At 54.9% G+C, this 58,049-nt stretch overlaps 2 protein-coding genes across 6 annotated transcripts; one reads left to right on the top strand and one right to left on the bottom strand.

Moving 5' to 3' along the window:
• Positions 1-6,526: 6,526 nt before the first annotated feature.
• FRMD8 (FERM domain containing 8) lies at positions 6,527-29,816 on the bottom strand. 2 transcript variants are annotated; one of them, XM_054440693.2, is made up of 11 exons: positions 29,649-29,816; positions 29,290-29,374; positions 26,901-27,068; positions 22,747-22,848; positions 22,321-22,379; positions 21,995-22,161; positions 19,395-19,616; positions 16,590-16,713; positions 15,572-15,715; positions 11,074-11,278; positions 6,527-8,821 (listed from the first exon to the last, which is right to left on the bottom strand). In XM_054440693.2, exons 2-11 carry the CDS (start codon positions 29,372-29,374, stop codon positions 8,703-8,705), a joined length of 1,395 nt encoding a protein of 464 aa, XP_054296668.2. In that variant the 5' UTR covers positions 29,649-29,816; the 3' UTR covers positions 6,527-8,702. The 2 variants fall into 2 exon arrangements, with proteins under 2 accessions (XP_054296668.2, XP_054296669.2); XM_054440694.2 differs by lacking the exon at positions 22,747-22,848.
• Positions 29,817-33,273: 3,457 nt separating this feature from the next.
• SLC25A45 (solute carrier family 25 member 45) lies at positions 33,274-40,853 on the top strand. Of its 4 annotated transcripts, none has more exons than XM_054440776.2 (6): positions 33,275-34,158; positions 35,881-35,924; positions 36,118-36,189; positions 36,495-36,680; positions 38,978-39,236; positions 39,379-40,853. In XM_054440776.2, exons 1-6 carry the CDS (start codon positions 34,122-34,124, stop codon positions 39,645-39,647), a joined length of 867 nt encoding a protein of 288 aa, XP_054296751.1. In that variant the 5' UTR covers positions 33,275-34,121; the 3' UTR covers positions 39,648-40,853. The 4 variants fall into 4 exon arrangements, with proteins under 4 accessions (XP_054296753.1, XP_054296751.1, XP_054296752.1 ...); XM_054440774.2 differs by lacking the exon at positions 33,275-34,158 and adding an exon at positions 35,499-35,646; XM_054440778.2 differs by lacking the exon at positions 36,495-36,680 and having other exon boundaries at positions 33,274-34,158.
• Positions 40,854-58,049: the final 17,196 nt, after the last annotated feature.

Raw genomic sequence — 58,049 nt, forward strand, 5'->3', positions numbered from 1 at the left:
CCCGGGTGGGTGGCCACCGCCTGCTTCTTCCCAGGCAGACAGAGGAACAGGAAGGGGCTGCTTTGGCAACATCTGGATTCCAGGGTCAGGGCCCTGTCTCCAAGCCCTTTCTTTCTTTTCTTTTTTTTGATGGAGTCTCACTCAGTTGCCCAGGCTGGAGTGCAGTGGTGTGATCTCGGCTCACTGCACCCTCCACCTCCTGGGTTCAAGCGTTTTTCCTGCCTCAGCCTCCCGAGTAGCTGGGACTACAGGCTTACACCACCACGCTGGCTAATTTTTTTTTTTTTTTTTTTGTATTTTTAGTAGAGACAGGGTTTCACCACATTGGCCAGGCTGGTCTCAAACTCCTGGCCTCAAGTGATCCACCTGCCTCGACCTCCCAAATTGCTGGGATTACAAGAGTAGCCACCGCCCCTGGCCCCTGTCTCCAAGCCCTTTCTTGCGGCTTATTGCCAGTCAGGGTCACTGGTCTCCCGGGTGCCTGGCCCCCTCCCACATCTTGTTCTGAAGCCAGGTCAGCTCTGTGGTTTCCAAACATATAGACAGACCAGTCCCAGGAAGTACCCAGGATTTCTCACAGGAGCCCCTGGAAAAGAGGAGCGGGAGCTGGGTAAGAAAGGGTGGTGTTTCAGGCTTAAACCAAGGGCAGGACGATGACTGTTGCTACTACTGCTTGAGAATGTGTAGGGCCCCAGCCCTCCATTCTCCATGGGTCCAGTTCTGGAGCTGTGGTCTCCAGGGCCATTTTGGGCTCCCCGCTCACCAGAGATCTGAGGCCTAGGCCCTTTCTGAGCCCTGAGGCCCCTCTTCTCAGGGCCTGGGTCTGGAAACTGCACTGTCACTGTGTGCTGGCCAGGAGCCCGCCTTTCATGCCTGGCAGCCAGTGCAGGAAACACAAGCTGGGCCCCACCCCCAACTCTAACCGGCTTCTTCCTGTGAGGCTTGGGCCTGCTCTGCCCCCACCTCTCATGTGACCAGGGCAGGCCACCACTCCCAGCCTTGCTTCCCCCATTTGGAGGCTTCTCTCTGCCCTAACATCTCTTGATTCTGACAATGTAGTTTTTCCTGGAACACTCTTCACCCAGTTACTGCCTAGTCCACCCCCACTGCTCCTTCAGGCCTCTGCCCCAAGGTCACCACCCAGCCAGCCTCCTGACCACAGCTCTAAAGCGCCGCCCCCAACTTGATCTCCTCGAGGGAGGGGTTTCAGCCTGTTTTGCCCGGGATCGCTGTGCCCTGGCACGTGACTCTGCACTTCATGTTTTGTAAAGGTCACTGAGCACCGTGAGGCTCTGGGTAAATATTTGTGGACTGACTGAGGAAGGGAGTTCCCAGGTGAGCTGCGGACCCACAAACGTGATGACAGGCCCAGCTCTGTGGGTTCCCAGGTCAGGAGGCAGGAGAGGGAAGAAGGGCAGCGGCTGCTCTCAGTGGACTGGACTGCCTGGGGTGGCCAAGGGGAACTGGGGCACACTCTTAGCCACACGTTGGTAGAGGCATTTGAGGGAGAGGGCATCAGAGGGAGGGGGGACTCCCACAGCCCTGGTTTACAAAGCTGAGGTGAGGTGAGCATGCCCCGGGGCTGCTGCACCTACAGGAGCCGACTGTCCTAGCCCCAGCCCCACGGGCCCTTCCTCTTTCCCAACTGTCCTGGGCCCTCCCTCAGCACCTCCCATCCCCCCACATACACACTGAGCCCTCCGGCTATTTTTAACACTTTGACCTAATGTGGGCTGGTCCACCACGTCTGTTGGAAAGCAGGCCGCCCACCAGGAAGGCGAGGCGGGGGAGGGACCCTCAGGAGGGGGCTTCTCACTCTTGCATTTGACCCCGTCACCTTGGGCTGTGTGGGGTCTGTGCGCGCCCTTTCCTCACTACTGCCAAGGCAGATCTAAGGGGGACTTCCTCTGCCCAGGGCCAAGCCCCAGGCCTCGGGCTGTGCTTTACAGGAAAGAACTTTGCATGTCAGCCCCCTGCATCCGGATCTCCTGGGACTATCCCCTGTTCCCTGCCATGCTAGAGTGCCTGGGCACCTGCCCCTTACCCCCAGGCCCTGGTCCCCAGTCCTCCTGAGCACGCACCCACTCCTTGGAGCCTTGCCTGAGTTGGCACCCTAGAACACCCTGTCCTCCTTGCCTCCTTCTGCCTCTTCACCAGCTCACTGCTACCTCTGTCTCCTTAGCCCCATTCTGTCACAGCGCTCAGGAGACCTTCCTGTTACCACCCTGCCACGCTGAGCGCCTGTGTCCTCACTCCTGTTCCCGCAGAGGGAAGGCGTGTGGAGTGCATGGCTGGGCCCCATAGCCCTGCCTCCTCAGGCTGCCCTGCACCTCCAGGGGCCCCTAGACCTCCTCCAACCCTCCCCATCCCCCTTGGCCAAATAAGCAAGCCCAGCTTTCCTAGGCCCCACACTTTCGCCTGTGCCAACCTTTCCAGCCTCCTCCCCAAGCCCACCCACTGGGAATCCTGGCGCCAGGCCTCTGAGCAGGGAGCCCAGGTGCTGACATCCCACTACCTCCACCCCTAGGTTTGCAAAGCCCTCTCTCTTCAGGACTGCCAGCAGCCCCCACTGCCAGAGCCTACCACTTCCTCTTGGGTCCCTGCTGATGGGAATGGCCTGCACTGTGCTTGTCCCGGTGGCCCCATCACAGCACCAGTTGTGACTGTCCTTGAATCTCTGAAGAGCCTTTTCTGCCCCAACCCACCTTGGTCTGACTGAATGCCCTCTGTGAGCAAGTTGGCCGTGGTGCCAGGGCTTCTGCGGGGAGTAGAACCCCCCCCCCGCCCGGGAGGCTGCTGACCTTGACAATGCTGTATGGAAGGCCTGTGCTTTTGCTGGCTGGGAGAACTTGTCAGGGTCACTGCCACCCCCACAACAAAGTGCTAAGGTCAGATAAGCACCGGACAAAAAAGTCCTTGGGAAGAGCTGGGACTATTATTATTCTCTCTTTTGCAAATTATGTCAAATAGTTAAAAATAGCAAGAGGACTTAGTGTGTGAGACGGGGACAGGAGGTGCTGGAAGAGGGCTCAGGGCAGCTGGGAAGAAGGAAGGGCCCAGGAGCAGAGGCCGGACCGTCAGCTGCCTCAGGAGGGAGGCGACTGGTGCCAGGTTGGGCTCACCCCACCTCTTAGATGTCTCCAAATAGCCCCAGTTTAAATATTTTTACTAAGTTGTCATTTCACAGAGAAGCACACATCTACAGCAGAATCCGTTTCCAGGACATGGATCCTGATCTTTGGAAAACTCAGGACCCATCACGAAGCTGAGGAATGCCCCCGCCCACCACCAGGGAAACAAACCCCTTACCCTGTGTTCTTCAAAGTTGGGGACCCCCATTATGGGCCCAGTGGCAGGAAGAAGGTCAGGGCAGTCAGGAGCCAGGACTCCCACTCTGAGAGAGGGTGAGCCTGCAGCGCCAGACTCAAGGCCCCCCAGATTCTGTCGTGGGGCACGACCCTGGTTCCAGGTTGCCTGGGCGGGCGGTGTTGTTCACTGTCCCTGCAGCCCGGCAGGAGGAAAGGGTGGGCTCAGCTGCCCCCTGCTGGCCGCAGCCGAACCAGCAACCTGCAGATGGGAGTAGGCTCCGCCCCACCCACGCTGTCCGCCCAATGGGGGCGAGAGGAGCCGGACCACCACACGGCACTGGACTTGCTGCTTAAAACTGAAGTCCTCAGACCCAGGCCCAGCCCTGCACCCCCGTTCTGGGTGAAGTTGGGTAGTCTGCCTACTTTCTTTGAAATGTGGGGTGGATTTGGACAGGGAGAAAATGCCAGGTAGCTTTAAAAGTCCTCTGCACAAGGGAGAAGAATGAGCGATGAGAATCTGTCCCGAGGCCTGCACCTCCTTTGGGTCAGGACTGTCAGTGTCCCTTAGGCTTAAAGTCACAGGCTTTGGTTGACTGTCCCTGCTCCATCCCATGCCCTCTCACTTTGCTGCATTTACCTGTATCCTACTGAGCCTGTCAGGCCCCCTCCTCCAGGAAGCCTTCTTTAATCACTGCTCCCCCTCCCAGACCGTTGTCTGTTCGTCTTTGTCTTGTGTTGGGTGGTGGCCTGCACATCTGTTGGGGCATTATGTGTGTGCAAAGTGACCCATTTTCCTGGTCTTTATGTTCTTATCCCTGGTGTCATCCGAAAAGCTGCATGGACTCTGAGCTGATGTCTCCATGGGTAACTCAGTTGCTAATCCTGCAACCCTGTGTGCAGACAGCAGTTGGAACTCCTGCTCCCTGACAAGTGCCAGAGGCCCCTGGCACATCCACCCCAGCCCTCTCCTTCCCAGCTTTATCTGTGCCCCTTGCACCTTTGTTTTTTCAGACTGAGCATGACAGCGTCCTGGGTCACCTTGGTCACTGTGGCTTTTCTGAGTCCCAGCAGCACCTCTGGCCTCCCGTGGGTCTCTCCATGCACCGCCACTTGGCTGGGGGGCTGGCCACATGAAGCCTCAGCTGTGGGTCTGCGCAAGCCTCTTACCGGGCTCTGGTTGTGGCTGGAGCCTCCTGTGTCCAGCTAGCCCCGGGTTGGGAAGCCCCCAGGAATGCCCCAGCTGCTGCTGTAAGTGGAGAATGACCTGGAAACCCCAGCCTCAGAAGGGACAGTAGGATCGCATGTGTTGACTGTTCTGGTCACCTCTGCTACCTGCATTCTGAAGAGTTAGGGAGCATCTGGGGACGGGGGACTGTGAAGACCTCGTCCCACTGCACTGTCCTCAGGGGCAGTCTGGGCAGAGCCTCTTCAGGTCTTCCGGCCTCTGGATCCAGGTGCTGGCTGAGCCAGGCTGTGTGTGCCATGCTGGCAGGTGGGGAAGTCACTCCTGCTGCCCCGTGCAACCCAAGTGTAGCTAGGATTTGAAAATAACAGCTGTTGCTGCATGAAAGAACCCCAAAGAAGTCCAAGACAATCATCTGTAGGGTAGTGGTAAGGGTTAAATCGTGTTCCCCCAAAAGGATATGTCAAAGTCCTAACCCTCAGTGTGTCAGAATGTGACATGATGTGGGAACAGGACCAATGCAGGTGTTATTAGTTAAGATGAGGTCATGGTGGAGTAGGCTGGGCCTCTAGTCTAATCTGACTGGTGTCCTTGTAAGAACACAGCCATGTGAAGACAGACACTAACGAATATGCCAGGTGACCACACAGGCAGACTGGCTGTGCAGCCGCAAGCCGATGAATGCCTGAATGGCCAGCAAGGCACCAGAAGCTAGGAGCAGGCAAGGAAGGACTCCCCCATGGGTTGCAGAGGGAGCACGGCCCTGCTGAGCTGAAACCTGGATTTTGGACTTGTAGCCCCCAGAACTGTGAGACAATCAGTTTACTTTTTTTTTTGAGACAGAGTTTTGCTCTGTCACCCAGGCTGGAGTGCAATGGCGCGATCTCGGCTCACTGCAACCTCCGCCTCCCGGGTTCAAGTGACTCTCCTGCCTCAGCCTCCCCAGTAGCTGGGATTACAGGCATGTGCCACCATGCCAGGCTAATACTGTGTTTTTAGTAGAGACAGGGCTTCTCCACGTTGGTCAGGCTGGTCTCAAACTCCCGACCTCAGGTTAGCTGCCCGCCTTGGCCTCCCAAAGTGCTGGGTTTACAGGCGTGAGCCACTGCACCTGGCCGAAGTGAGTTGTTTTTTCGGGTTTTTTTTTTTTTTGGAGACAGGGTCTTGCTCTGTTGCCCAGGCTGGAGTGCACAGTGGTGTGAACACAGCTCACTGTATCCTCGACCTCCTGGGCCCAGGCGATCCTCTAGTCTCAGCTTCCCAAGCAGCTGGGCATGACAGGCTTGCGCCACCATGCCTGGCTAATTTCTTTTGTTTTTGTAGCGATGGGGTTTCGCCATGTTGCCCAGGCTAGGCTCAAGTGACCCTCCTGCCTTAGCCTCCCAAAGTGCTGGGATCACAGTAGCAAGCCACTGTGCCTGGCCTGGACACTGTTATTCCCACGAAAGGTCAGAGGTGCCCATGATCGTGGCACTGTGCTGCCATGCAAATGCCAGGCAAAGATGATCACACAGAGGACAAGGTGCCACTCACTGTCATGAACACCCAAGGAGACAGCCCTGTTCCCAGGACTACGCTGCCACAGGGACAGGTGGCTTACTCCTCCCATCTCTGGAAGCATTCATTGTGAACCCCAATCCCCCAGTGGCGCTCATCCTGCAGGGCTGAGTTCTCCAGGGGGGTCTGCTACTGTCCCTTCCCTCCCAGGTAGGTGTTGACAGCAGGATCTGTGGAAAACAAATGGCCTCCTGCCAGGCCTGGAGCATGAGGTGCCCTCAGGAAGGGCAGGAGCATCTGCAGTTACCCACCTTGGTCCCCACAGGAACCCCAGAGCCCCTCCTGGGCAACCTGGGCCTGGGAGTACAAACCGCCAAGATGAGACAGCTTCACTCGGGTGCTCCGTGGGCATCAACCTGGCTGGCCTGAGGGCTGCACACCTCGGCACACGTTTCATGAAAACCAAATATGCAGCCTGTAATCAACTCCTGGACTGTCACAGACACCTCATTATTTCATATCATGAGCCGCCCCAGAGTTTGTTAGAAACTGATTTTAATAAGTCACATGATGCAAAAGAATGAGAACATTCAAAGAATGAGTAAAATACTGCTTTGTTCCAAAGGACACGCAGAAAATGTTAAAGCACAATGGATGCTCAGAAAACGTAAGAAGCTGAAGGGAAAACACATCATCTGTGTACTCAGACACACACACTCCAACCCATCACACGGACACACCCTCGCCCGCCCATCAGAGAAGAATTCACCTGGAATCAGCTGGGGGCGGTGGCTCACGCCTATAATCCTAGCACTTTGGGAGGTTGAGGTGGCGGATCATGAGGTCAGGAGTTCAAGACCAGCCTGACCAACATGGTGAAACCGTCTCTACTAAAAATACAAAAATTAGTGAGGCGTGGTGGCACGCACCTGTAATCCCAGCTACTCAGGAAGCTGAGGCAGGAGAATCGCTTGAGGCAGAGGTTGCAGTGAGCTGAGATGCGCCACTGCACTCCTGCCTGGGCAACAGAGCGAGTCTCCGTCTCAAAAAAAATAAAAAAATAAAAAATATAAAATCACCTGGAATCAAAGCAGCAGGGACAACCTGCGCTGGAGCCGCCAGAACAGGTGGGGGGCAGCTTGGTGAGACCGAGCAACTCCAGGACGGGAGACGAGAACTGGCAGCTGACATGACCCTGTGACCAGGACATTCCAAAAGACTGGGGCCCTTCCCAGGCCTCTTCTTTCTGCCTATTATTTTAACAAATAAAGTCCATGCTGCCAGAAGGCAAGCCCACCTCAAAACACCTGGCACATTCACAAGCTACCAAAGGGAGGAGGGTAAACGGGCTCTGATACTTGGAGTAGAGGCCCGAGCTTCCTCTCCCATGGTTTTCCACCGGGAACGGAAGACAAAGCCAAGCCCTGTGCTGCCACTAGAAGTCCCAGGAAGCACCTGTGAGACCCGCACACCCACCTCGGAGGGTCCCAGGGCTGGGAAAGCCCTCCTCTCAGGGGCTCAGCTCATCTGGGACAAGACAGAGCCCCTGCTCCCCGGAGGGCAAGCTGGGACCAGAGAAGCCAAGCACCCACATCAGTCACCTTTCCAAGTGTCCTCAAGAAAGAAGAGACTGTCCCATGTGGCCCAGGCTTTTCCGGGCACGCACCGGCCCCCAGAGGAATCCATGGCACCGCCTGGGAAGGAGCGCGCAGCAGAGGTTACCCAGGGCACTTCCTGGCGTTGCCCCAGCACAACTCAGATGAACAAAGACCAAACTAAAACCAGAAGACCCAGACACAGGGAGGAGAGGGCAGGGCCGGTCAGTCCCCTAGGGGAGCTGCTTGGGCTCCAGGAGTGCCCACCAGGGGATTTTCAGGTGTTTTGCACAGACTGTGAGTGTGGGTCTGGAAGTCAGGTGGTCCACAGGACAGCCACCTCCCAGCAGTGACATCACCAAAGGCTATCAGAAAGGCATGCTCTTTCTGGTGTCTCGTGCCTGCAAAGGAGACCAGAACGAGGGGCACAGGACCCCAGGTAGGGCCCTGCCTGGCTCCCTCCATTCCTGATTCAACCAGGGAGGTGTGGTGGGGGCCCTCACTGTGTTTCTGTCCTGATTCAATCCAGGGAGGCCCCTCCTATCCTCCTCAGAGTGGTGGCCCAGCCTGGCATTGGGGGGTGGAGCACCAGCAGGAGGAAGGTGGGAAACTGGTCATCCAAGTCCAGGGGGTGCAGCACTAGCAGGAGGAAGGTGGGGACTGGTCACCCAAGTCCAGGGAAGAGGCCAAAGGCACACACTGGACCTTCAGGTCCCAAACCCCAATCCTTGGTCCTGTGCCACTGGAGCTGCCACCGGGCACTTCAGAACAGGGGACACTGCCCGTCTTGAGGTGGGCACAAAGGCATGTTTCTAGGTGAGGGTGGCAGCTGCAGCTTGATCGGATGGTCCTGAGATAGCAGCAGGGCCCAGTGTCCGGGAAAAGGTGGGGAAGGGAGGGCAGGCTGCAGAGGAGCCCTACAGGAGGCCCTGGCCAGCTTTGCACAGCCCGGGCATGGCCCCGGGCCCAAAAGTCACTTCTCCGTGGTCTGAGAAATCTGCTGAGGCAGCCGTCCCCATGTGCTGACCCATGAGACTGCTGTGGCCGGTCCCTGCCCCTTATGAGGACAGTGCCGGGCCAGGGTCCCCAGTTGCTCTCCTCCTGCCAGGTGCAGCATCCTCAGCCCTGCTCCAGGCTGTCGCCGGGCTGCACCACGGTGTAGCTCCCCTGGCCCAAGGACAGCTGCCGGCTGAAGAAGGACGTGGTGCGCTTCGGCTTCACTCGCCTGATCCCCTTGCCTGCGAGGGAATGGGAGGGCACACACTGAGCAGAGGCGCTGTCCCTGTGTGAGGGGGCTCAGGCCCAGGAAGCCGGGTTCTGGCTCCAGCGCGACGGCTCCTTCCAGAGCCTGGTCAGACTGAGCTCCCCTCATCCAAGCCTCAGCCCCCCTCAGCATGCTACAGTATACCCCGAGCAGCGCTCCCTAACACTGCCGACCTAAGCTCATCACAAACAAGGAGGGTCCTTCATAGCCAAGAGAAGCCTGGGGAGACGTGACAACTAAATGCAGTGTGGGGTCCTGGTGGGATCCTGGCACAGAGGGACGTCTGGAAAACACTATGGAAATCTGACTAAGGTAGGCACTTTCGCTAATAATGGCAATACCGGGTCATTAATTACAACAAAAGTACCATATTGCTGTAAGATGTTAGTTTTTGGTTTTTTTTGGTTTTTTTTTCTTGAGACGGAGTCTCGCTCTGTCGCCCAGGCTGGAGTGCAGTGGCGCAATCTCGGCTCACTGCAAGCTCTGCCTCCCGGGTTCACGCCATTCTCCCGCCTCAGCCTCCCCAGTAGCTGGGACTACAGGCGCCCACCACCACGCCCGGCTAATTTTTTATATTTTTAGTAGAGACGGGGTTTCACAGGCGTGAGCCAACGTGCCCGGCCATTTCTTTTTACTGAGTATTCTTTTGTGAACATCTTGCCATGTAAAATGTAGATCTTTGGCCGGGTGCGGTGGCTCACACTGTAATCCCAGCACTTTGGTAGTCCAAGGTGAGTGGATCACTTGAGGTCAGGAGTTTGAGACCAGCCTGGCCAACAAGGCGAAACCCTGTCTCTACTAAAAATACAAAACTTAGCTGGGCGTGGTAGCTCACCCCTGTAGTCCCAGCTACTCGGGAGGCTGAGGCAGGAAAATTGCTTGAACCCAGGGTGCGGCGGTTGCAGTCAGCCGAGATCACGCCATTGCACTCCAGCCTGGGTGACAGAGCGAGACTCCATCTCAAAATAAATAAATACATAAATAAATAATAAATAAATGTAGATCTTTGTTACTGCATTAAAAAACTTTTTATCATGGCATAATTCTAGATTTCTAGGAAAGCTGTAAAGGTGTAGAGAGTTCCAGAATACCACCACAACTTCTCCCGATGACAGCATGTTCTGTCACCACATCAAAGCTAAGGAATAAACACTGACACAGTATCTGTTAACTAAAATTCTTTTGGACTTCAATAGTTTTTCCACAAATGTCCTCTGTTCCAGGATCTGATGCTCCAGCCTGGGCGACAGAGCGAGACTCTGTCTCAAAAATTAATTTAATTAATTAATTAAAAAAATATAGATATGGTCTCATTGTTGTCACCCAGGCTGGAGTGCAGTGGTGCAATCGTAGCTCACTGCAAACCTCCAACTCCTGGGCTCAGAGATACTCCTGCCTCATCAGCCTCCCAAGAAGGTGAGACTACAGGCATATACCACCGTGCTCAGCTAAGTTTAAGTATATTTTGTAGAGACAGGGTCTCACTCTGTTGTCCAGGCTGGTCTTAAACTCCTGGGCTCAAGTGATCCTCTTTGTCTTGGCCTCCTAAAGTACTGGGATTACAGGTGTGAGACACTGCGCCCAGCCTGGGTATTTTTACCAGCTGCATTGAACACCCCAGGATGTGGTCACAGCAGTGATTTACCCAACACTTTATTTATTTATTTATTATTTTTGAGACGGAGTCTTACTCTGTCTCCCAGGCTGGAGTGCAATGATGCAATCTTGGCTCACTGCAACCTCTGCCTCCCGGGTTCAAGCACTTTTCCTGCCTCAGCCTCCCGAGTAGCTGGGATTACAGGCACCCACCACACACCTCGCTAATTTTTTTGTATTTTTAGTAGAGACAGGGTTTCACCATGTTGGCCAGCCTGGTCTTGAACTCCTGACCTCAGGTGATCCTCCCGCCTCGGCCTCCCAAAGTGCTGGGATTACAGGAGTGAGCCACCGTGCCCCGCCTACCCAACACTTTAATAACAGATGTTGAGTAGTTTCCCGGATCACATCCTGGACAATGCTGCAGAACACGTCTGTGACGCAGCAGTGAGAAGGGATAGGAAAGGCACTGTGGTCAAGGCCCGAGCTCGCTCTGCTCACAGCTGGGTCCTGAGATGGAGGCCAGCTCACACTGGGTCTGGAGCTGCTCTGCAATGCCCTGTCCTCAGGAACTCCCCCCAGCGTGTGCATGCGTGTTTGTGTGTGTACGTGCACAGAAGGGCTGCTCACCGTCCTCCACGTAGTCGATAGTGGAGAGATGCTGGATCCGGCTGGACACCACACTGCCCTGCCTCCGCAGCTTGGGGCGCTGAACAGGAGCTGGCGAGGAGCTGGGGTCCGAGGGCGAGCCAGTCGCACTGTCCTGGGGGCCCGTGGGCTCTGCCGCCTGGCTCAGTTCAATGCAGTACTCAATGAGACTGCTCATCAATTCAGCCTGGGGAGGAGGGGACAGTGTGAGGCTTGGCCAGGACCCCCTTCCATGCCTGTTGCTGAGCCTGAAATGAGCTCTGCTCTCTGGTTGGGGAAGCAGGGGAGGGGACACACATCACTCAGGAGGGAGGGAGTGGGGAGGCAGGGGAGGTGTCCCACTTGGGTGACTCGGAAGGTGAGTCCTGGTGGATGAGGAGGGGTCCCCAGATCTGGGAGTTTGGGTGGGAAAGAAAGAACATTCTAGTCAGAAGGCACAGCCCAGGAAGGCTGACTCCATAGGCAGAAGCAGGTGGGGAGGGAGGGGGGAGGGAGCCCAGCTGCTGCAGAGGATGAAGAGTGGGGAAGCGGGGCAGGGAGGCAGGTAGTGCTGGCTGGGAGGAAAACCTGCGGCCAGGAGGAAGGGGCGCGATCTCATCGGAGCAGGGGCGGGCAGCTCCCCGCCAGCACATTCTTCAAAAGTGACTCCTACTCAACAGGTGTGAAGCATGAGGCACACTGACAGAAAAGATGCAGCAGCCAGGTGCCAGTGGGCACAGCTGGACACCAAGGACAGGGCCCTCAGGGCTCTGAGGGAGTCGCAGACAGAGGGTATCGAGGGTGGCGCCCCTTAGTCAGGACACAGGTATTTCCTGAGTGCCTCCCACGTGTCAGGCACTGCTGCAGGCCTGGGATAAGGGGAGGCCAAGTACACAGGAATGGCCACCTGTGCTCCTGACTGGTGGGGCTGGGTCAGATGCTGGGAGTGGCCCTGTGGAGACTGACCTGGCTCATGCCTCTCCACAGGGCAGCTACAATCCCTCTGGGTGCGGGGGGTGTGGGCACCGCTGCTCGGCCCAGAAGGAAGAGCAGAGGCCTGGTGGGCTCTCCACGCTCCCTGCCCTCAGCTCAGTCCACCCACACTCCTCTCCTCACTGAGTGGACTCCACCAGCCAAAGGGCAGTGGGGTGGCGAGGGGACAGCAGCTGGTGGGGACAGAGTCTTGAGCTGCAACCATAACTGGGAAGCCTACTAAGTTCCCTAGAACAAAAACTCCTGCACAGCAACATGCCTCTGAGGCTCAGGGAGCCTGCCGTTCAAATGCAGCCGAAAGAGGAAGCTCTGCTGAACATCTGTCCAAGGTAAAACTCAGCAAGCCAGGGTCAGAAAGGAACTTCCTTAACCTGATGAAGTGCATCTCTGAAGAACCCACAGCGAAATCCCGCTTACTCAGTGAAAGACAATGTTCTCTCTCGGGCCGGGTGCGTCAGGGACGCCTGCGCACACCTATCCATCCTACACTGGGGGTCAGAAGCACTGTCAGGCAAGGCAAGCAAGAGGCACACAGATTGGAAAGTGAGACCCAGCTGTCCCAACTCAGACCACACGACTGTCCACATAGAAAGTCTCAGGCCAGGCCAGGTGCCGTGGCTCACGCCTGTAATCCCAGCACTTTGGGAGGCCGAGGCGGGTAGATCACCTGAGGTCAGGAGTTTGAGACCAACCTGGCCAACACGGTGAAAACCCATCTCTACTAAAAATACAAAAATTAGCTGGGCGTGGTGGCAGGCTCCTGTAATCCCAGCTACTCAGGAGGCTGAGGTGAGAGAATTGCTTGAACCTAGGAGGCGGAGGTTGCAGTGAGCTGAGATCGCGCCATTGCATTCCAGCCTGAGCAACAGAGTGAGACTCCGTCCCCCCCAAAAAAAAAGGCCCAGGCAGACACAGGGGCTCATTGCCTGTAATCCCAGCACTTTGGGAGGCCAAGGTGGGAGAATCACTTGAGCCCAGGAGTTCAAGATTAGCCTGGGCAACAAAGTGAGACCTTGTCTCAACAAATAGAATAAAATAAAGTTAGCCTGGCATGGTGGTGCACACTTGTGGCTTGGGATGACAGCTTGAACCCAGAGGTTGAGGATGCAGTGAGCTATGATTGCGCCACTGCACCCCAGCCTGGGTGACAGAGCAAGAGTGTTTCAAAAAAAACAAAAACAATTATATTTCTATATAAGGAAATGATCAATTGGCAATTGAAATTAAAAACAGTGCCATTTACAGTAGCACCAAAAGAAAAAAAAAAGAAACGGATAAATCTAACAAAAGATGCAGAAGCTTTGTATGCTGAAAACTATAAAATGTTAATGAAAGAAATCAGAGACAAATAAATGGAGATACAGAAATAAATGGACTGGAAGACTTAAGAGGTCAATTACCTCCAAAGTAATCAATGCAATCTCAATAAAAATCCTAGGCAGCCTTTTTTTGAGAGGTGGATAGCGGAGCGTGCTACAAATCAACAAGCTGATTCTAAAACTTCTATGGAAACCATTTTAAAAAGAACAAAGTTCTGGACATCAGACTACCTGATTTTAAGACTTATTATAAAAGTTCAAAAATCAATATATAGTGTGATTATTAGTGAAATAATAATCTAAATAATAATCTTCTAAATCATAGATCAGTGATTTAGAAGAGGGAATCCAGAAACAGACCCACACATGCACAGCCAATTGATCTTTAACAAAGATGTCAGGGCAATTCAATGTCTTTTTTTCTTTTTTTTTTTTTTGGAGACAGAGTCTCACTCTCTTGCCTAGGCTGGAGTGCAGTGGCACCATCTCGGCTCAACACAATCTCCGCCTCCCCGGTTCAAGTGATTCTCGTGCCTCAGTCTCCCAAGTAGTAGCTGGGAGGCTGGGCGCGGTGGTTCACGCCTGTAATCCCAGCACTTTGAGAGGCCGAGGCAGGCGGATCACGAGGTCAGGAGATCCAGACCATCCTGGCCAACATGGTGAAACCCCATCTCTACTAAAAATACAAAAAAATTAGCCAGGCGTGGTTGCGGGCGCCTGTAGTCCCAGCTACTCCGGAGGCTGTGCCAGGAGAACGGCGTGAACCCGGGAAGTGGAGCTTGCAGTGAGCCGAGATCGCGCCACTGTACTCCAGCCTGGGCAACAGAGGGAAACAACTCCGTCTCAAAAACAAACAAACAAACAAAAAAACCAAGTAGCTGGGATTACAGGCGTGTGCCACCACACCCGGCCAATTTTTTGTATTTTTCGTAGAGACGAGGATTTCGCCTTGTTGGCCAGGCTGGTCTTGAGCTCCGGGCCTAAAGAGATCCGCCTACCTTGGCTTCCCAAAGTGCTGGGATTACAGGCATGATCCACCGTGCCTGGCCAATTCAATGTCTTTTCAACAAACCACAACGAAGCAATTGAGAATGTGTAAACATGAACATGAACATTGACCTGTATATCACACCTGATGTAAAATATCGGCTTTGGGATGGCTGGGAGGCTTAAATTTATACAACTTCTACAAGAAAACGTGAGAAAATCTTTGTGGTCTTGGGTTAGGCAAAATTTCTTAGGAAACAAAAAGCATAAACCAGTCTCCGTCTCAAAAAAAAAAAAAAAAAAAAAAAGAAAATTGTGAACTTTGAACATAAAGGTGAGAATATCTTGGAGTTCAAAGCCATGAGGCAGGGAGAGGAGTGACCCCAAGGGGGCCAGGAAAATGGGGAGCAGCAAGGGAAGCCGGGGGAGGAGGTGGCTGGTGGGGGCGGAAAGAAGCTTCCAGGAGCGCGTGGTTAAGCTGAGAAGGGGGAAGGGGCCCTCCTGTGGCAAAGCAGAGGCTGATGGGGCTAGAAGCAGCCCCCAGCGTGGGAGGCGCAGGGGTGGGGTCTGGCTGCGAAGGGAGGGGTGAAGGTGGGGAAGGGCACCAAAAGGAAGCCGGAGAGGTGTGGGGATGAAGGATCCAGAGAGACCTGAGATGAAAGGAGGAAGGGGTGGGAACAGTCCTGAAAGGGCCCTGTGGCAGGGAGGGCCCTCTGATGTCACCCAAGTGGGAGAGGAAGGGGCAGGGGCAGGGGAGGGAGGCTGGGGTGGAAGAGGTGCTCGGTGCGGAGTAAAACACGCTGAATGAAGGGGAAAATCAAACACAGGCTTGGAAAGGCCCAACGCTTCCACGCCCACCGCAGGCGACTGTGAATAGGGTCACAACAGCACTGGTCTTGGGGACAGGAGGGGAGGGCGCAGGCTGGTCTCAAAGCACTCGGCAAGCCCTCAACAAACAGCTGCCCGAACCCCACAGCTGCCACCGCCACCAGCGTGGAGTCTGCAGACCAGGCCTCCTGACCTCCCAGGGCGGCTCCAGGTCAGCAGGAGTCAAGGCACCCCTTGTGCCCAGGCCACTTTCATCCTCAGGCCCAAGGCAGCTTCTCACCTCCTTCCCCGCCAGCCTGGTGCCTCTAATTGTCTGGGACCCGGGGCACCTGGGCCCAGCCTCCCCACCCATGGGCAGGCACCACCCGCGCTACCTGCTTGGAGTAGATCTTGAGGAGCTTGTTGACAGGCGTGCCCTCGCTGTCCCCGTCGAACTCCAGCCACAGGATGGGCTCCTCCTCCTCGGGGGAGGTGTGGTCCCACGACAGCTCCTGGAAATGCAGGCCCAGCAGGACGTGCTGGCCAGCAAGAGACACAGAGCCAGGCTTGACCCCTGGGCAGAGGTCTGCTCCCCACCCCATCCCACTCGGACACCACCAGGAGGGGACACCTGGCCAGGGCGTGTGCCTCTCCAAGTCTACATTTGTTCATGTGTTTCTCTAAGGAGAGAGCCTCAGCTTTCATCAGAGCCTCCTGGGGGCTGCGGTCCAGGGAGGCTGAGATCCCCTCTCCCACAACAGTCCTACCAGCAGGCCAAGCCCCTGACAGCTGGAGAGGCATGTGGGGGAGGAGGCAGGTGGGGAAGCGGAGTCTCTTCTATGAGGTCGGGGGTGGCATCTAGCATGAGGCTGAGCTGGGCCCTGCCTCCCAGGGCACAGATGGCAGGAGGGGCTGGGGTCCCTCTTCCGGGACAACCAGAAGCCAGCCAAAACTCTTCTGCTGGCTTAGGAGCAAATTTCTGCCCAGGGACAAGTAATCTGCCCCACGGGGCTGGCTGCTGACGTGGCTCTCTACCCAGGGCTGGCCACCAAACACAGGGAGAAGAGGACATGGTCAGCCCAAGAGGGCTCCCATCGCGAGCTCTTCTGGAGCACCAGGCTGTTCTCCAGCCATCAGCCAGGCAGAGCAGCGGGCCCTGCTGCCCTCCCTCCACTCAGGAGTGAAGTCCCAGCTGTGGCCTCTCCTGCCCCAGCCACCCCACAGCCTAGCACATTGGGCAAGAGGACCCAGGGTCACCCTCAGGGGCTACAAGGACATCCGAGGGAGGCAGGGTCCCTCCCAGACAGTCCACCCACCTTGCCCCCAGGCCTCCACAGGCCCAGAGGAACCAGGAATACCTGAGTCAGGAGCCCCCTCCCACCCTCTCCACCCTGGAGGAGCTGGGGGCAGTACCTTCTCTCTGCTGTCGATGACGTGCACGCCTTCCAGACTGATGGCCACAGAAACTGGCTTGCGCCCACCCCGGTGCAAAAAGCCTTGGGCCGGCTTGTCAACCTCACCATGGAAGAAGGCACACCTGGGGAGAGAACTGGGGTCAGCCTCCGGCCAGCACCAGAAATGCTGAAGGAGGCTGCTCGAGGCCCCAACCTGGGCCCTGAGAAACTTCTGCTGTTTGGGTGACTGAAACCCGCCCTAGGGAAGGGAGAAACGGAGGTGGGATGAAGGGGAGGCTTCCTAGGGGAGGCAGCATCTGAGCTGGCAGTGTGCGACTGGAGGGAGAAGGGCCTGATGGCACAGAGAAGGGTGGGCACTGCAGGCGGAGGGAAGCGCGTGGCCCCAGGTGTGGAGCAAAGCCAGTCATGTGGGCTTGGCACTTGGTCTGGGGGCCAGGGCTGCTGGAGATGGCCAGGAGAGCCTACTGACCACTGTCCGGGCGGAGACCTTTCAGCAGCAGGGACCTGCTGGGAAGCACAAGGAGGTGAGGGGAGTGGCTCCAGGGCTCAAAACTGAGAAGAGGCTGGGCGCGGTGGCTCACGCCTGTAATCTCAGCACTTTGGGAGGCCAAGGCAGGCGGGTCACGAGGTCAGGAGATCGAGACCATCCTGGCTAACACGGTGAAACCCCATCTCTACTAAAAATACAAAAAAAATTAGCCGGGCATGGTGGTGAGCGCCTGTAATCCCAGCTACTCCAGAGGCTGAGGCAGGAGAATGGCGTGAACCTGGGAGGCGGAGCTCGCAGTGAGCCAAGATCGTGCCACTGCACTCCAGCCTGGGCGACAGAGCGAGACTCCATCTCAAAAAAAAAAAAAAAAAACAACACGGAGAAGAGCTGCCACCTGTCCCTCCTGCAGCCTCGCCTTCTCCTGTCCCTTGGGCTCACCCTTGTCCTCACCACCCACTGAGCCAGAGCCCAAGTTAAACCCCGCTCTCTCCACACTACAGGATGTGGCTGGAAACCAGCATGGGCCACCTTGAATTCCTGGGGCCATCCCGCTCCAGCCTCCTCTGGACGACTTCTGTCCCCCAAGCTCAGCTGATAGCCAGCTCTCTGATTTCACTGAGGAAACCAAAGCAGCCAGGAGAGGGCCACCTGCCGGTCAGCACACGTGGGCTGTCACCTCCCCCTCAAAACCGCTACAAGATCCGTTTCTTGACCCCATTTTACAGCAGAGTTGTCACAGCTGGTCACACTCACTGTCTCCATCCCTGCTCATGCTCGCCCACCAGGCTGAAGCCCACATCCATCGCCAGCTGCCAGGAGGACAAGCGGGGCGTGCGCTAGGAGCTGCTGTGGGTAGAACCCTCCTGCCTTCTCATCTGGCCCACACTTGCTTCCCAGCATCTCTCCAGGCTTCAGGGGCCATCCATATACATAGGATTCGCCAAATACAAGCTCCAGTTCAGACTGCACTAGACACCACATGCCCACTTGAAGTCGCCAGTGGGACATCTAACAAGTATCTCAAAATCAACATGTCCAAAGCAAGCTCCCAGCCAGGCACGGTGGCTCACGCCTATGATCCCAGTGCTGTGGGAGGCTGAGGCGGGAGCATCACTTGACCCCAAGGTTCCAGACCAGCCTGGCCAACAGGCAAAACCCCGTCTCTACAAAATATACAAAAATTAGGCCAGGCGTGGTGGCTCCCAGCACTTTGGGAGGCCGAGGCAGGCATATCACCTGAGGTGAGGAGTTCGAGATCAGCCTGGCCAACATGGTGAAACCCTATCTCTACTAAAAATGCAAAAATTAGCTGTGCATGGTGGTGCATGCCTGTAGTCCCAGCTACTTGGGAGGCTAAGGCAGGAGAATCGCTTGAACCCGGGAGGCAGAGGTTGCAGTGAGCCAAGATCATGGCATTGCACTCCAGCCTGGCAACAAGAGCGATACTCCATCTCAAAAAAAAAAAAAAAATTAGCCAGGCATGGTGCTGCACACCTGTGGTCCCAGTGACTCAGGAGGTTTGCTTGAGCCCAGGAGGTCGAGCCTGCAGTGAGCTATGATTGCCACTGCACTCCAGCCTGAGTGACAACAAGACCCTGTCTCAAAACAAAAACAAAAAACCAAATTCCTAAACTTTCCCTGACTGCTCCACAGCGCCGCCCCCAGCTCAGCCGATGACAACGCCATCTGCCAGGGGCTTAGGCCAGTCCTCTCTGCCTCCTCTCCTTCGCTTCGTCCACTGCACATCCATCTGGCAAATCTTGTCACTCTGCCCTCAGAACGTCCTGCATCTGACCATCTCACCTGTTCTGACCACAAGGCCCAAGCCACACCCCACCCTCTGGTCTCCTGGCTGCTGCCTGTGCCCAGTGACAGGCTCTCCTCAACCTCTGTGTTCTCGGCTCTCTCCACTAGAACGTCAGCTTCACCAGGCAGGGGCACGGTGTCTCTGGCTCAGAGGGACCTCCGGTGCCCAGGAAGCGTGTGTGCAGTAGCTGCGCAGAGCTGTTTGTTAGACACCAACTGCGTGACAGAGACAGCTGGCTGAAGGCGAGGTTAGCCGGGCCAGTGACCAGGTGACTGTGCCAGGTAGAAGGAGAGGACCCATCCAAGGTGTCCCAGCCCCTGACAGGAGGAAGGGGAGGACAGGTGCCCAGCTTGGAACAGTGGGGCCTGAGGTGCTCGTGACAAGAAGCCACTTCATGGGGACACAGCTCAGCTGGAGCAGAGGTGGGCTCACTGGCAGCTGTGCTAGCAAAGCCCAAGGACAGCCTACGGGGCGGGGGTGGGGGACCACGGGGCTGTGGCTCTTACCCATAGAAGGGTAGCTCATGGCACTTGAGGAGGTAGGCGCGGTAGTGGGTGCCCAGGGCGGCCTCGCACCCGCTGTCACTGTCGACCTCCTGCACCTGGCGGTAGGCGTTCAGCAGGCCCTGCTCGCCCGGCCCGGCCCTGGCCCCACGGCCCCGGAGGGCAGCAAAGAGACCCTGGCCCCGCTTACAGAGGTGAGCAGGGAGGAAGGAGTCCAGCTTCTCCCTGTGGAGGAAGGAAGATGGGTGCTAGCGGCCCAACCAGAGGTGCCAGGCTCACGGGGGAGGGCGGGGGAAGCAGGGCTGCCTGGAGGAAGCAGACACACATCTACTTCCAAGTCAGAGGCTGGGTAAGGAGCCCACGAGGGGAGACCCAGGCACCAGACAGAGGGGGTTAAGTTCTTGGCCCCTCTCCGAAGGGCAGACTCCAGGGCCAGCCTGTCTGCCTCTGCCGCGAGCAGCTGTACAGCTGGTGAGAGGCACCTCCTGTCCTGCGCCTGCTTCCTCTGCAGAATGGGGATGCTGACACCCCCACCTGTCCCGGGTGAGCTCTCCCGGCCCTAAAACCTGACAAGCTCTCCAAGTGCAGGCCAAGGATTGTGATGGGGCTCCCTGTGAGGCCCACCTGGGGCTGACCCTCTGCCCGTCTGACCGGGGGTCACCGTCTGAAGCCAAAGGCTCATCCTGCGGCTCCAGATGCCTGCACCTCCAGCCAGGAACAGGAAACTGGGCCCCACCTTCCTGCACTTCCCACCAGTCCTGCCTTTGCCGGCAGCCTCTGCACTGCAGCCCCGTGTGCACCAAGGGCCCCCACGGGGCCTGGTCCTGTCTCCCAACCCTTCCTGCCTCCTGCCTGGTTGGCTACCACGTACCCACCCAGGAAACTCATAGGAGCCGAAGGGACAGACACAGGGAGTCACCAGGCCCCTCTTCACCCCCAGAAGGGAAGGAACCCACCACCCTGAGCACCCGCAGAGTGCCCGGCACTGCAGAGGTCCCCGACCCCCACCTGCGAGGGCACACAGACACACAGGGCAGCCAGGCGAGTGAAGGAGGCCCAGGAGGTGGGCCCAGGTCTGCAGCTCACAGCAGAGGTGAGAGGCTGAGGGAAGGTCTGGAGGCCGAGCAAAGAGCCCCCACCTGCCTAGAATCAGACTGCAGCAGGAGGGTTTCAGAGCAATGTCTGTGTCACCAAGTCAGGACCACTGGGATTTCTGAACTGGTGAAACTTTTATAACCAAAACTGGTGCAGGGGTTTTAATGCTGTCAATGCTTTGTTCTGCCAGATAAAAACATGAAAACGCCAACCTACAACCAGCACAGGTTCACAAAAGAAAGGGCATCTCCCCGCCCCACACGAAGCAGGAGAGGCCCTGGCATAACCGTAGTTGGTTCCCTGCCTCAGGCAGCGGGTACTCTGTGGGCTGTGGACCGGCCGTCAGATAAGCTGCAGTTGGAGTGCTCAGTCCTTTTTTTTCTTTTTTGAGATGGAGTTTCGCTCTTGTTGCCCAGGCTGGAATGCAGTGGCACAAACTCGGCTCACTGCAACCTCCATCTCCCAAGTTCAAGCAATTCTCCTGCCTCAGCCTCCCGAGTAGCTGGGATTACAGGCATGCACCACCATACCCGGCTACTTTGTATTTTTAGTAGAGATGGGGTTTCTCCATGTTGAGGCTGGTCTTGAACTCCTGACCTCAGGTGATCTGCCCACCTCGGCCTCCCAAAGTATTGGGATTACAGGCATGAGCCACTGCACCCGGCTTTTTTTTTTTTTTTTTTTTTTTTAAGACAGAGTCTCACTGTCACCCAGACTGGAGTGCAGTGACACGCCCTTGGCTCACTGCAACCTCCACCTCCCAGGTTCAAGTGATTCTCCTGCCTCAGCCTCCCGAACAGCTGGGATTACAGGTGTGTGCCACCACACCCGGCTACTTATGGTGTTTTTAGTAGAGATGGGGTTTCACCATGTTGGCCAGGCTGGTCTCATACTCCTGACCTTAAGCAATTTGCCTGCCTTGGCCTCCCAAAGTGTTGAGATTACAGGCGTGAGCCACCGCGCCCAGCCCCTTCACTGGAATTATTTCTAAACTTCGGGATAATCCTCCATGGAGACCAGAGACTGGCCTGGGCTTCGGCAGGGCAGACTCAATCCTTGCCACCCAAGGCCCTGCTAATTTACACAGCAGAGAACTCGGCTCCTGGGGAGGGCTGGGAGGTGGACAGCCAGCTTGCCGACCGCCTGGGGAACATCCCAGGAGTCTGGAACTAAGCTGGCCTGTTAGTGGTGACAAAGGGTCAGTATCTGGGTGGTCCCTGGCTGTGACTCCAAAAGCCCAGCTCCTCTGACCCTGGCAGGCAGGAGGCAGGGCTCCAGATTCTTCTCCCAGACTTCACTTCACCTGAGGCTCCAGCCCAGGGCAGGTGAGGAAAAGGAGGCTGAGGGGCGGAGCAACTGCCTAGGGCCAGAGTGAGCCTGCTGGGCTGAGGCCTCCTGACTCCAGGACCCTACCCCCACCTTGAGAGACTGAAGACTGCTTGTAAGTTCGATTCCAAGGACAAACTCCCCCACCCAGCGCCCTGACCTCAAGTCACACAGGCCCTCACCTCAGGTCGCAGGCTGCCGGCCGGCCGGGCTGGTAGGGCCCGAGCTGCACGCGGCACACCAGGGCGCCCAGAGCCTCGCAGTCCTCCACGTCGCACGGGTACCGTGCAGCCAGCACGTTGCCCTTGGCTTCCTCATAGAGCAGCCGCAGGACCTCCTCGTCACGGATCTGCAGGTGGGTGTGGCAGGGACAGCCGCTCAGCTGGGCTGGGGCAGGAAAAGCTGCTCAGCTGGGCTGGGGCAAGATGCAAATGTCCAGGGGTCTAGAGACAGGGAGGCTGGGCACAAGGGGCCGGGCCTGGTGGGGCCACCAGGGCTCCTGCCTCACCTGGAGCTCCCGCCGCTTTGGGAAGAACACGTTCCTTCGGAACTGCAGGAAAGGCTCATCTGGGGAGAGAGGCTGGGTCACTGCCGGGCATCCCCACTCTGCTTAGCCCTCCCCTCTCCCCTGACTGGCCCAGGCCCCGGCCACCAACCTCACCCACCAGGGCTGAGAAAACCAGAGGGCTGTGCAGAGGGTGGAGTGCGCAGCTCATCCCAACGTGCCCTGGCAGCTCCCAGCCCACCCCCGACTGGGGCTTCTCTCAGGGACCCCTTCCTCCCCTGCCGGGGTGGCTGACAGAGCCTGGGGGAGACGCAGGCCCTGCCCCTCAGCCAGGGCAGCTCCTGGCCGGCAGGGCCCTGGCTGGGCTGGGAGCCAGAGCTGCAGACTCAGGTGGTCCCGAGGCAAGGACAGACAGGCAGCAGCACTGACCCATGGCCACGTCGTCGTCCGGGGCACTGGTGAAGCGCAGCAGCAGCTCTGGCCACTGGCGTCCCAGCTTGTAGGGCTGGTGCTTGGGTTTCAGCTGCACCTCTGCAGGACGAGATGGGGAGCGGCCCATGCAGCCTCCGGCCAGTCCAGCGGCTGCCCTCCCACCTATCACACTGCACAGCATGATGACAGTCGCAACCAACAGTAACTGAGCAGGTGCCAAGGGTCCAGAGCCATTTACTCTGCAATAACCCTATCCCCCATTTCACCCATAGAGCAAATGAGCCTCAGAGAGGTCAAGTTCCTTGTCCACAGTCACACAGCAAGCGACGGGGGTCTGGCTCCAGGCAGAGCCAGCCACTAACTGTTCACTGCAGCCCCAGGGCAAGCTGAAGCTGGAGGCTGTGGCCGATGGAAGGTGCTGGGACACAAAGGAACCCTCAGTGCCATCAGGAAGCAGAACCGGAAATTGGCAACTGGGGCCCAGAGGCCTGAGGGGCTGCCTTGCCCCCCCCACTGGCAGAGCCTGGGCCTCCCCGTCGTCACTCCCCACCTCCGACACCTCTAAGGAGCTCCAGCTGACCTTCCATCCTGCAAGCTCTGCACCTCCGTGGCCCACACGCAACCCAGCTCCTGCCTGGCCCTCCCACCTTATCTCCTCTCTCGCTGCCTCTCCCGCTCTGCTCCTGCCATCTTGGCCTTCTTAAATCTCCTTAAATCATCCCCAGCTTACTTGTGCCAGGGCCTCTGCACTTACTGTTCTTCTTTTCCTGGACTCCTTTGCCCCAGATCCTCCCGTGGCTGGCTGATTCAGGTCTAAGTTCAAGGGCCACCTTCCCTGGACCCCTAACTAAGGCAGCCCCTCCTCAAAATTTTCCATCACCCCGATGGCGCCACATCTGTTTGCCTTCACAGGCTGATCACTACCTGACATTCCTCGCTGCTGCCACCCACAGGGGCTGCGGACTTGTCCACCACTTGTATCCCTGGGGTGCAGTGACCTCACCAGGGGTTGGCAGAATGACCAAGTGTAGCAGTCCAGTCCCTTAAACTCCAGGCTGCCCCATGCCACCACTGCTCTGGACCAGGACTCAATGCCTCAGGCCAGGAGGGACAAAGCCTTTCAGCTCACACCCCAGCGCCCACCAGAAAACAGTGGCCACCGGGGTCTCTGCCTTTGAGAGGTGTGAGGCCACTTCCAAGTTCATCCAGAGATGTATGGGGATGTCCATCTCCGGGGTGCAGGAGCCAGCGCTTGCTCCAAGCTTCCCGAGCCCTGCCTGATCCACATCTCCCTGCTCTACCCTTCCGCAGTCCCCACTGATGGCCGATCGCCCCTTCTGCTGGCCTGAGGCCAGGGGTCCTTGTCTCTGCTCTTTGGGTCATCTGGGCCTTCCACCTGGAAGAGCAGCCACAGCCTCCACATGGGCCCCCTTGCCCACAGCCCTTCCACCCACCCCTGCATCCAGCCGCTGCAGCCCTTTCTCGTCCCAGCATTTCTGGTCCAGATTTCCCAGAGGCTCCACAGCCCCCCTTTACAACCTAGACCCTGGGCCCCACCCATCGTCACCACCTCCAGTAGGGAAACACCATTTACTCCCAATAGTCGCCTCCCCACTCCCTCCAGAAAGGGCTCCATCAACTCCCCTCACTTGGCCACTGAGCTCCTCATGGAGTCCTCATGCTCTCTCTGTCTGGGAACTCAAAGGGCTGGAGGACATGGAGATCACCCACTTTACAGCGGGGAAACTGAAGCTCGGGAAGGCACGGTGCCTGAGGCCACATGGGGCTACTGGCTAAACCAGGAACTGAACTCTGCTTCCTAAACCCCCCTTCACCATACTTTAGGCTCTAAAATTCCAATGGTGGCCGGGCACGGTGGTTCATGTCTGTAATCCCAGCACTTTGGGAGGCTGAGGCGGGTGGATCACTTGAGGTCAGAAGTTCGAGACCAGCCTGGTCAACGTGGGAAAACCCCGTCTCTACTGAAAATACAAAAATTAGCCGGGCGTGGTGTTGCTTGCTTGTAATCCCAGCTACTCAGGAGGCTGAGACAGAAGAATCGCTTGAACCCAGGAGGCGGAGGTTGCAGTGAGCCGGGATTGCACCACTGCACTCCAGCTTGGGCAACAGAGTGAGACTCTGTCTCAAAAAAATAAAAAATAAAAAATAAATAAAATAAAGTTAAATTAAGTTCCACTAGGGTTTTCCCTCCTGTATTCCCAGCATCTAGAATACCACGTGGCCTGAGAGAGGCTTTGCACGTCCTTGTGGAACAAGCACAGTAACTGACAAGATGGGGCCTAGGGACACCCTGGAGACAAGGATGTCCTTCTTGCTGCCTACAGCCCAGCCCTGACCAGCCTTAACCCAAGCCCCAGCAGCTCAAAAGACTCCTTCCTGTCTTCAGAACTCCCGCAGTCCCAGACACTTCCAAATGGGCCCTTCCTGCCTGGAGGCTGTTATCCAAATGGGACGGAAGGTCCCTGGAGCCCTGTTCCATGCAGAGTGACAATGACATTGAGAAGGCTAAGCCCTGCCAAAACATCCGGCATGAAGGGCAGCTCCAGAAGACGGCGCCCCTCCCTGCCCTTGCAGGGCACTCACGGCCCTGGGGCATCTGTCACTGGTTCACCCCATCAGGGGTGCAGGGGCTGGGGGAAAAGGGTTCTGGGGGGCCCAAGTCACAGCTGAAGTGGCTTTTCAGCCTCCCTGAACCCAGCCTGGGAACACAGTGGGTGCTGACTGTGTGCCGGGGTCTTCTGCCACCATCCTCCTGTGTGGGCCGGGAAACAAAGCAGCCCATTCACGGCCTCCGGCCGTGGGAGAGCCGGAATGTGGTGAGGAGGGAGTGGAGATGGAGGAGGTGAGAGGAGGAGGCAGGCTGCCCAGCAGGCTCTAGGAGCTTCCCGAGGCAGGGAAGGGGCCAACCTATGCAGAACTGTACCCCCAGCTTTCAGACACAAACCAAGGGGCCCACAGTCCTGACTCGAGGCCCGGAGGTGAAGGAGAGGTGACTGGGCTGGGCATGAGGTGGCCGAGGAGCCTGGGCAGCAGAAGAGGGTGGGCGAGAACCTCCCAGCAGCAGCTGAGCAGGAAGCTCCTACTGGCAGGGGGGAGGGGGTGGAGAGAAGGATGAGGGTGAGGAGCAGGGGTGCCAAATGTTCCCTCTCCCCCAGCCAGCAACCTCAGGAGAAGACATAACTGCTGGGGGCCCCTTGGGCCTAACCCAGGCTGTCCTACGCACTCCCTCAATGGGACTGGTCACCCCCTTCTTGCCTGCATTCCTCTACAACGAAGGGAATGTGTAAGCTAAGAAAACTTGCCTGACCCATGGCACTGATTTACTAAACAACATGGGGCAGCCTCTCCCTTGGCCCCCTCCTGTGCGAACCAGCAGGCTCAGAGACCCTGTTCACTGAGGGACCCAGGGCTGAGGGTCTAGAAAGCCACCGCCCCCAAGTCCCTCCATCTTGCAATCTCAGCTTGAAAGGGCAGGATGTGGGTGGTCACGAGGCCAGCCAGGCAGGGCTGGAGGCTGAAGGCCCCCCTCCCAGAGAAGTCAAGTCTCTACTCTTCCCACTCTCCCCACCCTCACTAAGAGCCTCAGGGTCAGAGGGGCCTACTTCCTGGGCCACGTCCCTTCTCCTCCCTGTCCCCAAGGAACAGGAACAGTTCAAAGAGGCCGACTGACCGGGAAGCCACTCAGGCCTGGGTCTGTCTTGCTCCTGCCACACAGTGGTCTCACCACCCTAACCACTACTTCCTCATCTAGGCCTGAGGATCAGGTGAAATCATGGCTCCCAAACACCACCCAGGTTGTGGCAAAGGTTATGCTCGGCAGACAAGGCCCCCTTCCTCCCTCCCTCCTGTGGTACTGTTCCCGACCACCCAGCCCCAGCACGACCTGGGGGGCACGTGTGTCCACTCCTCCACCACCAGCAGAAAGACAGACAGCAGGGCCAGGAGCGGGGGCCTTCTTAGGGCTCTAGGTGCTCAGATGGGTGGACAGCTCAGGATAAACCCAAGTCCCACCTTCCCCCATGGGCAGTGGCCAGCGGCTCCCCAGCGGCTCCAAACACTGCCCCCTCCCTCCTGTACTGGTCAGTGCCCTTCCAACCCTCCAGCCTGGGCTCCTCACTGCCAAGCCTTACCCAGCAGAGGGGAGACCAGCCAGAGCGCGAAGACATCCAGGGCAATGTCTGGAAGCTGCAGGACCTCGCGGACGGCGCGGTGCAGCTCATGGGCACTGAGCGAGGGCAGGTTCTCCACAGCCAGGGGCACCACCGTGTCATCCGCCAGGTATACCAGCACGTCAGCCGCTGTGATGGAGGCCAGGTAAGCTCAGCTGAGGCCTCTGCCTGGCACAGCCAGGCCAGGCCAACCAGGCACCCTCTACCACCCACTGGGGCTGGAGCCCCCACCCTACACCCCTCAGGGGTGACCAGGGCTACACTCCTGAGACAGAGTCCTCGCCAGAGGCAGAGCCCCAGCAGCCCCAAAAGACCCTATCACCGGTGCTATCTATTAGTGCTTCCTTGACACCCTCAAACCACCCAGAAACCCAGTAACTCCTGCCCAGAGACCAGCCCCACCCCAATCCCCCAAGATTCAAATTAAGCCTGGCCATTGCAAACCTGCCCCTCACCACCATAGCTGCCCCAAGGATTCAGCTGTTCTTCTGCCCTGAACAAGAACATGCCACAGATGTGAAACTACAGCATAGAGAGGCTGAAACCATCCTGAGGCTATGGCAGTTAGTCTGTCTGGCCGGCAGGAGTGAGGGTTGGTAACCCACTGCTGTCCTTAGGCAAGTCTCTCTCTGACTGAGGCTAAGATGGGAAGAGAGGATTCTTTAGGTCACCCAGGTTAAAGAAAGTTCCAGGTCTCAGCTTCCTTAGGACTCTTTAAGTCTGAGGACTCTTTAAGCCTCAGGAGTCAATACGAAGCAGGCTAGGGAAGAACAGCCCAAATAGCTGAGAGTTCCCTTGTGACAACTTGTGGGTTCCAGAGCCAAATGGAGACACCTGGAAGAGCAATCGGATTCAAATCCCCATCCCTGGGACTGCAGGCGTGGTGAAGAAATACGACTTTGGGGCCGACATACTCGGGTTCCCATCCTTGCCTAGATGCTGGCCAACTTCAGCGAGTCAATTTAAGTGTCAGTTGCCTCATCTGTAAAAGTAGAGCTAATACTCCTCCCTCCAAGAGTGTGTGGAAGGGAAGGGCACGGTTTCTCATCTACACAAGGGAAGGTGCTTCTTGGACCCCCAGTCTGTTATGCTCCAGCAGCTACTCTCAGAGATCACAAAATCACTTCGAGGAGGCTCAGGGTCAGATCCACTTCTCAGGCAAGAACTGAGGCACCGGAAGCTGCAGTACGTAATCACCTGGAGAGCTTCCACAGCCTGCCTGGGACTTAACCTCCCTAGGACCCAGTTTCCTCCCTATCCAATGAAGACCATGATATGATCCCTGCTTTCTTTTTTTTTTTTTTTCTTGAGACAGAGTTTCACCCTCGTTGCCCAGGCTGGAGTACAACGGTGCGATCTCAGCTCACCGCAACCTCCGCCTCTCAGGTTCAAGCGATTCTCCTGCCTCAGCCTCCTGAGTAGCTGGAATTACAGGCATGTGCCACCACGCCCAGCTAATTTTGCATTTTTGGTACAGGCGGGGGTTTCTCCATGTTGGTCAGGCTGGTCTTGGAACTCTCCACCTCAAGTGATCCACCCGCCTCGGCCTCCCAAAGTGCTGGGATTACAGGTGTGAGCTACTGCGCCCAGCCTGATCCCTGCTTTCAAAAGTCTGTTTGGGAGGAAGAAATGACACAGCCAGGTGCGGTGGCTCACGCCTGTAATCCCAGCACTTTGGGAGGCTGAGGCAGGCAGATCACGAGGTCAGGAGATTGAGACCATCCTGGCTGACACGGTGAAACCCCGTCTCTACTAAAAATACAAAAAATTAGCCAGGCGTGGTGGCAGGTGCCTGTAGTCCCAGCTACTCGGGAGGCTGAGGCAGGAGAATGGCGTGAACCCGGAGAGCGGAGCTTGCAGTGAGCTGAGATCGCACCACTGCACTCCAGCCTGGGCGACAGAGGGAGACACTGTCTCAAAAAAAGAAAGAAAGAAAGAAATGACACAAAGAAAGTGAACATGTCACTTTCTTTTTTGTCTATGTTGCCCAGGCTGGTCTCGAACTCCTGGGCATATGTGGTCTGCCCACCTTGGCCTCCCAAAATTCTGGGATTACAGGCGTGAACCACATCAGCCTTCACTTTTCATTCATATAATCTCATTTGAATTTCACAGCTATGTTAAACAAGCTCATTTTACAAATGAGAGCGAGATTCACGAGGACCCAACCTGGCCCGTAAACTAGTAACAGAGCCTCTGACTTCTGTGAGTCTTCCACATCTGAATGTACCTTATTATTTCTCAGTTGATACATAAATTATCTTTAATGAAAAAGAAGACAAGCCAGAACCACTTCTCCAGGGCTGGGGTCCCAGGAGGGTGTGGAAGAGGAGATGCGGGCGGGACCCACCTCGGGCTCCCACGGAGGACACGCTGCTTCGGTGGGACCGCTCAGCGGGGCCGGGCTGCCCGGCACTGCCTTCCGTCCCGTCCATCTGCAAAGGCAAAGAGAAACAGCAGTTACCGGGAGCCAGGGATGCGGGGCTGGAGGTCTCCTCAAGCGCTCAGTGAGGACGGTAAGGGATCCCGGGCTGGGTCCGCAAGGTTGAGCGGCGCTGCCTGGAGGGGCCAAGAGTGCAGACCGGGCGCTGGTGGGAGGGGTGCGGGTTGCTACGGTCAAGAACGTAAGTCGACCCGGATGCCCAGGCAGGGCAAGGCGCACCCCCAGCCGGGGACGGAGGCCCGGGCCAGACGTCGCTGTGCTCTCACCTCGCAGGGTCGCAGAGCCTGCCACCTGAGAGGCAGGTCTCCTGCCGGGAATCCTGCCCCGCCGCCAAGCCAGCCACCGCCCGCACTCCCGCTCCCGCTAAGGACCCAGCTGACCGGGAAGCGACGCGGAAGCCGCAGCGAGAGGAAGCGCGCCGCGCGAGGCCCCGCCCCTTCGGCCCGCGGGAGCCAATGAGAGCCCAGGGCCGCCCCGCGCGGCCCGCGCATGCCCGGATGCCTGCCTCGCGTGTCTCGTCACGCCCGTGGGGTGGCCGCGTCACGTACCAGTCCCGCCACCACCCGAGTAATCCAGGGCGAGTTTCCCTTCACAAAGGCCCCGACTGTTGGCCTGTAAGAGGGTTTAGCGAAGATTCGAGAATCAGGCTAGGGGCGTTGGCATGCCCACGCTGGGTCTTCGGGCTAGTTCCCTGCCTGTGAAATGGACACTTCCTGGCACGTGCCAGGGATCCACGCAGCGCTGGCAGCGGCCTGTACTGTAGCTCTCTCGGCTGTGGTCAAGAGAATGGGTCCTGGCCCAGACTCATCCTGGACAAGTCCCTTCTCCTCTGGGCCTCAGTTTTCCTCATCTTTAAAATGAGGTTGAACTCAGTGACCCCCAAGGACTATCCCTACTCTCTAAATGATTATTAACATACGTCTATGTCAGAAAACCAGGACAGACACTCTGTTTTTCCAGGGAGCAGTCACATGAGCCCTTGCTATCTTACACAACAGCCTGGGAGACCTTGAGGTTTTCCCAGGCTGGGAGGAGACTTGGGGCCCCAAAGAGGCAGGTGTGAAACTACTTACCCTCAGGGCCATGTCACTGACATGTCCTGGTAATGCAACGTGTGTGCATCTGAGATGTGGAACTCAGGGAGAAAAATAAGTCCATGGGGCACCTTCTGGGGCCAGAGGAACCAGAAGTTGTCCCAAGTGACAGCAGTGGGCTTGGTGATCAGGAACAGAGGGCAGCGGGTTCACTTTGCCCTGGTTCCCTGGGATTGGAAAGCAGCTGTAGCTCCTGACCCGGTTCAGCCTTCTTCGGTATGTGAACCAGCTCTGCCTGCCCTCCTATGATCCACACTGCCCCACAGCTGAGCCCATGACATCACATCTGCCTTGCTGATGTGACCTAAGGACTTGAGGAAGCTCAGATGTGGGCTGCAGGGAAGGGTGTCAAGTGGGGGCAGGCATCTCCTTCCTGGTTCTCAGCTCTGGGACCCTCAGACCAGGACACACTGTATCTCCATGGCCTCTCGACCCAGCCGGAGTGAAGCGGGAGGAAGAGTTCAGTGTTGTTTTGAAGGCTTACTGGATGCGGGGCTTGTGCTAGGTCAGGGGATGGAGACTGAGGGGAGACATGGCCCTGCCCTCAGAAAGTGTCTGTTGTGATTTAATTGGTGAGTTAAGGAAGAGGGGAAAGAGAAAGAAGCCCAGGAGAACAGCACATTTAAAACCACAGCACTTTGGGAGGCCGAGGCAGGAGGATTGCCTGAGGCCAGGAGTTCAAGACCAGCCTGGGGAACATAGTGAGATGCCATCTGTAAAAAAACAAAAAAGAAAAATTAGCCAGGTGTGGTGGCACACATCTGTGGTCCTAGCCATTCAGAAGCCTGAGGTGGGAGGATCGCTGGAGCCCAGGAGTTCGAGATCACAGTGAGCTCTGATAGTGCCATCCTGCCACTGTACTCCAGCCTGGACAACAGTGAGACTCTGTCTCCAAAAAAATAAATAAAACCACAGAAGATGACAGCATTGCCTTAAGAACTATGAAATGCTACATGCAGGAAAAGTCTCTGCTCACTTGCTGTGTGTGGGGCACTGGGCCAGGCCCTTTCCCCTGTTTCCTGTGTCATTCTCATGCGTCCTGAGAGTGGAAATAAGTACTAGCAGTTGCCATTTACGTGCCAGCCACTTTTTAAAGTGCTTTAATCCTTAGAACTCACTAAGAGGTGAGTATCATATCTCTGTTTTATGTCGAAGACTGACACCTGAGAGTGTCTGTGGTGGTGGTGGGGAGGTTAGAACCCGGGTCTAGTCAAGGAGGGGCACTGGGAGAGAGTCTGGGAGGCTGATGGTGGGGAAGGAAAAGCATTCCAGGTAGTGGGAACTGCACGAGCATGGTTAGGACCCCAGGAAAGACCCCCGCTGTGTGACAGCATAGCAGGTGGGTAGCACCATGGGGGAGGCCTTGAACCCCAGGATGACAGGTATGGGGCAGGCGTGTCAGACAGTGAGAACATTTTGGAGGTCATGAGCTACAGATTCACCAGATGATGCCATGCGTAGGTGGGCTTCCCTTCAGGAAGGCTGTAGGGAAGTGGGAACGAGGGTCTTTCTTGAACTGGGGTGAGGCGGTGAGATTAGAAAAGAAAATGAGACCCATTCTGAAGTGAGGGAGGAGGTGGCCTCCAGCCTTTAGAGCCGAGAGGCTTAGACATCAATTAGCCCGACTGCTGTCCTACTTTGGCAAACAATAATAGACCCCAAGACCCACAGAAGAGGTTGCTCAACATCACTGAGGGAGATAATGTAACCGCCCATTGGGTTCACCTTACCCTCTGCCTAGACAGAGCCAATTTGTCAAGACAAGGGAATTGCAATAAGGAGAGTTTAATTCATGCAGAGCTGGCTGTACAAGAGACTGGAGTTTTTGTTTTTGTTTTGAGACAGAATCTCGCTCTGTTGCCCAGACTGGAGTATAGTGGCATGATCTTGGCTCACTGCAACAGCCGCCTCTCAGGTTCAAGCGATTCTCCTGCCTCAGCCTCCCAAGTAGCTGGGACTACAGGCGCCCGCCACCACACCCGGCTATTTTTTGTATTTTTGGTAGAGATGGGGTTTCACTATGTTGGTCAGGCTGGTCTCGAACTCCTGACCTCAGGTGGCCCTCCCGCCTCGGCCTCCCAAAGTGCTGGGATTACAGGCGTGAGCCACTGTGCCCGGCCTGTATCAGTTATAGTTTTTGCAAAGGCAGTTTCAGGAATAAGAAGCAGAACCAGGACTGCAGCCCAAGCCACCACGAGAGGCCAGTCTTTGGGGATGGTCTTTTAGGATGATCTTTGGGGGTGGCCCAAAGAGCCCCAGGCAGCTCCAGAGGCAGGAGGTGGGAGGTCCTGTTTCCAGAATCTGTCCACCCACAAGAAAGCAGCAGGGGTGGCTGGGTTCTGCTTTGGCCACAGTGAGAGGAGAAGGGTGAGCAGGACTGGGCCTTGGGCGTCTCCCATAGGAGACTAGGAGCTGCGGGGAGATCTGGAGGGTAGGGTGCAGGTGTCACTGGGCCTTGATGTTCCCCAGGGCCGTCTGGCGGTGGGAAGAGGGAACTGGAGCCCCAGGCTGCCACTGATGCTGCTGGCTGACATTTCCGTTCATTCAGTCACTCAGGATTTGAGAGCCCACCCCGTGGCTCTCGCCCACTGTGAATAGAACACCCAGAGATCCCTGCCCAGACAGACAAGTTCTTCCTATCACATGTTGGGGTGATAACTGTGATGGAGAAAGAGAGGAAGAGCCAGCGGTGCCTCCGGCTGGGGAGGCAGGGCAGACCTCACCGAGGTGGTGACATTTGAGCCCCAGCTGGAGGGGTGCCAGGGCAAGAGTGTCCAGGAAGAGGGAAGAGCCAGTCCACAGGCCTGGAGGCAGAAGGCTGACTGAAGAAGAGTCTGGAGGCTCGGGTGGCTGCAGCAGAGAAAGCAAGGGGGTGGGTGGCAGGACGTGAGGTCAGAGGAGAATGGGCGGCACCCTGTGGCTCACAGATCCTTGAAAGGGTTTTGGTTTTGACTGAGCAGAACGGTGCCATTGCAGATCAACACGCACTTTAAATAATCAAAACCCCTTATCTTTCCCCTGGGAAGGAGGAGGCCGAGGAAGGCTGTGTTTCTGACTCACACCGGGGAGTCGGGGGAGTCGTAAACAACCCCGAAGAGAACAGCCAGGCCTGGTGAGTCACTCCTGGGAGTGGCTCCTCCCCACCCTGCCACGCAGTGGCAACTGCGGGCTGGGCCTACCCCCTGGTGGCCACGCTCCCTCCGCACCCAGCCTCTCTCTGTGGCATGGGGGCAGCCGTGCCCCTTGGTGGAGATGAATGGGAGTGGAGCTGGGCTGGCTGGGCAGGCAGGGGCTTGCCTCTTGCTGACTAAGGCAGCCCTGGAGGGGCCCGACCATGGGGCAGGGACCCAGTTGCCATCCCCAGAGCGAGGATCATTGGCCGGGCTCGGGGATGGGGGCCCCTGTGGTCCTGGCACGCCTGGTCCGTGAGACTGTACTCTGCACGACTCCTCCAGGTGGCCAGGGTCACCGGAACTGGCTCGCTCCCCTCTGCCAGTTGCCGGAGGTCTGGGCACCAGGCCAATTCTCACCTTCCCACCAGGGTTAAACATTAGTGGGAGGTTATCAGCGTGGGCCAGGGAGGGAGAGGGGGGAATTCAACTCTGTCTCCTCTGCTGGAGCCGCCAGTTCCCGCAAGCCCAGACAATGCCGGTGGAGGAATTTGTGGCTGGCTGGATCTCTGGTGAGACATTTTTCTTCCTTCTGTCACATCACACCCAATGGTAGGTCACTCCCTGGGGAAGATGGGTGACATGGGAGGAGCAGAGACCAAAGTCTGAGTTCCGGCCTGGCAGGAGGATCACTTGAGCCCAGGAGTTTGAGACCAGTCTGGGCAACATAGGGAGGCCCCTGTCTCTACAAAAAATCAAAATAATTAGCTGGGCATGGTGGCTCACACCTGTAGTCCCAGCTACTCAGGAGGATTGCTTGAGCTCAGGAGTTCAAGGCTGCAGTGAGCTATGACTGCACCACTACACTCCAGCCTGGGTGACAGAATGAGACCCTGCCACAAAAAAACAGAATCAGGGCATAGTGACTCACACCTGTAATCCCAGCACTTTGGGAGGCTGAGGCAGGAGGATCACTTGGGGCCAGGAGTTTGAGACGAGCCTGGGCAACATAGGAAGACCCTGTCTCTATAAGAAATGAGAGGCCGGGCGCGGTGGCTCATGCCTGTAAGCCCAGCACTTTGGGAGGCCGAGGTAGGTGGATCATGAGGTCAAGATTTCGAGACCAGCCTGGCCAACATGGTGAAACCCCGTCTCTACTAAAAATACAAAAATTAGCCAGGCGCGGTGGCGCACGCCTGTGGTCCCAACTACTCCAGAGACTGAGGTGGGAGGAGCCCTTAAGCCCAGGAGGTTGAAGCTGCAATGAGCCATGATCATGCCACTGCACTCCAGCCTGGACAACACCAGCAAGACCCTGTGTCAAAAAAAAAAAGTCTGGGTTCCATGGAGCACTCCAGAGCCAGCTGTTCCCAGTCCTCCGGGGAGTGGCCGATGGGGAGAAGAGAGGAAGGCACAGGTGGGAGGGTGCTGCCTCTGCCTTCCAAGGCCACTTTGCCTGACACCTGCAGAGGGCGGGAGAGCCAGGTGAGCACCCTATACCTTGAGCCCTGCTCTCCAGGCCCACCCTGTGGGGCTTACAAAGGAAGTTCACCTTTGACCTCACCTGCTGTCCCGAGTCCCCTCTGGGCCTCTGCCCCACCTGGCTGTGGGCTGCAGTCCCGGGCCCTGAGGCCTGTTGTGCTGTGGTCCCAGCCCAGCTTCTGGGTGGCATTCCTCTTAGGAGAAAGAGAGGGACGTTCTGAACCTGCCTCCTGGGGGTGCGACCTCCCCCAAGCTCCAGAACCAGCCTCTGCTGTGGAGGGCAGGGCTAGGCAATGGGCAGGTGGAGGGGAGGGGAGAAGCTCCTCTGTGGGTGCTCAGGCATGACCCCCATCAGGGCCCTGCAGTTCTGCATGGCCAGCTGGCAGCAGGGCCTGCTCTGGATCCCGGCGACAACATTATGAGTTGAAGAAAGAAGAGTAAAGCTCTCGGAGAGGTGGGAACCTGGGTGATTCACCCAGAGTCCTGCAGCTCATATGCGGTGGGATACCCGGGTATGGGCTCCAGCGAGGACACGTGCGTCTTTGGCTGGCTCTTCCCTCCTGGATGTGCATCCTCAGGTGGGGCCTGGGGTCTTACTCCCTTGTCCCAGTGCCTTCCTGGCCCAGTGCCTGTGTGGAGGGGGTGGCAGGGGCAGCTGGAGTCTCTAGAGCTTGGCAGGAAGGTGGCTGCATGTGTCTGAGATGGCCCTGCTCTCCTTCCTCCTGCCTGAACCCCTCTTTCCTCTTGGCACAGACTTGCTTCCTGGGCCTGGTACGAGGGCCCTCACTCATAGCACCTTCTTGTCACCACAGGAGCTCTGGGCTTGGTCCTGGGACACCCGTTTGACACTGTAAAGGTGAGTTTAGGAGAGGCACCAGAGGAATGGAAGATCTCACCTGACCCAAATGTCAGGGTGCCCTGAGATCAGGCCTAGCTAATCTTGACTTTCCTGCCTCTCCTGCTGGTTGGCATCCTGCTTGAGGGGGCAGAGGGAAAGGTTGGCCCACCTGCCCATCCCGCCACCCTACCTGCTCTGTCCTCCCACCCAGGTGAGGCTGCAGACCCAGACCACCTACCGGGGCATCGCTGATTGCATCGTCAAGATTTACCGCCATGAGTCCGTGAGTGGCCCACTCCTTTGGGGTCCTTCCCCTTTGGGGGAGGCATCTGGGGCCGTTGGTACCAGCTTCCCTCTCCAGCAGGGTTTTGCTCCTGGAGGAGAGAAGACCAAGTCTGGGATCCTTGGGGGGCCTGGGTGGTAGCTTAGCACCCCAGCGGCTCAGCCTCAGCCCATCCCTGCCTGTCCCCACCTCCCTGTGGCAGGCCTTGGGAGCAGTTTCCAGCCAGAGGCTGCCTTGCCAGGGCTGGAGAGGACAAAGGGGAGGCCCCACAGTGCCTACTCCGCTGCCACTGTGTCTCTCTGCAGCTCCTGGGCTTCTTCAAGGGAATGAGCTTCCCCATTGCCAGCATAGCTGTGGTCAACTCTGTCCTGTTTGGGGTCTATAGCAACACCCTGCTGGTGCTCACGGCCACCTCCCACCAGGAGCGGCGGGCCCAGCCGCCCAGCTACACGCACATCTTCCTAGCGGGCTGCACCGGGGGGTTCCTGCAGGTGAGGGGGCAGTGAGTGGGCACACACAGGTGTCATAGGGATGGTCATCACGATCTGTCCTCTCCCACCCTGCCCTGGCGACCCACAGCTGTGGAGGCACAGGCCTCTTGGAGAGGAACAAGAGGCCTGTGCTGTAGCCTTCCAGGCTGCAGGCCTTTGGGGGAGGGCTGTGGGGAACGGAGGCGGCAAAAGGCAGAGAGAGCCGATGGGCAGTGCCAAGAGGGTGCCGGGAGAAGCAGCCTGGGCCACTCGCTCCAGCTGACGGGGCTTGCCTCCCTCCAGCGGGGTCTGCCAGCCTCAGAGCTGTGGGGAGCCCACTCCCCAAGGAGACCTTTGACCCTGGAGAACTGCCAGCCCCCCGCAGAGCTGTGAGCCCAGCCCCTCTGGCCGGGTCCTGATGAGGTCTTGACACTCCCCTGGCCCCGCCTGGCTCTACCCTTTGCCTGCAGTGCTTGGGTGACCACGACCTGGGAGCCTCACCTGAGGCCCGGCCCAGCAGGGCATTAACCATTCAGTCACTGCCGTCATCTGGGCTTTGGGCTTTAGAGGGGCGGATGGAGGGAAGAGGGACCAGCTGCCGCCAGTGGGAGCCGGTGCTGAATGGGTCCTGTGAGCATAAGCAGGGAGAGGGTGCGCCTGGCACCCACTCACACCCCAGCCACAAGCCAGGGTCACCCTCTCCTGGGCAGCTGCCCCCAGTTCCTTGTCACACTTCATGGGGCAGAGAGCAAGGACAAAGGACAAAGTCAGGCTGCTCCTTCAAATGAATTAATGATTAATGAGACCCCCAAGAGGCCCGCCCCAGCTTTTCTTCTGCCCCTTCTTGTGCGAGGCGTCACCTATAGGTTTCCTGAGCCCTGTGAGCCACATCCCATAAACACAAGGAAGAGAACCGAAGCCCGCAGCTAAGTGGCCAGACCTGGCTTCTAAGTCACCCTGCCCCCTCCAGCTCTTTGGAAAGCAGAAGCGGGGACTGTGAGGGCCACTGATGGAGCCTGGGTTTACAGTCAAACCTGTGGCTTTAGTTTAACAGAGTCTTAAAGGAAAAATGTGTTTTAGTGTGGAGTGGGAAGAAGAGGCAGGGATTGACAGCCTCTGATGGGCACAGATGTTGCCCTGGGCTTGGCCGAAGCTGACCTTCTGAAATGGCATCTGACACTCCACCACCCCTGTGGGGGTGTCTGTCACCTGGTGTCAGCCTAGCCCTGTCCTCAGCCCCCAGGACCTCAGGGCTCAGAACACCTCCCGAAGCCCTGAGCTCAGCCCTGCCAGCACGCTCTGAAGGGCGGCACAAGGCCCCATCTCCCAAGGGATGGTCCCTAACCTACGACCCTTACTCCTGGGGCCAAAGTAAACAAGCGAAGACTTGGCCTGCCACACCCTAAGTACCACCACCGGAGGCGACCGCCAGCCCCCGTCGCCATCAGCCATCTCCAGGGCTGGGGAACTGAGCCCATGTACCTGTCACAAAACAAACAAGCAAAAAACAGATAAATCCCTCAGAGACAGGCTAGCCTTGACATGGACCCCGATTCTCACCTGGACTCCAAAAGCTATCTTGACCTAGCGGCATCTCTGACCCAAACCTTAACTGCCCCCATCGCCCTCTACATCCCCCCAGCACTGACCCTCACCAGGACCCCAGCCCCAGTTCCATCCCAAATCTGTGCAGTGTCTGCTTCCGCTGATGCTAAGAGCCCTAGCACCTGCCAAGTCCCCCCATTACCCACCTTCCCACACTCAGAAGCCTCTTTGGTGGGATGCTAATGGGAAGGAGTCTTGCCTCTCCGGAGGCAGGAGGGGCTGGCCTTGTGCCCCTGGGCCTCTGAGAGGTGGGCGCAGGAGAACAGCACTCACGAGGGGACCTCTTTCACCCTGGGAAAGGGTGGTTTCTTTGCTATTTCACAGTCACAGGCTGAATCCTTCACTTGGCCCTGCTCACCGTACAGGTGTGCTCACTGCCGGCTTTAGGGAGGCCAGAAACCAACCTGCTCCTGCAAAAAGAATCCAGGCTTGTTCTGAGTGCCTGCTGCAGGCCAGGCAAGTTGGTCACTGTTGCATGAGGGGGCAGTGCCTCTCACTCTTGGGCCTGATGCCAAGGGAAGTGGCCTGTCCCCGTCGCATGCAGACATCCTGGCCATCCCAGCCACACTTGCACGTGAGAGGCTGGGTGCTGGCAGGGTTCCTGAGGGACTGGAAGATGCGGCCCCCTGCCTGCCTCCTTCCTCTTGTGAATATGAGGAGCCAGTTCCCAGCCCAAAGCCCCACCCGGGGCCCTCATGTTTCATCCCCAACAGGCCTACTGTCTGGCTCCTTTTGACCTCATCAAAGTCCGGCTACAAAACCAGACAGAGCCAAGGGCCCAGCCAGGGAGCTCCCCACCCCGGTACCAGGGACCCGTGCACTGTGCAGCCTCCATCTTCCGGGAGGAGGGGCCCCGGGGGCTGTTCCGAGGAGCCTGGGCCCTGACACTGAGGGACACCCCCACAGTGGGGATCTACTTCATCACCTATGAAGGGCTCTGTCACCAGTATACACCAGAAGGCCAGAATCCCAGTAAGTAAAGTGGTGTGAGAGGATGGGGGACAGAGGTGTGGGTAGCAGGCAGGGTCCAGCGGGGACTGGGGAGGGAGATTAGGGTCAGGGGAGGATGCTCTGTTCTGGGTCTGACCCCTGCTCTGGGTTCCCTCTGCCCCAGGCTCAGCCACGGTGCTGGTGGCAGGGGGCTTTGCAGGCATTGTTTCCTGGGTGGCAGCCACGCCCTTAGACGTGATCAAGTCCCGGATGCAGATGGATGGACTGAGACGCAGAGTGTACCAGGGGATTCTGGACTGCATGGTGAGCAGCATCCGGCAGGAAGGACTGGGGGTCTTCTTCCGGGGGGTCACCATCAACAGTGCCCGCGCCTTTCCCGTCAATGCTGTCACCTTCCTCAGCTATGAATATCTCCTCCGCTGGTGGGGATGAGCCCTGCAGCAATGCCAGCGCTCCCCATCAGGCCCACGGCCCGGAGGCCAGTTTGAGATTGGAGGCCAGGTTGAAAGCTTGCAAATCAGTGCAAGAGGCTCAGCCCTTCCTAACCAAGGTGCCTCCCACCCGCGCAGATCTGGGCTGGACAGATACCTGTGGGAGCTGGAAGCCAGGGGGCCTGTGCAGCCTCCCTGTGTAGCTGGCCTTGACTCCTTTGCCTCCCACATCTGTGAAACAGGGAGCATGAGGCACAAATGAGCTGGCAAGTGGTGCTGGTGACATCCCAGCCCCTGTCCTGTGCCTTCACCTCTTTTTTTTTTTTTTTGAGATGGAGTCTTTCTCTGTCACCCAGGCTGGAGTGCAGTGGTGTGATGTCAGTTCACTGCAACCTCCGCCTTTCCACCTTCCGGGTTCAAGCAATTCTCCTGCCTCAGCCTCCCAAGTAGCTGGGACTATAGGCGCCCGCCACCACGCCTGGCTAACTTTTTGTATTTTTAGTAGAGACAGGGTTTCACCATGTTAGCCAGGATGGTGTCGATCTCCTGACTTTGTGATCCACCCGCGTCGGCCTCCCAAAGTGCTGGGATTACAGGCATGAGCCACTGCGCCCGGCCGCCTTCACCTCATAAGGAGCTCTGAGACTCCGCTTCTGAGAGTCCCTGCGGCCTCCCACCTCCCTGCCTTTCAAAGCTCTCTCCCCCATGACCCAGGATAACCCTATGTCTCTTCCCCCAGAATCCTTCAGTGGTTCTCATCACCTTCAGGAAAAGCCCAAACTCCTTCCACCCTCCAGGTTCCTCCCTCCCCACGAGGCTTTGTTCTCCTGGGGTTGCTTCCTGGACCCTGAACAAGTTGTCCTCTCATTGGCCGGGCCTGGCCAGCAGTGCACAGTGCCCGGCAGGATGACTCCACCATCCCCCGGGCTGGCCCGGCTCTCCTCCGAGACCCAGGCTGAGCCCAGTCTCCTCGCCCTTCCTTGACTTACCTTCCCCCACCTGAGGCTGACTTTGGGGTTCCCAGACACCCCACCCGCACACATGCCTTGATCATAGCACTTGCCTGCGTGTCTTCAGAGTCGTTAATTTGCTTCTCGGCTTCCCCACTGGACTGTGAGCTCCCTGAAGTCAGGGATTGCGCTTTGGATGGTTTCCAGCCTGAGCCTGGTGCTTGAACAGACGTGTGCAATAAATGCTCGTTAAATGATGTGACTGCACTCTTGACCTGTCTCTTCCACGCCAGCCGCCACACCTGCTTCCCTGGTCTTGCCACACAGCTTTCTGTTGAACCTCCCAGCCCCCATTTGCCTGCTCTGACCCTTCTCGAGGTCACCTACAGTGGAGGATGCTGGGAGCTGGGGGTCTGTCTGCTTTGCCCACTCCCAGCCAATGGCGCTTGTTTTCTTTTTCTTTTTCTTTTCTCTATTTTTTCTTTCATTAGATACAGAGTCTCACTCTGTTGCCCAGGCTGGAGTGCAGTGATGCCATTATAGCTCACTGTGGCCTTGAGCTCCTGGGCTCAAGTGATCTTCCCACCCTAGTCTTCTGAGTAGCTGGGACTACAGGTGTGTGCCACCGCACCTGGCTAATTTTTTATTTTTTTGTAGAGAGGAGGTCTCACTATGTTGCCCAGGCTGTCTTGAACTCCTAAGCACAGATAGCCCTCCCACCCTGGCCTCCCAAAGAGCTGGGGTTACAGGTGTGAGCCACTGTTGTTTTCTTTACCCATCTCACTTGCTCAGTGGGAATTAAAAACTGGCTGAGAGGGTTCTTTTAACTGACAACAAAATTGAGCATCAAGGGCCATTTGTACCCACTAATGTCCCTATCTGGTCTGAGATCAATGTGAGTCCACCTCATGGTGACCTGAATTCCTGCCGTTTACTGGTGCCACCCTATAGAAACAATCACAGTGTTATGATCACAGTTGATAGAGAGGCAGCCTCGGCTCAGAGGCATTATGTAACTTGTCCTAGGTCACACCGCAGGTAAGTCATACGATTTGCTTAGATGCCTCTGAGCTTCCAACCCCAGTGTCCAGTTACTTAGCTACCCTGCTCCACCTGGGCACGTGGGGGTCTTCCGCGAGTCACCTAAGTTCAACTCCCCCCACACCACCCTGGGCTAGACCTGCCGGGACCATACTCTGTCACGTGCTCTTCAGAGCTCTCCTTCACCGGATCATGTGCTGCACGTGGCTGGAGGCCATCTGCAACTAGTTTTTGTATTTTTAATAGAGACAGGGTTTCACCATGTTGGCCAGGCTGGCCTCGAACTCCTGGTCTTATGTGATCCACCTGCCTTGGCCTCCCAAAGTGCTGGGATTACAGGCGTGAGGCACCTGACTCTGCCCTCATTGCAACAGTTTAGGCCCTTGTTGCAACAGTTTGGCAAGCTTCACCCTAACTCAGTGGGTAAGGCGCTGTGAGTTTCTTAGTGGTAATCCAAGTGTGGTCCTTGGAGCAAAGCTTATTAGAAATGCAGCATCTGGCCAGACACAGTGGTTCACACCTGTAATTCCAGCACTTTGGGAGGTCGAGGCAGGAGGACCACTTGAGGCTAGGAGTTTAAGACCAGCCTGGGCAACATAGTGAGACCTTGTATCTACCAAAAATTTCAACATTAGCCAGGTGTGGTGGCACTGTGCCTGTAGACAGAGCTGCTTGGGAGACTGAGGTGGGAGGACTGTTTGAACCCAGGAGGTTGAGGCTGCAGTGAGTCTTGATTGCGCCACTGTACTCCAGCATGGGTGATGGAGCAAGACTCTGTCTCAAATAATAATAATAATAATAATAATAATTTTTAAAAAGATATGCAGCATCTCAGGCCCTACCCCAGACCTACCAAATCAGAATCTCTGAGGATGGGGCCCAGGAATCTGTGTTGTGAAAAGCTCTCCCAGGGATTTCTACACATGCTAAAGTTTAAGAATCGGCGTTCTGGGGGCTCCTGATCATGGGAATGTACTGCTCTTTCAGGCTGAGAAAGGTGTATAGTGGAAGAGACTCGAACTCCTAGTTTCTAGCAGTCTCTGCTCCTCCTATGGAAAACACAAGGTCCACCTGAGGCCAGTTCCCAGGTGCCTTGAGGCAGGCACTGCCCTTTCCGTGCCTCGGTTTCCTCTGTGATCCCTTTTTTTTTTTCTTTTGAGATGGTGTGTTGCTCTGTCACCCAGGCTGGGGTGCAGTGGCACGACCTCAGCTCACTGCAACTTCTGCTTCCTAGGTTCAAGTGATCCTCCTGCCTGGGACTACAGGTGCATGCCACCATGTCCGGCTAATTTTTTGTATTTTTAGTAGAGACGGGGTTTTTCCATATTGGCCAGCCTGGTCTGGAATTTCTGACCTCAAGTGATCCGCCCGCCTCAGCCTCCCAAAGTGCTGGGATTACAGGTGTGAGCCACCACCCCCAGCTTTCCTCTGTGATCCCTTCTGATCGGACAATCTCTGAGCCCATCCAGCACCACCGCAGTGCCAGGGATTTCAGGCTGGACATTGCAGCAATGGTACAGCAGGTGTCAGAACACCACTGGGCAGCCAGTGGCTTGAAGGAAGCAAACAGGATGCATGAGGAGGAGGAGGTGGGCTCCTATAAACAGTGCAGGAAGTAGGCAGGAGGGCAGGTCAGAGTGGTCCTCTGTCGTTTGCTGTTTGTCATCAAATTACCAGTTAGCGGGAATTCCCATTTGGGTGCCCCTGTCTCTGAGACAGAGCTGCTCTCCTTTTTCCTTTGCCTATTAAACCTCTGCTCCTAAACTAAAAAAAAATTTTAAAAATTAAAAAAATTTAAAAAAAAAGCAGTTAGCAAGGGAGTAAAATGAAAAAAATCTATTTTTTTGGCTTTAGTTAAATGGGCTCCCATTCTCCCTCTCTGTTTTTATCTAGAGGCGTCTCCTAAAGAGCCTGGAGCGCCCCTCCTCTAAACTCCACCTTTACAGCCAGAGAGAGTGGCCAGACTCGGGTGGGACCAGGGAGTTCCAGGCCCAAGTTCTTTCCACCAACCCATGGCAAAGGCTACCCACTGGGCTGGGAGAACATTCCTGGAGTGAGTTTAGGGTTTAGTATGGCGTGATTAGTGAGCAAATAACTCACTCCTCCTGCAGAGAGGCCCCAGGAGGAGATGCCACTATTGGAGGGGAGGGCAGAAAGACAAAGATCGGGCAGGAAGGGGCCAGAGAGAGTCTAAAAATCTAGATGTTGGCTGGGCATGGTGGCTCTCGTCTGTAATCCTAGCACTTTGGGACGCCAAGGTGGACAGATCACCTGAGGTCAGGAGTTCGAGACCAGCCTGGCCTATATGGCGAAACCCCATCTCTACTAAAAATACAAAAATTAGCCAGGCATGGTGGCATATGCCTGTGATCCCAACTACTAAGGAGGCTGAGGCAGGAGAATCTCTTGAACCCGGGTGGTGGAGGTTGAAGTGAGCTGAGATTGCCCCACTGCACTCCAGACTAGGTGACAGACAGAGACAGCAGCTCAAGAAACACACAAAATTTAGCTGGGCGTGGTGGCTCATGCCGGTAATCTCAGCACTTTGAGAGGCCAAGGTGGGCAGATCACTAGGTCAGGAGATCGAGACCATCCTCGCTAACACAGCGAAACGCCGTCTCTACTAAAAATGCAAAAAATTAGCTGGGCATGGTGGCACGCACCTGTAGTCCCAGTTACTTGGGAGGCTGAGGCAGGAGAATCACCCGAACCAGAGAGGCGGAGGTTGCAGTGAGCCAAAATTGCGCCATTGCACTCCAGGCTGGATGACAGAGCAAGACTTCGTCTCAAACAAACAAAAAAAACTAGATGTTTTTAATCAGCAGGGTCTCATAAGACGCATGTGAAATCGCTTAAGGATTTAACAGGTGGTATCTCAGGTTGCTGTTATTTTTGAGAACTCTTTTAGACAGAAGAAATCCTTAAGAACTAGGAGATAGTCTGTGAACCTGCTTTGAGGTTACAAAGGAGGTGATGTCTGTCAGTCACTTGCAAAGAGCTGATAACTTGAGCAAACATGTTAAATAAAGTCCCATTGGACTCCTGTTGCCCAGTGTCATACTTCTTTTTTTAGCAGTGACCACAGCTGAAGAACTTCCAGGAGACTAACTTATGTGTATAGTGACACTCCCTGTGGCTTTCCCCACCGCACTCCAGCCTGGGGAAAGCTACATGCGCAGGGAAAGGGGGAGATGACACAACCACGAGATGACTCTGGCTTAAATAACTTTGACCAGACTCAGGAAACAGCTGAGCCAAGAGGGTCCATGCTGTGAATGTGACTTAACTGGTGTCTCCAGCCTGCTCAGGTTCCTGAGTGCCAGGCCCACACTGCTGTCTCTGGTCACACATCCTTGGATGTCCCAAAGGCAGCTCGAGTTCCCCCAGCCTGCCCTGCTGCCCTCAGCTCCCAGCCCAGGCCGATGCCTCAGAGGAGCTCTCCCTCTTCCCCCGGCCATGCCAAAAGAGTCCCTAACTCCTCTTAACCCTTTGAAAGATTTCTACTCCTTCCCAATTTTTTAGAGATGGGGGTCTTACTATGCTGCCCAGGCTGGTCTCAAATTCCTGGGCTCAAGTGATCCCCCTGTCTCAGCCTCCCAAAGTGCTGGGGTTACAGGCATGAGCCACCGCATCGGGCCTCCACTCCCTCTTTACCAATCCTAACAGCACAGCCCTGGTCCTGTTTCAGATCTGAACATGTACTTTAACTTTTTTTTTTTTTTGAGACAGAGTCTTGCTGTATCGCCCAGGCTGGAGTGCAGTGGCAAGTTCTCGGGTCACTGCAACCTCCGCCTCCCGGGTTTAAGCAATTCTCTGCCTCAGCCTCTCGAGTGGCTGGGATTACAGGCACCCGCCACCACGCCCGGCTAATTTTTTGTATTTTTAGTAGAGATGGGGTTTCATCATCTTGGCCAGGCTGGTCTTGAACTCCTGATCTCGTGATCTGCCCGCCTCGGCCTCCCAAAGTGCTGGGATTACAGGCGTGAGCCACCGCGCCCGGCCCACGTACTTTAACTTTTGGCAGTACAATTCTCCCCAAGTTTCCCTGCTCCTCGGTGACTTTCCAGTCCTCTGCAGAAGCAGGGCAAGCTCCCTCCCACAGTCTGCAAGGCTTGCAGGCGTGCACCTTCTCTTGGTTCCGTAAGCACATCAGGCTCCCTCCCACCACAAGACATTTGCACATGCCCTTCTTTTTTTTTTTTTTGAGATAGTCTCGCTCTGTTGCCCAGGCTGTAGTACAGTGGCATGATCAAAGCTCACTGCAGCCTCAACCTCTCAGGCTCAAGTATCCTCCCACCTTAGCCTCCCAAGTAGCTGGGATTACGAGTGTGTGCCACCTTGCCCAGCTAATTTTTATTTATATTTTATTTATTTATTTATTTTTTTGGAGACAAGAGTTTTACTCTTGTTGCCCAGGCTGGAATGCAATGGTGTGATCTTGGCTCACCGCAACTTCCATCTCCCGGGTTCAAGTGATTCTCCTGTTTCACCTCCTGAGTAGCTGGGATTATAGATATGTGCCACCATACCCGGCTCATTTTGTATTTTTAGTAGAGACAGGATTTCTCCATGTTGGTCAGGCTGGTCTGAAACTCCTGAACTCAGGTGATCCGCCCGCCTCGGCCTCCCAAAGTGCTGGGATTACAGGCATGAGCCACTATGCCCAGCCTAATTTTATTTATTTATTTATTTATTTGTTTGTTTATTTATTTATTTATTTGTTTTTGAGAGTTTTGCTCGTCGCCCAGGCTGGAGTGCAGTGGCGTGATCTCGGCTCATGCAACCTCCACCTCCCTGGTTCAAGCGATTCTCCTGCCTCAGCCTCCTCAATAGCTGGGATTACAGGTGCCCACCACCAAGCCCGGCTAATTTTTTATATTTTTAGTAGAGACGGGGTTTCACCATGTTGGCCAGGATGGTCTCAAACTCCTGACCTCAGGTGATCCGCCTGCCTCGGCCTCCCAAAGTGCTGGAATTACAGGCGTGAGCCACTGCACCCAGCCTAATTTTTAATTTTTTTTTGTAAAAATGGGGTCTCATTATGTTGCCCAGGCTGTTTTTGAACTCCTGGGCTTAAGCGATCCTCTCGCCTCGGCCTCCCACAGTGCTGAGATTACAGGCATGAGACACTGTGCCCGGCCGCACATGCCCTCTGCCTGCCTGTGTGCCTCCCACCCAGCCTTCAGCTCAGTTCAGCCACACTTCCTTATGGAAACCTTGATCACATTCCTTTGACTTATGCCTGTTGTTTGGAATCACCTGGGGAGTTTGTGAAACTACAAATTGCTGGGTCCCACCCTCGAGTTTCTGGTTCAGTAGGCTTGCGGCGGGTCCAAGATTTGCCTTCCATTATGTTAGAGATAGGGTCTCACTATGTTGCCCAGATGCTGCTGCTGCTGCTGCTGCTGCTGAGAGCAACGCCTTGAGAACCACTGGCCTGTGTTCTCACACTGTCCCCCTTCATCAGTGTATAATGACACACTCTTATTTGTGTAACCCTTGGGTTATATCTGTCTCTCCTCTAAACTATGAGGTCCGGGAAGCAGAGACCCCTCTGTTAGCTCTTGTCAAAACTCTAGCTGGCATACAGAGGTGCTCAGTAAATAGTTGTTGGCTGGGTGTGATGGCTCACACCTGTGATCCCAGCAATTTGGGAGTCCGGGATGGGAGAATCACTTGAGCCTAGGGATTTGAGACCAGCCTAGACAACACAGCGAGACCCCGTCTCTGCAAAAATACAAAAAAATGGCCAGGTGCAGTGGCTCATGCCTGTAATCCCAGCACTTTGTGAGGCCAAGGTGGGCGGATCACCTGAGGTCAGGAGTTTGAGACTAGCCCAGCCAACAGAGTGAAAACCTGTCTCTACTAAAAATACAAAAATTAGCCAGGTATGGTAATGCATGCCTGAAGTCTCAGTCACTTGGGAGGCTGAGGCAGGAGAATCGCTTGAACCTGGGAACTGGAGGTTGCAGTGAGTCAAGACAGTGCCACTGCACTCCAGCCTGGGTGATGGAGTGAAACTCTGTCTCAAAAAAAAAAAAAACAAAAAACAAAAAAACACCAAAAACCCCCCCAAAATTACCTGGGTATGGTGGCGTGTGCCTGTGGCCTCAGCTCCTCAGGAGGCTGAGATGGGAGAATCGCTTGTGCCTGGGAGGTTGAGGCTGCAGTGAGCCATGATGACGTATTGCACTCCAGCCTGGGCAACAGAGCAAGACACTGTCTCAAAAATAAGTAAATAAATAAATATTTATTGAACAAATGAGTGAATGAATAAACAAAAGGAAGCAAGCTGGTCTTCCCCACTTACCCTGTGGCAGGCTGGTGCTCCAGAATTTATGTAGTGCCCTCCTACTGGAAAGCAATTAGATTCTCTATCAGTGATAATAAACATAATTTTTAACTTTGGGAAGCTGAGGTGGAACAAGAATTAAAAGAAATTTAAAAATGTGTAAGCGGGCCGGGCGCAGTGGCTCACACCTGTAATCATAGCACTTTGGGAGGCTGAGGTGGGCAGATCACCTGAGGTCAGGAGTTAGAGACCATCCTGGCTAACACGGTAAAACCCCGTCTCTACTAAAAATACAAAAAATTAGCCGGGTGCAGTGGCGGGCGCCTGTAGTCCCAGCTACTCAGGAGGCTGAGGCAGGAGAATGGCGCGAACCCAGGAGGTGGAGCTTGCAGTGAGCAGACATCACGCCACTGCACTCCAGCCTGGGCCACAGAGCGAGACTCCGTCTCAAAAAAAAAAAAAAAAAGTGTAAGCAAAAACTCAGTTGTGTGTAAGAAAAACCAATTCCCCCTGAGGAAGAGAAAGAGCTAAAGTCCTTTAAAAACGGACTGCCTGGGGGGCTGGACGTGGTGGCTCACACCTGTAATCCCAGCACTTTGGGAGGCCGAGACGGGCAGATAACGAGGTCAGGAGATCGAGACCATCCTGGCTAACATGGTGAAACCCTGTCTCTACTAAAAATACAAAAAAATTAGCCGGACATGGTGGCGGCCACCTGTAGTCTCAGCTACTTGGGAGGCTGAGGCAGGAGAATGGCGTGAACCTGGGAGGTGGAGTTTGCAGTGAGCCGAGATTGCACCACTGCACGCCAGCCTGGGCGACAGAGCGAGACTCCACCTCAAAAAAAAAAAAAAAAATTGACTGCCTGTTTTTCTGTGGCTAGTGAGCCTTATCTCTCCCTTTCCCAGGCATTGTGAATGTTTCTCTAGCTGTGCAGCTGCAAGGTCACTAAACAGATAATCTCAAGTCATAAAACATGTTGTTCCTTGAAAATTAAGAAATAATGTAATGCATGTCTTAAATAACTGTCTTTGTTTCTCATTTCTGTAATATGCTTCCCCCTGCACAAATCTCCCCCCATCCCACTAAATGCTTAAAAGGTAAGCGGACTCGTTGTTCGGGGCTCAGTCCTTTGGATGTTAATCCGACTGAGTTGGTGCACCTAAATAATTAAATAAATCCTCTTCAACCCCTCAGTCTCTCTGATTCCTTAATTATCCCGCTGCAGAGGCAGGAAGATTGCTTAAGGCCAGGAGTTTGAGACTGCAGTGAGCCATGGTCTTGCCGCTGCACTCCAGCCTGGGCGAGAGAAGGAGACCCTGTCTCAATAAACAAACAGACAAACATAGTTTTAAAACCATTGCTAACTTTGCAAAAAGTAAGGGAACTTCCCAAGGATCCCTTCAAAACAAGAAAGGGTGTAAATCAGGGTGTTGGAACCGGGACAGCCCCTGGGCCAAATGCTGATAACTGCATGACCTTGGAGATTAAGGAACCGCGGGGAACAGATTAGACCTTGAGTCCACATATGGTGGGGCAGCTGAAACCAAGGCTCATAGTAGATTTCTATGGATCCTGGAAGGGGCTACCCATGCAGTGAAAGGTAGACCAGAAAACCTCCACCCACCAGTAAAGGGAGTTGATAAACAAACCCTGCCCCTTTCCTTTGTGGTGGAAAAAACTTAGGAATATCTGGACCCATGAATTCAGAACCACGTGCCTGCTCCCTGTACTCCCTTCAGGTCTGGGATGTCTGCCTCTAGGAAACGAATGTGTCATGCTAGTAGTGTCCCCTTGTGTCTTGTGGGAGTAACTACACATTTTTCTTTTTCTTTTCTTTTTTTTTCCAAGGAGTCTTGCTCTGTCACCCAGGCTGGAGTGCAATGGTGCGATCTTGGCTCACTGCAAACTCTGCCTCCCAGGTTCAAGCAATTCTCCTGCCTCAGCCTCCCGAGTGGCTGGGATTACAGGTGCCCGCCACCATGCCTGGCTAATTTTTGTATTTTTTAGTAGAGACAGGGTTTCACCATGTTGCTCAGGCTGGTCTCGAACTCCTGACCTCAGGTAATCCACCTGCCTCGGCCTCCCAGAGTGCTGGGATTACAGGCGTGAGCCACCGTTCCTGGCAACTACACATTTTTCAAACAGGGCACATTCTAAATCAGGATCTTTGGGTTTTCCAGAGATTAAGTCCAACTAATAAAAAATTCCCTCACACAACTCAATAGCAAAACCCAAATCACTCAATTTAGAAATGGGTGGCCAGGTGGCTCACGCCTGTAATCCCAGCACTTTGGGAGGCCGAGGTAGGTAGATCACCTGAGGTCAGGAGTTCAAGACCAGCCTGGCTAACATGGTGAAACCCCATTTCTACTAAAAATACAAAAAATTAGCTGGGCATGGTGGCACGCACCTGTAATCCCAGGTACTCGGGAGGCTGAGGCAGGAGAATCGCTGAAACCCAGGAAGTGGAGGTTTTGGTGAGCTGAGATCATCATTACACTACAGCTTGGGCAACAAGAGCAAAACTCCGTCTCAAAAAAAAAACAAAAAAAAGGCAAAGGAACTACATAGATGTTTTTTGAAAGAAGACATACAAATGGCCAACAAGTTTACAAAAAAGTGTGCAACATCACCAATCATCAGAGAAATGGAAATCAGAACCACAATATCACCTTCTGTCGGCCTAGAAAAGAAAAGATAGGACGGGCGTGGTGGCTCACACCTGTAATCCCAGCACTTTGGGATGCTGAGGCAGGCAGATCACAAGGTGAGGAGATCAAGACCATCCTGGTTAACACGGTGAAACCCCGTCTCTCCTAAAAACACAAACACACACACACACACACACACACACACACACACAAATTAGCGGCCGGGCGCGGTGGCTCACGCCTGTAATTCCAGCACTTTGGGAGGCCAAGGCAGGTGGATCACGAGGGCAGGATATCAAGACCATCCTGGCTAACACAGTGAAACCCCGTCTCTACTAAAAATACAAAAAATTAGCCAGGTGCGGTGGTGGGCGCCCGTAGTCCCAGCTACTCGGGGGGCTGAGGCAGGAGAATGGCATGAACCCGGGTGGTGGAGCTTGCAGTAAGCTGAGATCGCACCACTGCACTCCAGCCTGGGCGACAGGGCAATACTCTGTCTCAAAAAAAAAAAGAAAAAAAAAAAGATAACAAGTGTTGGTGAAGGCGTGAAGAAAAAGGAACCCTTGCACGCTGTTGGTGGGGACGTACCTGGTTCAGTTGTTATGGAAAACAGCATAGAATTTCCTCAAAAAATGCAACATAGAACTACCATATGATCCAGCCATTCCATTTCTGGGTATATATTTAAAGGGACTGGGTCAGGCTCGGTGGCTCATGCCTGTAATCCCAGCACTCTGGGAGGCGGAGGCAGGTGGATCACCTGAGGTCAAGAGTTTGCGACCAGCCTGGCCAACATGGTGAAACCCCGTTTCTACTAAAAATACAAAAATTAGCCGGGCGTGGTGGTGGGCAGCTGTAATCCCAGTTATTCAGGAGGCTGATGCAGGAGAATTGCTTGAACCTGGGAAGCAGAGGTTGCAGTGAGCCGAGATCGCATCATTGCACTCCAGCCTGGGAGACAGAGGGAAACTCTGTCTCAAAAAAAAAAAAAAAAAAAGACAGGCATGGTGGCTCATGCCTGTAATCCCAGCACTTTGGGAGGCCGAGGTTGGTGGATCACGTGAGGTCAGGAGTTCGAGACCAGCCTGGCTAACATGGTCAAACACCGTCTCTACTAAAAATACAAAAATTAGCTGGGCGTGGTGGTGTGCACCTGTAATCCCAGGTACTAGAGAGGCTGAGGCAGGAGAATCACTTGAACCTGGGAGGCAGAGGTTGCAGTGAGCCAAGATTGCGCCATTTCACTCCAGCCTGGGCAACAAGAGGGAAAATACCATCTAAAAAAATAATAATAATAAAATAAATAAGTAAATAAATAAATAAATAAAACAGTGCTTGGCCAGTAGTAAGCACTTTAGAAATATTGATTTGTTTAAAGGGCCTTAAGAGGAGCAGTCCTGTCTGTCTTGTTCTCTGACCTATATTACAGGTAATTTTCTATTTCTCTCTCTAGTTTGAGGGCAGTTTAGGAACAGGACTGTGTCTTCCTTATCTTTGTTGCCTGGGAGCCTTAGGTGCCATCTGAACATAGAGGGTGTTCATTAGAGGCTTGGAAATACACTGAAATAACACATAACGTCTTTGTCCTTCCCTCCCCTGCCTTGCTCTGCGTGTGGCAACACTTGCATAATTGGATAGGATTGTCTGGCCTTGATAAAAGATGAGGTCTGTTGGGAATAGTAGATGCTGCCTTTGCTGCCTCTCTTTCCTTTCTATCCTACCTCTTAGGATGTCCAAGCAACTGTGGAAGCTTCCTAACTTACTTGGTCTTGAATTTCCACATTTGCTTCCCATCTCCCGATCTGTTCTTCACGCAGCAACTAGAATGAGACTTTTTAAAAACATAAAACATAAGCCACGTGTGGTGGCTCACTCCTATAATCCCAGCACTTTGGGAGGTAAGGCAGGTGGATCACCTGAGGTCAGGAGTTCGAGACCAGCCTGGCCAACATGATGAAACCCCGTCTCTACTAAAAATACAAAAAACTAGCCAGGCTAGGTGGTGTGTGCCTGTAATCCCAGCTACTCAGGAGGCTGAGGCAGGATAATCGCTTGAACCAGGGAGGCGGAGGTTGCAGTGAGCCGAGATCAGGCCACTACACTCCACCCTGGGTGGCAGAGTGAAACTCCGTCTCAAAAACAAAACAAAACAAAAACATAGGCTGGGCGCAATGGCTCACACCTGTAATCCCAGCACTTTGGGAGGCCGAGGGATTGCTTGAGACCAGGAGTTTGAGACCAGCCTGGCCAAAATGGAGAGACACCCTCTCTACCAAAAAAAAATTTTTTAATTAGCCAGGTATGGTGGTGCACACTTGTATATTTGTAGTCCCAGCCACTCAAGAGACTGAGAAGTGAGGGTTGCTTGAGCTCAGGAATTTGAGGTGGCAGTGGGCCGTGATTGTGCCACTGTACTCCAGCCTGGGCACCCAAGTGAGACCCTGTCTCTAAAGAAAAAACAAAAAACCAAAAACACACACATAAAACATACCTTGCGGCTGGGCGCGATCGCTCACGCCTGTAATCCCAGCACTTTTGGAGCCCGAGGTGGACGAATCATGAGGTCAGGAGTTTGAGACCAGCCTGACCAACATGGTGAAACCCTGTCTCTACTAAAAATACACACACAAAAAAAACAGCTGGGCGTAGTGGCGGGCACTTGTAACCCCAGCTACTCAGGAGGCTGAGGCAGGAGAATCGCTTGAACCCGGGAGGCAGAAGTTGCAGTGAGCTGAGATTGCGCCACTACACTCCAGCCCTGGAGACAGAGTGAGACTTCGTCTCAAAAAAAAAAAACAAAAAACAAAACAAAAAAACACTGTTCCTCCTTTATCTAAACCACACAGCCCCAACCCACCCCGCAAAAAAAAAAAAAAAAAAAAAAAAAAAAAAGCAAACCAACTTCCTATTTTGTTTAGAATGCAATCTAAACACTCCCTGGTGAAAGGCCCCTGCCTACCTCTCTGACTTCCTTCCCTCCTTAGCCTCCCTCACCTGCGGCCACAGGCACTGCTTTCTGTTTCTTAACCCTGTGAAGCTGTTTCTAACCATCTGGATTGGTACCCACAGTTCCCTTTGCAGAGAAATCATTCACAACGCAGCTCACAGGTCATTTTCCTGACTACGCTCCCCGTCACTCTCTCTGACATCATTATTTTATTTTCATCTTGACACCTTTCACTGTCTAAAATGACTGTGCTCATGGGTTTAATGTCTACTCTTGCTCTCCCTCTTCTAAAAAGTAAGGGCCTTGGCCGGGTGTGGTGGCTCACACCTGTAATCCCAGCACTTTGGAAGGCAGAGTCAGGCTGATCGCCTGAGGTTGGGAGTTCGAGACCAGCCTGATCAACATTGGAGAAACCCTGTCTCTACTAAAAATACAAAATTAGCCAGGCGTGCTGGCGCATGCCTGCAATCCCAACTACTCAGGAGGCTGAGGCAGGAAAATCACTCGAACCTGGGAGGCGGAGGTTGTGGTGAGCCGAGATGGCACCACTGCACTCCAGCCTGGGCGACGAGAGCAAAACTCTGTCTGAAAAAACACAGCAAAACAAAACAAGACAAAAAACAAACAACAACAAAAAAAAGTAAGGACCCTGACAGATGGGATCCTCTCTGTCTTGTTCACCATAGACTTTAAGGTCCCAGAACGGGGCCTGAGCCACAAGCTAAGCGTTCGGGGAATACTGCTTGCATGAGCAGATGAAGTTACCTGCAATTGGGAAATGTCTGCCATTATGATAGCGATTCAAGGAAGGAAAAGATTAATATGGCTCTTTTTAAAAAGCTCTGGGAAGAGGCCAGCTGTACAGCATTGTGTTATATTCTGCTACTCTGACAGGAGTGGGACACCTGAGAACACAGAGCTAATCTATCTGCTCTCTCTTGCTTTGGTAAAACCTGTAGAGATTGTGTATTTTTTTATTTTTTTAAATGGAGTTTTGCTCTTGTTGCCTAGGCTGGAGTGCAATGGTGTGATCTCGACTCACCACAACCTCTACCTCTCGGGTTCAAGCGATTCTCCTGCCTCAGCCTCCTGAGTAGCTGGGATTATAGGCATGCGCCACCATGCCTGGCTAATTTTGTATTTTCAGTAGAGATGAGGTTTTCTCCATGTTGGTCAGGCTGATCTCAAACTCCTGACCTCAGGTGATCCGCCCGCCTTGGCCTCCCAAAGTGCTGGGATTACAGGCGTGAGCCACCACGCCCAGCCTGTAATTTTGATTTCAACATTTAAAAAGAGATATAGGGCCAGGCGCAGTGGCTCAAGCCTGTAATCCCAGCACTTGGGAGGCCGAGGCGGGTGGATCACCTGAGGTCAGGAGTTTGAGACTAGCCTGACCAACATGGAGAAACGCCATCTCTACTAAAAATACAAAATTAGCTGGGTGTGGTGGCGCGTGCCTGTAATCCCAGCTACTCTGGAGGCTGAGGCAGGAGAATCGCTTGAACTTGGGGGCAGAGGTTACAGTGAGCCAAGATCGCACCACTGCACTCCAGCCTGGGCAACAAGAGCAAAACTCCATCTCAAAAAATAAATAAATAAAATAAAATAAAAAGAGATATGGGCTGGGCGTGGTGGCTCACGCTTGTAATTCCCAGCACTTTGGAAGGCCAAGGCAGGCGGATCACCTGAGATCGGGAGTTTGAGATCAGTCTGACCAACATGGAGAAACCCCGTCTCCACTAAAAATACAAAATTAGCCCGGCGTGGTGGCGGGTGCCTGTAATTCCAGCTACTCGGGAGGCTGAGGCAGGAGAATTGCTTGAACCCGGGAGGTAGAGGTTGTGGTGAGCCAAGATCGTGCCATTGCACTCCAGCCTAGGCAACAAAAGCAAAACTCCATTTCAAAAACAAACAAACAAACAATAAATAAATAGGCTGGGCACAGTGGCTCACGCCTGGGTAATCCCAGCACTTTGGGAGGCCGAGGCAGGCGGGTCACCTGAGGTCAGAAGTTTGAGACCAGCCTGACCAACATGGTGAAACCCTGTCTCTACTAAAAATACAAAAATTAGCTGGGCATGGTGGCAGACACCTGTAATCCCAGCTACTCTGGAGGCTAAGGCAGGAGAATCGCTTGAACCCAAGAGATGGAGGTTGCAGTGAGCCGAGATCGTGCCACTGCACTCCAGCCTAGGTGACAGAAGGAGACTCCATCTCAAAAATAATAAAATAAAATAAAATAAAATAAATTAAATTAAAATGAGATATGTCAGAACTGGAAAGGTTTCAGTAAAGAACAATTTATATGAATTCAGGGTAGAAAAAATAGATTTCTGTGAGGAAAGGCTAAATGATTTGGGATCTCAGCCTAGAAAATGGAAGGCCCGCAGGTGGCTTCGTAAGTGTTTGAAAGGGAATTGTTAGTTCGAGCTGCCAGGTGTGGAGTTGGTCAATTAGGACAACAAAGCAAGCTGAAAGTAACACAAAAGCTTCTTTTCATCCACTAAAACCTACAAACAAGGCAAAAACAGGCCCCAGCTCCCCAGCGTTCCATTTTACAGAGCAGCACGAGACAAGGGTCAGACAGGAACAGACTCACCGTCAAGGAGTTTCAGAATAAAAAGAATAAAAGCTCCTGCCTTTTTACAGACCTGACCTGAAGTGGGCTGTAGGGAGGCAGGGGAGAAGGGCTGGAATGAGAGGTACTGAATCGAAGCGGAGAAGGGATGGAATGAGAGGTACTGAGTCGAAGCGGAGAAAGGTTGGAATGAGAGGTACTGAGTCGAGGCGGAGAAGGGATGGAATGAGAGGTACTGAGTTGAAGCCGAGAAAGGATGGAATGAGAGGTACTGAGTCGAGGCGGAGAAGGGATGGAATGAGAGGTACTGAGTTGAAGCGGAGAAGGGATGGAATGAGAGGTACTGAGGGGAAGCGCAGAAGGGATGGAATGAGAGGTACTGAGTCGAAGCGGAGAAAGGATCTCAGTCATTGCTCCCAGTAAGGAGGTCTTCGTAGAGGCTGTTGGAAACTGCCTCAGCCCAGGTCCCTGAATGGAGGTGCCCGGCTAGGAATGCAGGTGAGCTTAGGAGCAGGGCAGTCTGAGGGCCTGGAGTCCTCAACTGCAACTCTCTCCGGAAACCTGCAATGCATAGGCAATGCACCAAGCTGGGGTGAGAGGGCAGCTTCCCTCCATGAGGACTGCCAGGCAAAAGTCTTGTGACTGCCAATGGTGGAGCCTGAAAGGTCACCCTTAGGATTTTGGCCTGGAGCCTGTATTTTTATTTTATTTATTCTTTTTTCTTTTTTTTTTTTGAGATGGAGTCTCGCTTTGTCGCCCAGGCTGGAGTGCAGTGGCGCGATCTCCGCTCACTGCAAGCTCCGCCTCCTGGGTTCACGCCATTCTCCTGCCTCAGCCTCCCGAGTAGCTGGGACTACAGGCGCCCGCCACCACGCCTGGCTAATTTTTTTTTGTATTTTTAGTAGAGACGGGGTTTCACCGTGTTAGCCAGGATGGTCTTGATGTCCTGACCTTGTGATCCGCCCGCCTCGGCCTCCCAAAGTGCTGGGATTACAGGCGTGAGCCACTGCGCCCGGACCTATTTATTCTTTTTTCGAGAGGGAGTCTCGCTCTGTCGCCCAGGCTGGAGTGCAGTGGCGCAATCTTGGCTCAGTGCAACCTCCATTTCCCAGTTCAAGCAATTCTCCTGCCTTAGCCTCCTGAGTAGCTGGGACTATAGGCGCTTGCCACCACACCTGGCTAGTTTTTGTATTTTTGATAGAGACGGGGTTTCACTATGTTGGCCAGGCTGGTCTTTAACTCCTGACCTCAGGTGATCCAACCGCCTCGGCCTCCCAAAATGCTGAGATTACAGGCGTGAGCCACCGTGCCCAGCCAGTATTTTTATTTTATTTTATTTTATTTTTTTATTTTTGAGACGGAGTCTCATTCTGTCACCCAGGCTGGAGTGCAGTGGTGCGATCTCCACTCACTGCAACCTCCGCCTCGTGGGTTCAAGCAATTCTCCTGCCTCAGCCTTCCAAGTAGCTGGGATTACAGGTGCATGCCACCATACCTGGTTAATTTTTGTATTTTTAGTAGAGACAGAGTTTCATCATGTTGGCCAGGCTGCTCTTGAACTCCTGACCTAAAGTGATCCACCAGCCTCGGCCTCCCAAAGTGCTGGGATTACAGTCATGAGCCACTGTGCCTGGCCTGCAGCTTGTATTTTTACCAGCTAGAGTCTATCTGCGTCCAAAGCCCATATCCTTTCCAGGTAAAACCATTTTCTTTTCTTTTTTTCTTTTCCTTCTTTCTTTTTTTTTTTCTTTTAGAGTGAGTTTCACTCTTGTTGCCCGGGCTGGAGTGCAGTGGCACCATCCTGGCTCACTGCAACCTCCACCTCCTGGGTTCAAGCGATTCTCCTGCCTCAGCCTCCTGAGTAGCTGGAATTACAGGCATGTGCCACCACGCCCGGCTAGTTTTTATATTTTTAGTAGAAACGGGGTTTCACCATGTTGG

This window comes from Pongo pygmaeus, chromosome 9 (assembly GCF_028885625.2).
Source record: "Pongo pygmaeus isolate AG05252 chromosome 9, NHGRI_mPonPyg2-v2.0_pri, whole genome shotgun sequence".
In the NCBI taxonomy this organism is placed as follows: Eukaryota; Metazoa; Chordata; class Mammalia; order Primates; family Hominidae; genus Pongo; species Pongo pygmaeus.

Bases quoted from the DNA above. Each gene is read 5' to 3' on its own strand.
- SLC25A45 (XM_054440774.2), top strand. From the start codon at position 35,583: ATGGGCTCCAGCGAGGACACGTGCGTCTTTGGCTGGCTCTTCCCTCCT. The intron at 35,647-35,880 runs GTGGGGCCTGGG...TTGTCACCACAG, and splicing joins TCCTGGATGTGCATCCTCAG to GAGCTCTGGGCTTGGTCCTG. The intron at 35,925-36,117 runs GTGAGTTTAGGA...CCTCCCACCCAG, and splicing joins ACCCGTTTGACACTGTAAAG to GTGAGGCTGCAGACCCAGAC.
- FRMD8 (XM_054440693.2), bottom strand. From the start codon at position 29,374: ATGGACGGGACGGAAGGCAGTGCCGGGCAGCCCGGCCCCGCTGAGCGG. The intron at 22,849-26,900 runs GTAAGGCTTGGC...CTCGTCCTGCAG, and splicing joins GCTGGTCTCCCCTCTGCTGG to AGGTGCAGCTGAAACCCAAG. The intron at 16,714-19,394 runs GTAAGAGCCACA...TTCTCTCCCCAG, and splicing joins CATGAGCTACCCTTCTATGG to GTGTGCCTTCTTCCATGGTG.